Genomic DNA, 72,089 nt, shown 5'->3' on the forward strand with positions numbered 1-72,089 from the left:
CATTGTTTTACGCAAAGTTCACCAAACTTCTTAAAAGAGTTCATATTATAAATATGCATGAAAATACAGGTCCAAAATTTATTGCAGCTTAGTGGCTTCTGATAAACTTCTACAACTTAGATTACAAAGATGCCCAAAATACTCCTCAAAGGGGTTGTTCTATAGTATACATCATTTATGTTGAAACCTAACCAAAATCGCAATATGTGATTGTTAATGCTAGGAGAAACTAAAGGGGGAACCAGGGGGGTTGAATGAGTATAAACAAAAATTTAGATAATATCACCAATACTTCCATATAGAAGCAAAGTAAAAAAAACATCCACGCATGCATTTTTCTTGTGGAAACCCTTGGTCAAAACCATGGTGGTAATTAGTACCCACAATATCTCACTACTGTAGTCATAAATTGTCTTGTTAGGGGTACGACATCCACCTTGTTCAGGGTATTTTTCCCTATTAGGAGCTTACAATAAGATATAACAGGATCTACCCAATTAAAGGATTTTAGAAGAACTTTTGAGAGTCGCCTTATTAGAAGATTTTGATCTTTGGACTTGTTAGGATCCTACATACCTAGTTAAGAGTGACCCTACTAGGGGATTTCTCTTGTCAACCTACTAAAATCAACAAGTGTTGGATGATCTAAGAGTTGCATGCATGATAAATCCAATAAGCTCTAACCATTGCTCTGCATGTAACACCTGCCAAGGGACCCAAAAGAAATGACCGAAAGTTTTACTAAGTTTTCCAAACAATTTTTTTTAAAGTAAGAAAGTATAACATGCACATCAAACAAATAGTAGCGGAAGTAATAACATACAATCAACTACAGCATACATAACAGGTTACATTTCTTGAGGATCCCATGACATTGAGTCATGTTTAAATTCAAACTAATACTAACTCTAACAACTACCACATCCATATAAAAGAATAACAGAAAGTCCAAAGTCCATAATATACATTTGTTCTGAATGCCTCTTGGCAAATGAAATTTGGAATGCTCAATCATCCACTGTACATGTCATAGGGTATGAAAGGCTAAAAGAATATATATATGTAGAAATAAAGATACATCATCCTACTCGAATCCATGATACAAAGTACAATAATATAAATGAAACCATCTACCATACATGATACATCCATCCATCATAAAAGAAATAAACATCCATCATGAAATATAACTATCCATCATAAAAATATATCTAAGTGTGTGGTTCCTCACAACCGTCAATAGCATCATTAGACCATCGTGGGCCCTAGCCATCCCCCGTGCATAACATCCCAAGTCACCGATAAGATCATTGGTACTATAGTAATAGGGACATCACTACTAAACATACTACAACACAATTATAAGGAAATCTAACATACAAGAATACAGCATAAGATGATCCTACAAGCAAATAACATCACCTATCACATGCTAATCATCAATATCAGAAAATTCATCAGTAAATAACATCACCTAATCATGATAAACAAGCATCCCAGGAAGCTCTAGCCACAGTGACTACGGATGGATCTCCATGGTAAGAGTAAAAAGCACTACCACCTTACCACGTGGAACCTAAATGGCCCACTCCCACCGTGCTGAAGAGAGTCTCAAGTCTCAAACAGGATATCAAATCACATAACACAAATACTCTCTCAGTCCAAGAAATCCTAAAAGTATACTAACTCAAAGGTTCCAACACATAGATAGACATCTAGACTTAGAGGCACACAAAGACACGTAGGAAACCTACTATGTAAGCGAGCAAGTGTCATCGCATGAATCATGTAGAAGTTACCCTAGTAGTTAGCTTAGGACTCTAGGGTCCCTAGTAATCCCTATGCGGCCACTAGTATCCTCTCGTACTGACAAAGCATACTACGGAATGCAAGGTCGTAACCAAGTGTTCTCTCTACTCTCATCCCAGTCTGTACTAGCACTCGAAGCATGGGCAAGAACATACAATTATCTTACTAGGTTCATTTTAATCCCCATTTAGTGTAATGTTTTCACTTATTAAAATAACTTGCAATGAGTTACCCTGGCAGCCATTTAGGCCCCAACTCTCATTGCAAGCCACTTCCCAACACTACAAGTAGATAACCTACCCTAGGCTCATAAAAGCACAAATCAAAGAATCATAGTAAAATCACCTCAGCCCTATACAAGCGACTGAAAAGCATCAAAAGGTAATCCACAATAATCACATCAGTTCTCCACGAGAAACTGGAAAGCATCAAAAGATAATCATAATAATCACAATAGTTCTCTACGAGCAACTGTAAAACATCAAAGATAAATCACAATATCCATCGGTTCTCAACGAGCAACTGGAAAGTATCCCAAAATAATACTAATCGAAGACTCCAACATGGTCAAGTAAAACATGTCACAACATGACATCATCAAGATCAAAGCAAACACTTCAATCCCATCAAGGCGACTGGAAAGTAACCCAAGTATAACTGATTGAGGACTCACAAATGGTTAAGTCAGACATATCGTATACATATACCTCAGCTTCACACAAGAAGACTAGAACGCAATAACAATCAATAAATACAATCATATCATAGAGCATACCATCACATTACCATGGTTCGGTTCAAAAAGATTGAGAACAAATCACCATAACATCACATTCACAGAAACCCCAAGCCTCTGGTAACAACCTAAGATTAGTCAAACTAGGTCAAACCCCAAATCATAAAATACAGAACACCAACCAAGTAGCTTTCTTAGTACATTATGTTTTGAAAACACAAAGGTTTAATTTTTACTGTAGGTATCATAGTTGAAATTGATCTTGAAAACACACTGTTGGGTTAATGCAAAATTTCAGTTTCCAATTTGATGTATGGTTTAAGTAGATGAAGTTCATAGTTACCCCTTACGAATCACCCCATTCTTATTTTTAATTATATTTTGTGCAATTACTCCTACTTGATTAAAGTAAATTTTCTAAAATAATCAAAGATAATAATTTATTTAAGTTATTAAATAATAACTAAATAAATTAAAACTTCATTTTATAACATTCTTTATTAATTAACCTGAATTAGACTAAATTTAATTAGGTTAATTACCAATTTTAAATATAAAACTATATTGATATTATTTAATTAATTATTAATAAATATTAATAAATTTTATTAACAATATTAATAATTAATAATTTAAATTAATAAAAATTTAAATTTAATAATATCAATAATTAACTATTTAAATTAAATACAATTTAAATTTAATAAAATTAACATTTAATAAATTAAAACTGATTAGCATTTAATATATATTAAATAACATCTAACATATATTCAATAACATATATTAATATTAATTAATAAATATATTATTAAATAAAAAATATTGTTAAAAACTTTATAATATTAAAATTATGTATATATATATATAAACCAAACACCAATGCGATTTAAAAATCGCTGCAAGCCGAACAGTTACAGCTACCGTAAGTCGTGCGGCTCCCAATCTTCGCATCGCAGGTACACAGGTACACTGGGATTGCGCAGTGTAGGAAATGGACACCGCCAGAGTTAAGAGGTAGTGGGGGGTAAATTTTTATTTTTTTTATTACATTTTTTTAAAACAAACCCCCATCGCAGTACACTGCGATTCACGCAGTCAAGGCACGCGTGAGGACCGCCGACCAAGAAGGTAAGTAGAGGGGTGGGTAAAAACCCTCCCCACATAAAATATATTTTTTATTTTAAAAAAAAAATTGTTTGTTTAATTAGAATTAATTTTTGTTTAAAAATGTTATTGTTTAGTAAGAATTTTGAAACAATCTTTTCAAATTATATAAATATATTTTATTTTATTTTTAATAAAATTTAAACTTCTAATCTAATTCCTCTTTTTAAATAAAACATATTATTTTAAAAAAAACATTCTAATACAAAATTGGTATGAAAATCTGGATTAATCAGTAAATTCTAAACAATAAAATTTGTTTTCATTCTACCCAAAACCTGATTTCAATATTCAATAGATTTTCGTATTTGCTTGATTTATTATTCAATCTTATGTCTAATAAAATATAACTCTCTAAAGTAAACTCATTGAAGTATCCAACTAGATCCATGCACAGACATTTCTCAATCAAGAACAAATATTTGCATACAAGGGATTTTCAACTTAAAACATTCTGAAACTAGCACACGCAAAAGACACGAAGAAGACAAACTTATATAAATAACGTAATTAAATGTGTAATTCAAAACATAAGAATCTACTTGGACTCTAATGCTAAAAACACAAGATTTGCGAGAGAAATCGCTTCTATCCAAGATCATCTCTCTAAAAAATTTCTCAAAATTTCCCTTCCGAAATATGCTTCCAAAATTCACGTCCAAATTCTTCTCCCCCAAAAATGAACCCTCCAATTGTGATAAAGAGTTCCCATTGTGCGTTCACCCAAGAGAACTCTATGCTCGCCAGACTCAAACTCCAAATTAACTTTTATTTATCTTTCCTTTATCTTTTCCATGCACATTTATGAATTATTAAATAACTTTATTCAATTTCCACTTGACTTCTTTTTAATTAATTTATTACTTTTAAATCTCATGCACTCATTATGTGAACTTTAAACTTTTTAATAATTTAATATATTTTTCACTTTTAATTTATTTTCGAATGTTTAATTGATATAATATTTATTAACTTAAATAATAATAATATTTAGCATTTAATTTAAAAATGAACTCTAAATATATTATTGTTAAATTAAATAAATATTATCATGTTCTAAATTTATCCGTATAACTTTCATCTCCAAATTTAATTCTTTTTATTTAATTAATTTCTCAATTCATTAAATATAGTTAAATATTAAAATATCATAATAATTTTTTATTAAATTAAATCATTAATTTAATCTTTGAATTAGACTTAATTAATAGAAAATTCACCAAGGACTCATAAAACAACATACGAAAACCCATCAAAGAAAACACATACAAAATCAAACTAAAGGGTTATAATCACGAATTATCGTTATCTGACGCATTCGGAAGGTACTCGATTCAGATACTTGTCATAATTTTCAATTAGGACAATGGCTTAAAGGTTTAAGATTTGGACTTGAGAATTTATTTCCCCTCTTACAATTGAGATAATGCGATAGGGTACGCTCATCCTGACAATTCAGGAAAGTCGATACTTAGTACCTGCAACTTGCATAAAATTCACGCATGTACAAACACAATATTCTAAGTTAAACAGGCAATGGCAGGAAGTGGTGCATCGTGTAAATCCCGACGAGCAAGTGACTACGACTCCCTTCCTTGACCACATCAGAAACGCCATACATAAAGAAATCAAACACGCACACCATACACATGCAAATATGGGGTAAGTATCCATAAGAAAACACATATGATAATAAACCATCTAACTAATCATCATTAATAACTATAAGCACTGTAATAATCATCATGCATACATGAAATACAAAGTACAAAGTAATCTCATCATATAATTAACTGAATCTAAAACAATATCTGATAATCTCGAAACACTACTACTAATCTTAAACATAAAAACTAGCCTAAAAGAGTTCAGCAATGATAATAGAAATGTGAACTAGGGGTAGGCACTACACTACACTTGATTGCTTCTAACACACTTGATTGCATCCATAATACCAAAAACCACACCAACTCTTACTGTGCATAGATCTTTCAATCACTTTCATACTACTCTTAATGCAATGGAATAACCCTAAACATGTTGTCCTTAGTCAACCTCAAAAACCATTCAAATTTCATGAGCAAACACTAGACCATTGAATTTTGTGTCTTGGTGTCAGCTCAATCGTACCTAACCACTTTGACTTTTCAATAGACATCATAAACCTTACTAGTTTACAGAATCTATACAAGTATACTATGTCAGTTAATTGTTCTTCACATTGTGACCTATATCCAAATCTTCACTTCCTCTAATTTTTCGATAGATGTTCTTTCACAAATCACTTCACATATAGGAATATTGATCAAACCAATCTAGCTCATTCAATCTTGTCATACATCACCATCATGTCAACATGATCTCAATGATAAAATGGGTTTTGATGACGTAAATATTTTAAATAAAAATATTAAAAACAAAACTACACTTACAATCTACTAGAAAACCCTCACCAAAATGCAAAAAGAATACAAAATCTGAACCTTCAACACAAGGTAATATTTTCTTGTCCTTAATCCACCCAAAAACCCTAAATCATCTTGTTCATAAGCCCCCCTCCACGGGTTTGACAGCCTTTTATGAACAAAACAAATAGTTAAATATCTGGTGAGTGGATGAGGAAAATGGAAATAAACCCTCAAAATACTATGAATATCCAAAGCTCATGATGAGGGGTGAATATTTTTATTTCCAAGAATGCTGCTCCCCCATTCATTTGTCTTTCACTTGTTAACTTTCCTAGTTATTTGCCACTTCACTATGTTGTCAAAAGTTACCATTTCTCATTTAACATTCTAAAATATGCTTTCAAATTTTCTACTCCATATTTTACATAGTTACACCACCCTTGGGGACGGGGGGCAGCGGAATGAGGGGACAAGTTTTGAAGTCAAGAAGACAAAGGGGCCTTAATTTGGGAACGGTAGGGGACGATAGCGGAGCACAAGGGTGGGTTGTATATACTTATACATATGGTACTTAAAATGCTCATTATGAAAATATGTATTGCATTATAAGATATAAAAATGAAAAAGTGTTTATTCTTGAACATTTAATTGAATTCAAACATCAAACATTAAACATTAATAGTCAAATCAGCAAATAGTCAACACCAGGACATCTCCTTATCCTCAGCGGAGGTCGCAGAATCTGATGGTCCCGCTGGAGATGGGGATACAGGGTTCTCAAGTCCCCGTCTCCGGGACATGGGGCAAAAGGGGGGTGCTTGTCCCCATGTTACTATGATATTTGACCTCCAATATCTTTCAAATGTCATTAATTTATTCAATAGTATATATGATTTGATCATTCTTCAACCACAGAGGCAATATTTCTCAGTTTATCTGCAAGTTCCTAATTCACTATTTCTAAGTAATTGGATTCACAATGACAAGTAAAATCTAGAAATAAAATTGAGTTAAATTTGAAAAAACAATTCTACGAATGATAGAATCCCCCAATCTGAGATTATAGAATATTTTTCAATTTATCTGCAAGTTCCTGATTTACTATTTCTAAGCAATCCGATTCACAATAACTACAAGAACTAGAAAAAAATTAGCTCAAATTTGGGAAAAGTCCTAAATATAAAAGAATCCCTCGATTTGAGATTATAGAATTATATGTGCAGGTGATCTCAAATTTGTCTGGTAATGAAATATGTTCAGTTAAGGCGAACGCAAGGGGTACATACAAAATTTCAACAATCTATTCTAAGAACTTCGCAAGAGAAATTAGAATGTTCTATGCCATCAGTATTGGGAAGTATAAAATCACCATTCGCTTCAATCTATTGAAGAATTCGCTCAGAAATGCAAGAAAATTTGGTAAAAACATTATTTCATTTCATGTCAAATTTTAGAATATAAAAATCCAATACCTTGAAAGAGAAGATCTGTGTTGTGGCAGGATCTGAACAAACTGCTATTTGCAATTCGTTTCACTATCCACTAGTGTGCATGTGTATATTGACATGCAAACATATATACACATGAAAATGTGGTGCTGTTCTAACATTTTAAAAAAGATGTTCATGTACATGTACCCACACATGTTCATTTATGAACACACGTCTTTATATACATTTTATATGTGTGCATATATAGATATTTAGGTATACATATGTGTATGTATGTCCATCTACATACACATCCATATATACATACATATACCTAATGTTTATTTATTTTTATATAATATAAGTTTGTGTTGATTGATGTAAATATATGTATGGGTATATATACTATATAGTATATACATGCATCTCTCTGTTCATACATGAATAGTATCATGTATGAAAATATATAAATATACAACATTTATATATAAAGCACATGAATGTGACTATATTTTATATAAGCACATCAAAAAAATTGACACATCTTAAAAGTACATCGTCAATTGCAAGTACAAACTGTATAAATCTCAGAAGCTTGTAGAACACTCTATCTTTCCCTATACAACTCTCCAAAAAAGCTTCAGTTTACTTTAAAATAAGAAACCGAGCATTACTGTCTCATTTGACTGACATTTACAATTCCGATTACAAGATTTGATTGGACTACAAATTATATTGTGTTATATTCACTCCTATGTGCATGCCGAATTTCTCTGTATTCACTTAAACAGCTTTTGAAATCAAATTACGCCAGCTCTGAGATTTAATTACTCAAGCCCATCAGCTACAAATTTCAGTTTTCTAACTTGCAGTGTGATTTGGAGCTGCATAATTAAGAAAATAGTGTGGTACATATTGCAAATATACAGGAGTTCCATGGTATTGGTTATAGTTTTCATTGGTCCAGTATGGTTGTGAGTGCTGTCTATGTTCCAACAATTTCGAAGCAAAAGGTGGTAACTGAAAACGATTGAGTAAGGTCAAATAAACATCGCATCCAGGTCGACCTTCATACCCATTGCTGAGATACATCCTGAACTCTTCCTCCAAAGCAGCCATATCCACACAAAGATTTCTCTTGAATATCAAACCCCAGAAAAAATAGCAATGAGGCTCCCTTACATTTTCATCAAAATACGGAGTTGGACTTGGATCACAATATGCTGCAAATTTTTCAAACTGCATGCCAACGGGAACAATTTATGGACTAGTATTCTTAAAATCAACAAGACATGATGCAAACAGTATGCAACTTTTAAAAGGTAAAGAATACAATGTGCTGACCTTCAAAAGAAGATGGCGGAAGCGTGATTCAGCCCAGCCCCTCCAACTTCGCAAGTCATCCACATCTGAAGCTGTTAGGCATATTTGAACAAAATACTCGTAGCTGGAGAGAAAAGGAAACGGTTCAAAAAGACACTCCCAGTCAACGCTCTTTGGTAAAGATCCCCAATTTGTTTCAATGTTCTGCAGGACAATTAGAAAAAAAAAGTTACACACAAACATACAATAATGAAGAGCTCTTTTTTAAATTATCAGCAAGCAAATTTTAATTGACTTGTAAGAAAAGGCCCACCCTGGTTGTAACCCAGCCACGCAAAAATTCTGACTTGAGCTTGGAAAATGTGCTTCTTGTTACATTGTAACTGCAGCAGGCATAGGGGTGCACTGGTACAATAATTGGCATTTGATGATGCCGATCAATATCTGACTGTTCACATCGGACATTAACCAATGTCACTGGATTTGGCCATGGCCAATATGCATAGATCCCAAAAAACCTGGACACCAACATACTGACAGAGCAATGTGGAAACATCTGGCAAACACGCGCGACTAGAACAGCATAGTGTACTCCTCCAAGAAACCCAAAAGTCTATAAAACAATTACAAAATACAATTAATAAATAAAAACTGACTTAAATTTTCATGGATTATGAATATTATAAAATAAAATTCATCAGAACATCTGAATTGCATCATACATGTGAATATACTCCTCTCCTCTTAGCCCAAAACTTAATACATCGCAGGGTTGAACGGAAGGTCTGCAAAACCAATGATATAAAAGAAAACAAACATTAAGTTGTCGCATAGCTGTGAATGCATAACCACACTAGAGAGGAAGATATTGAACAGACTCATTTTTTTATACAGCTGAACAGGAAGAGACTGTATGAAACAATATATAGCTATATGACACATGTATTCTGTGCTATGATTATTCATACTTTCTTGAAACATCCGATATACTGGTAATAGTAGAGAAATATAGCTATTACTTATTCCCTTGAATGTGGCAAATATATTTTTTAAAATACACCTCATATTTTTTTGAGGCATTTTAGTGGTAAAACCAATTCTGATACACATTTTAAGGATGTCCAATTAGAGAGGAAAGACAATTTTTTTATAGCTTGTGTGAAGAAGACTTTTTAAGAATTCTTTAGCCACTTAAGAAGAGGAGAGTAGAATTCTTTAGCCACTTAAGAGAAGAGCACCAAAATAAACTCTGCGATGAATTAACCATTATATCAGTAGGTGGGCCACTATTGTGGCATGATGATAGTAAATTGGATTATATTTGGTGCTACAGACAAAGCCTTGAAATTATGATGGATAAATGTTTTGAATGTAGATAAGAGAATTTTCTAATCACAGAAACTACTACAAACCACTCCTCAGTGTATCCGACTTATGGGAAAGCAAAAAAAATTAACAAGATTTTTTAAAACATTTTGCAATCACAGAAGTTAGATGAGACTATGCAAGCAAACATACTCATTCACTACCAATCAACCATTATGTTATGAGGGGATCACACCCATTGCAATAATGATGATGGAACCTATTTGAAATAACTACTTCTATGTACATAGGACTTTTAAGTCAGAGATGCAATTCAAAGACATATTTTAGGCACATCCAACTTGAGGGTAAAAGGATATTTTTATAAGCTTCTAGACAGTGGGAAAAATATAGTTTTTAGCCACAAAAGTGGTGAGGGAGGCCAAGCAAGCAAACATGCACATCCACAATTAATCAGCCATCATATTAATAAGAAAGCCAGCCACTTCCCTTGGCGGTTTATGCCCCACTGATATAAGGATCATGATTTAGAAGACTACATTTATTACCACAGACCAAGCTTTGAATCATTGCAGAATTAAATTTTTGGACATAGATTTAGACTTTTTTTGTCGCAGAAGCAAGTTTCAGAGACATTCTTTTTTAGGCTTATCCAATTTAAGGGTCTCTTTGAGTTACCAAAACATATATTATACCGTTAGCTTGTGCACCTGAAACATCCTGACTAGCAGTCCTTCGGAGAAATATAAGATTTTTCATGGAATAATTACAAACTGATTCAAACACACAAATTATAGGAAAATTCAAGCCTCATACCAGTATCTTTGAGTTTCCCTTTATTCAAAATGAACTTTGTTTACATCAGACTACTAGAAATGTTTTGAAAGAAATCACCATCTAACTCTGATCACCGAATTTGGAGTTGCAACAAAAAGCATACTAGATCACTGTGCTCATTAAACCTGAACTATTGAGCTTCAAGAATTGTCTGAAGTTACCAGGTGGCTACATGTACATTGCTCTTTACAGGCTTTAATTCCTTTATTAATTCTGTGATTACAATACCATAGGTTGGCATAAAGGACCAGATCAGATGAGCCATGTGTACTTACAGATTGCTGGGGGAAACCCTTGACTGCTTTCAAAACGGCTATATTCATTGCTTGCTGCTACTGTTTCTCAACTTGTTGTGCTGATAAAATAATCATCAATCAATATTTTGTGTTGGGGTTGCATCCATAACAGCTGCTGCTGCAGGGGTTTCATCCCATACCAGACACACAAATTGTAGAGAGAGACAACAAAAAAATCATAATCTTGGCATGAATTCTTTTCTCCCATCAAACTCCTTGTAATTTATCCTCTTTCTCAAAAAGCTGTGATCTCCTCACATAATCCTTCATTTTAGGCAACTTGACTTGGGCATTAAGATTACCATTAATTATTCTGAAATATCCTTTCAAGAATATATCGCCTTGTAAAATCATTTGCAACTTTAAGTGGTCATATCAACAACTAAAAAATAGGAACTTAAGTCATAATGAATAATTAAATAGTTTGTAACTCGATTTTTTCTTTTTGGGCTAATGTTTTGATTATTCAATCATTAATTCCTTGGCTCCATATCGGGGACATTACGAGCCTTTCCACCCCAAGATTGCTAGCCCCAAGCAATCACAAGAATCAAATTTGATTAGGATTAAGTACACCATTTAATTCCTAATGTAAACATGATAAGACCCAAAACCATGAAGCACGTGATCATAATCCTAATGTAGAAGTGTCTCAAATGAAACCACGCACCATAGAAACCTGGTGTACAAGGTAAGGAAGTAGCTCATTAAGTCACCCAAATTTGACCAAAATATATGTTGTCTGCCAAAACAAACCATCATGAGAACAATCATATACCTCAACTGGAAATTCTGAATTGAGCAACTCATGTCTCACATCGTCAAATGAATGGTGAACATCACAAACAAGTTGATTGATCTTGACTTGTTGAGCCAATAACTTTTCTTAACTTGTCTTGCCTTGCCCTTCTAGCCAATTATCATTCATCATTTTGGACTGAGTTATACCCGCTGCTCCAAAATGTCTAAACCCAGTTCTTGGTGGCAAATATTCAATTGAGACAAGCACCTTTTCCTTGTAAACTTCACGCTCAACCTTTACATTTTGAATGCCAATGATATAAGTCTCTCCTTTATTTCTTGAATACCACTGAAGAAATGCACCACACATGTCAACTCCAGGATCCCAAATCTTTGCACTGTCATATTCATCCATCATGTCAATACTTATTGTGTTGTTGTGAACCTCTACATCATCTAACCAACTGGACACTTATTTCACAATTACTACCAACAAAACACTGTTAGGATTCATGAATGAGACAATCTTCAGCAAGGAGAATATTTCTCCAAGACCTCCAAACAGGTATTGTAACTATATCTATATTTTTACGAATTAGTGTGCCTTCATAAAAGGTTGCTAAGTAATGGTTTTGATTAGCAATGCAACCAATGGTGTCCCTTACATTTTGATCCTCATAGCCCAATGTAATATCTAAAAAGCCTATGTCTCTTCTTTATATCCTGAATACCAATGAAGAAATGCACCATACATGTAATGTCCCCTGCTGGGACTTCAGTTAAATAATTTTCTATTAAGCTTCTTGCATTTTTATTAAATTATTTCCCTATATTCTCCTTATTTTTCTAATTCCTAAATGATCCTTTCTCAATGTTACTATTATATATATCTAGTTTTCTTCTCTAAAGTCGTGCCTTTTCTTAAATAATTATTATTTTATATTTAATAATATAATTATATTATTAATATATATTACATTAATAATATTAATAATATATATATATTACATTAGTTATATTAATAATATAGATTAATATTATGCATAATATATTTACTTTATATATTATGATTATTAATCTAAATATTATCTTTTATCGTTTAATATAATAATATTTAATTCTCATATTTATAATCAAAGTATTATGCAATAATATAATTAATACTATTTTATTATTTTATTTATTTCTTATTTATCTATGGTTTAATTATATGGATCCTATTTTGACTTGGATATCACAATCCTCCCCTCTCACATTGTACTTGTCCTCAAGAAAACATCAATTATATGTAACCTTTTTGTAGAACCATCATACAAAGCATATAATTGGATGCAAGAAGATGTAAGGGATATAGGGAGTTAACATCATAATGCATGAAAACAAAAAGCATACACAAAGCGTAAAGTTTCTGCAAAATTCTGATTTGAATCGAACTTTAGATTTTGCCGTCTTAATGCTTGTTGTAGATAATCTTCAATGTTCAGTCTTGAATGAATTGAGAGATATAAATCTGAAAACATTTTTCACTTTTGCAAGTCGTCTTAGAGTAATATTGATTAAGGAGCAGACTTCATTGTTTCTTGTGTGTCCTTAGACTTCAACCACACCCTTATTAAATATATAGATCAAGGGGCATGTCCTTACAAAGGACATGTCCCTTCCAAAGTCTCCTTTGAATCATCTTCTTGAAGTCGGCGACTTTTCATGCAAATATTAGTTTAGAATCTAAACTAACCAAGGGTGATTAGTAAGTCTTCAAACTAGTATTCCATGATAGGCGCTGATATCCTAAGAGGATAATAAAATAACTTCAGACCAATTAAATGCAAGATTGGATCAGTATGATCTGTACTCAGACCAGCATGATTGAAAGTTATAGATTTAACACTCCCTCTTAACTTGATAATCATATTGAGAGATATCATATCTAGTAACATCAATTAAGATGAACAAGCAAGGATTGATACTCTATATCTATCTGAATTTTCTTAGCATGTGGTATCATTGAACACATGAAACAATGTCATATTACTAAACCTATGATATGACATCACTGATACTAGTGATAACAGTATTGCAAAGAATACAATATATAGGATAAATCTGGAGAATAATTAAATTCTTCATTTATCCAAGTTGTGACTCAAAGGTACTGGTATTCCTATTTCACAACATGATCCTGAGTTTAAGATCTATCAGAACATAGGATAAACTCTAGAGAATAATAAAATTCTTCCCTTATTAAAATTGTGATTTATGAACATAGTAATGTCCACTTCACAATATGGTCTTGAACTCATTTAAATCTTACAGTAGAACTCTATTGTTTAACACATTATCTAAGAGATCGTCATCTCTCATAATGTCGTTCATACAAGTGTTCATTATCTCAGAGATCATCACCTCTAAAATAATGAATACAAATGGTAGAGCCCATAACAGTCAATAGCCTGACAATAAAATTATTTTATTAATAATTTAAAGAATACAAATGAATTACAATTCAACCATACCAATTACAATTCTCTGATTGAATTTCATCTTCAATTTCTTCAACATTCTCCCTCTAAGACTCAGTTTCAGTATTTCTTTCACACTAGGTAAAGGAGAGGGTACTTCAAAGCTTAGGGCTCTTTTGAATGCTAAATCTTAGAACTTAGGGCTCTCCATAGTTGATAAGGTTTTAAAATTTTGATGTCCTAACCTTCTGTGCCATATTTTGTTTATATCAGTAGCTTCACGAATTAAGGCTTGAATAGGTTGACTAGGTTTTGAATTTAATTCATACATATACCCTTTTATTTGACCAATCAATTTTGCTTTCTTAAATGAGGAGTTCTTAGCCCAAGTTATGACTTTACCATCCATGAATGCAACATTATGTCCATCTTCAAGTGTTGTGACCGAGATTAGATTCCTTTTTATTCCTAGTACATAGAGTAGCCCTTTGAGAAGAAGAGAACTACCCAACTTTAGTTTCAAGATGCAATTTCCAATTCCTCTAACGGAATGTGCTGAATTATCACAAATGGTGACTTTACCATTAACTTTTTCTGATATAGAATCTAGTGCTTCTTTGTATCCTGTAATATGTCAAGATGATCCACTATCAATCACCCAAGCTTTACTTGAGACTTCATTCGATAGTGTCGAATACAATACACGATTCTAAGGATCATAGTTATCTTCTTCTTGAGTAACGTTTGTATAGTTCACTTGTTTAGAATTCTCAGGGCAATTAGATCTATAGTGTCCAAACTTTTCGCATCTGAAGCATTTTATTTTGGATAGATCTTTCTTAGGTTTGTCATTCTTTTGAATACCCCTTTTCTTCTTAAAATGCTTCTTCTTGTCTTTATAGGAATTTGTATTAAGAACATGAAGTTCTTCATCTTTTGTTTTCATTTTTCCTCCTTTCTCAAGTTTTCTGGATTCTTCCTGAAGGCAATCTCCCTTAAGTCTATTGAAGTCAGGAAGATTATCTCTGGCACATACTCCTTGTGCAAATGTTTCCCATGAATCTAGTAATCCATCTATAGTCATTAGTATTAGTTTCGTGTCATTAATGATGGTTCCTATACTTGCAAGATCATCTCTTAGGCTGGCAACCCTTAGGAAGTAGGAATTCATCGATTATCCCTTCTTTATTTGTATGTGATTTAGTTGTCTTTTTAGTGCAACAAAACTAGTTGCATTGTTAACCTCATGCATTTAATAATGCATTCATCATATCAAATGTTGTTTGATGTTTTGTTAGCATGGGTACAATATCATTTTTCATTCCATCTAAAATGATCTGAATAGCTTTTCTATTTCCTTTACTCCAGATAGTTTTATGAGGTTCAACAATAAGTTTTCTGGATGCTAAATCAACAAATTGTTTTACATCATTTTCTTCAAGAATCATCATGATTCTGAATTTCCAAGCATCAAAGTGTTCTTTCCCATCAAACCTATCCTCGGGTCTGATTGTGTATGCCATTGAAGATAGGAGAATGATGCTAGATATATATATCAAGTCTGATTAAATAATTTGCAAAGCCTAGGTTCAACTACCAAAGCTCTAATACCATGTAAAGTTTCTGCAAAATTCTGATTTGAATCAAACTTTAGATTATACCTTCTTAATGCTTTCTATAGATAATCTTCAGCAAGCATTAAGAAATATAAATCTGGAAATGTTTTTCACTTCTGCAAGTCGTCTTAGGGTAGTATTGATTAAGAAGCAGACTTTATTGTTTCTTGTGTATCCTTAGACTTCAACCACACCCTTATTAAATATATAGATCAAGGGGCATGTCCTTACAAAGGACGTGTCCATTCCAAAGTCTCCTTTGAATCATCTTCTTGAAGTCGGTGACTTTTCATGCAAATATTAGTTTAGAATCTAAACTAACCAAGGGTGATTAGCATGGTTACCAGGAGACCCGTCTCCTACACCTGGAGACGCGTCTCGGAGACCCCCAGTACCGGAGACACGTCTCTAGGTACCGGAGACGTCCCCAAAAATGTTTGGATGCACGAGGTTTTGGTTGCCATCTCCAAAGTCCCCCAACCAACAATTGATGTCTCCCACCAAAAATATTGAGCATAAGGCATCATAAAACTCCTAAATCTTATCCTCTATCATCACCTCTTAAAAATTTGTTATTACTTATATCATATATGTTGGTAATTATAATGATAGCCACTATAGTTTTCCAATCAATTTGCTTAATTGCCTCTAGAAAGACTTGTCAATGATGTATAATTATTTCTTTATTAAACAACAATTAACGTCTCCAAGTACCCCCGTCTCCTATTTTTGAAAATTAGTCGTACCAGTACCAGTACCAATCTCCAAGGTCTCCAAGTACCCCAATCTCCTGGTAACCTTGGTGATTAGTAAATCTTCAAACTAGTATTCCATGATAGGCGTCGATATCCTAAGAGGATAATACAATAACTTTAGACCTATTTAATGCAAGATCAGATCAGTATGATCTGTACTCAGACCAGCATGATTGAAAGTTATAGATTTAACAGAAAGTAGACACATAAATGCATGAAAACAAGAAGCAAACACATGAATGCATGAAAACACGATGTAGACACATAATAAATGCAGTCTTGATTAATGCCTTACAGTTCACTAGAGTTAACAAGATGATTTACAAAATTTACTTCTTCAATAGAATCCTGCAACCACAAGTGATCATTAGTACATGTGTATATATAAGTTTCAAAGAAAATGTGAGTCATGATAAATTACTCCAAGCTGATGCCATACTAACTCCAAAAGCGGAATTTTGGCCCCCTCAGCCCCAATGGCCATGTTTACGCATCCACACGAGGTGACCTACTTAGTGGGGTGCTTGTTTTGTTTTGCTGTTATTATCATTCTTATTCGAGAAGAACACTTAGGGTGTAAACAGATTGTTTTAGGTAACAAACTCAACAGTTTCCCTCGAGGTTTTTGTGGATCCAAGCCCTTAAGCCCATCTTGGACATGTCCTCAAGGCATTCTTTGGGGAAGCTGATCCTTACCCATCTCAAAATAACTTGTTGGCTGGACTAACACTAGCATCTCCCCGAATACACCTTGTTCTCTCTCCTGAGGAGACCCTTATAAGTTAGTAATACACTATATATGAGTTGAAAAGTCCATGCTATTCCGATTATAACTCTAGTCTTCGAAGGAATGCTAAGATGCAATAGGTCGCTTTGACACCAAACTCAACAGTCTCTATCAAGGTTTTTGTGGATCCAAGCCCTTAAACCCATCTTGGACATGTCCTCCGGGCATTTTTGGGGACGCTAACCCTTTACCCATCTTGAGATAACCTGTTGGATAGATTTATACAGGCCTTTCCCATATTGTATCCCTACTTATTCCTTCTAGCTTAGACTTATAATGGAACTGAGCATGGATATTATTTAAGTGAATTGATTCTAATTATTAAACATACTTACCTCGAAGATGCACAAGTCTTATTCTACCAATAGAATGTCCTTCCTTCTGTGTTGGCAACGTATTTTATGTCTGATTGTATCAGGCGTAGATTGCAGAATTGTTCTTATTTTCTTTATACCCTTTCCGAGCACTGTATGTAACAAGATGTCTGTGGAATATCGTCTATATATGCCATTTCAGATTGATATGCAATTTCTTGCAACTGTCTTTATGCCAAGGAAGCAAGTGCTCAACAGAGAAGATCCCTATAGATTAAATAAGTTGTAATCTGATTCATCACTCACAATACTCTTCTCTTGATCTGCTGCAACACTACTTTCATTTAGTTACTTTTCTGCTCTACATCTGATATATTTTGATAAACAATTTGCTTACATACACTTAAAGGATCCGACTTATAGTTGTATGTATTTATTTTAACAATGTGTTCCAGCTAATCATAACAACAATGTCTTCAACGAGAAATCACATCCAGTGTCGTATCTCAGCATTTAGAAAAATTATCTGCATTGGCCATTGATGTCTGAAACCTGAGGCTGCATTTCTGCTCGAACCATTCCCTTAATATTGTTTGTATTTATATCTGGGCACTTAAAAAGGTATTCCCACTACAGTCAATAATTTCATTCCACTGCTTAACTGATCACAGTTTCATTCTGAAGCACTGTTTTATCCTTCCCCCCTAACTGTTCACTAGGCCAGACGTTCTCAAAACTCAAGAGAAGGAAACGATTCTTCATTCAGGACTCCAAATACAGCAATAGAAGAAGAGGCTGTTAGAATAGAAACAGGCAACTCCTGATGATTTTCCAGGATTTGTCTACACTCCACGCAAATACACTAGTTACAACTGACAACAGTAATAGTTCACTCACTATGCTGCTCAGGTTTTTTTGCATTCCCAATGCCAAAGACTCACCAAGGCTTGTTCCTCAGGGCACAGAGATATTACACGACTGCGAGGGTTGCCATTCTTATATGTAGGAACTGTAAATGAGTCTTCTTTCCTCGAAAATGCCTCCTGATAATAGAATGATATTTAGTAAAGATTGGGAATATAAATTGATCTGTCCAATCTTCAGAAAAACTAAGAGTAATTGTTTTTCCAATGAAAATACGTCCAGAATGTTTTCATATACAAGCCAGTGGTTATTCAGAAAAGTTCGCTGCATCCAACATAGCTTCCATAACTTGTATCGTTGTATATATAGGTCAAATTAGAAGTAGTATGTGTTTGGAATTCTTACAAGAAGATACCCTTGTAATGACCAGGTTCTCAGGAGAAATCATAATACGACAATGAGGAAATCAATGCTCCAGAAAATAACTCAATTCCTGACCATGAAGTCTGAATCTCCCAGACTAGTTCTATAATGACAAAATCTCTCACTGTTATGGGGAATTCTCCGTCATCTTTCACTTTCTTGATTTGTTAAAAAGAAAGAGGATTATGAACTTCAATAAATGCCGCTCCAAATAATCCAACAAATCCAACCAATACAGAGGGCATATATATTTCGCCACTCGATAATAAAAATAATAAGTCTCTGTTAATATTTCCTATACTAGATGATTGTGTATTGCTCGTGCAGAAATTATCAATCATAGCTGTATCATAGCAGCTCAGTCTGGGGATATATAGGCACCAATACCATCAACTTTTATTATATTCCTCTAATCAGAAAATAGCATGTGCTGATTGTAATCTCTATTGTCTTCAATCATTTGGCAATACAGAAACAACCATGTCTTGATGAACTTCAAACATTATGGCAGCCCAAACATCAATCTCTTATTTGATATCTGTATTAATGATTGGATAACACACCCTTACTACTTCCGCTGGAAAATGAATATCAATTCAGCCAATAGTGTTATGCTATGTCCTGTGTCAAACATAAACTTACAACACATTTGGCTTCTTGTTTAGTCTGGTACGAAATTTAAGCTATAAGTTCCTTCAGATATCCAAGCTCATACTTTCCATCACCAGAATATATCTTCTCCTTACAAAAAAATTCAAGCAGTATACACACCAAAACAACTTAGTTTTCTAAAACACTTGAGTTATTTCTCCTCCATCTTTACGTAGTCTGTTAATAATAAGACAACTGATAATATGGAAAACTTCCAAATAATTTTATTTCTGGAAACTTTTTTACCCCTACAGGCTGACAAGATAACCAGCTTTGATACCAATTATAACATCCCCTACTGGGACTTTAGTTAAATAATTTTCTATTAAGCTTCTTGCAGATTTATTTCCTATTATCTCCTCGTTTTCCCTATTTCTGAACTTAGTTACCCAATTCTCCCCTTGGCCCTTCGAACTGGTTCTTGGTCCTAGTCCCAGTTTCCTTGTGGGTTCTACTTAAATTTGAACCCAAGATTGGTTCCTTCGGGTCAAACCTAGGTCCAATTAGGGCATACCGAGGTAGACCAAGTGCTAACCAGGTACAGTTCCATTGGGAAGATTCTATAATTTAGTGCAGAAAACAATTATTACAGAATTCGAATAAAGATTTTTTGCATTACAAACAAAGTTTTCTTAAGTTCAAATGTTTATTACATCAAATTAAACTAGCCCTCAAGATTTCTTCCACTGAAATTTGCATATCCAATTGTTGATAATGGCCCCTGTTCGAATAATTGGAAGCTTTGTACAATGATAAATCATATTTGAAACATTAAACATTATCTTATATAGGTAAAGCAGTTGCAAGCTACTTATATAACATTTTTCAAGTAGGATGTTAATTACAAACAAACAAGCTCTTTGTACAGTGAAAAAGTAATAAGCGTTGGACAACTCAAAAAGAAGGAATGTCAGTTGATCCCAATAACATTGACAATGTTTGTCAACCAACTAATGCCTTTGATGAAAAAGAAGATGAAGATTTAGATAATCCATTAAATGAATTTAACTTAGCATAAAGTTCTAATCGTTCAAAGTCTAATCAATGACACTTGAACTCAATATTATTTTAATATTTTAGTATTGCTAATAGATATGATGTTAAGATTACAAGTTTATAGTGTTTTTGTTGGTTTTATGATACTATGTGTCATTCTAATCTTAATTCATTTTTCTAGCCTTCATACGTGTGTGTGTGTGTGTGTGTGTGTGTGTGTGTGTGTGTTTTTGTACTAACGAACCCAAACCCCATTTCAAGATTTTGATGTACCAGCAAAGTTTCTAAATGATCCTTTCTCAATGTTGATATCCTATATATATATATAGCTTTCTTCTCTAAAAGTTGTCTTTTCATAAATAATAATTATTTTATATTTAATAATATAATTATATTAATAAAGTATATATTATATTAATTATATTAATAATATAGATTAATATTATGCATAATATATTACTTTATATATTATGATTATTAATTTAAATGTTATATTTTATCATTTAATATAATAATATTTAATATTAATATATTATTCAATATTATAACTAATATTATATTATTATTCTTTTATTTATTTCTTATTTGTCTATATTTTAATTATAATTATCTTATTTTGATGCCGATATCACACTGTCATATTCATCAATCATGTCAATGCTTATTATGTTGTTGCAAACCTCTACATCATCTAACCAACTGCGAACTTATTCCACAATTACCACCAACAACCAACACTGTTAGGAATTCATGAATGAGCCAATCTTCAGCAAGGAAAGTGGGTTGAATATTTCTCCAAGACCTCCAAACAGGTGTTGTAACTATATCTATATTTTTATGAATTAGTGTGCCTTCATTAAAGGTTCCTAAGTAATGGTTTTGATCTAAGTTAGCAATTCAGATGCCGATTTGGGAGTAGATTACGGAAGCGGATACGGGATGCGGGGAAAATAAATCAGATGCAAATGCAAGAAGCATATATATATATATATGCAAAGAAATGCAAGAAATAAACAAAAACAAATCATTTGATAGTATGACTATGATACTTCACCCTTTATCAAAATTGAAGATATTTCAAAATTCATATGATATATCAATATGTGCTTGTTCAAAGTTAGAGTTTAGTCTTAGACAATAAGTTAGATGCAAGAAGCATATATATATATATATATATATATATATATATATATATATATATATATATATATGCAAAGAAATGCAAGAAATAAACAAAAACAAATCATTTGATAGTATGACTATGATACTTCACCCTTTATCAAAATTGAAGATATTTCAAAATTCATATGATATATCAATATGTGCTTGTTCAAAGTTAGAGTTTAGTCTTAGACAATAAGTTCCAAAAGGTCATGTTCAAGATTTCAACAAAATAAAAACTTAGTTCATGATTGAAGATTCAATCAACTAGTATGCATCAGAGCTTGAATCATAAGGATTCGCAAGAGAATCCAAATTTTCATCATCATCTCCAAATGCTGAAATATTATTCGAATATGTGCATATAAAAATAACTTAAGTTTGGCCATTTTTTATTAGTTTTCTAAGCATTGGGCTTGTGGATTCCTTTGGCTGCATCTAGATTCCCTGTGGATTCTAGCCGGAAGCCATCCGCAAGCCTCCCGATGCGTCTCAAAGCCAACTTTGAGGTGCATCTAGAGGCCTATGGCTCGCTTCTAGCCAGAATCCATGGGGAATCCGAATGAATCCGAGATCCAAACATATTCGCCTTCGAATCCACCTAATCTAGGGACAAATCGTTATCTTAGGTTTTGATTAGTCATGCAACCAACAACATCCCTTACATTTTGATCCTCATAGTTCAATGTAATATCTAAAAAGACTAAATCTCCAATCAATAAGTATGTCACTTCCCTTTCATATGAGAGGTGACAAGTCCACTGATGAATGGAAGATGTTTCTATCTCTCAACAAAGACAGGCTTTTAGTGGCTGGTCCACCATGTATGCAACCACACATTCCATCTTGAATGGTCTCAAACCAAAGTTCAAAGTTTGACTTACAAGATGAGAGAGAATTGCTGATCAAGCTCAAAGAATCAAAGTTATACTTCTTCAAGACACCTTTGCGGTCCATTTCTTCCCTTGCAAGAAATAAAGATCTAAGATCCAGTTCCCTTTGTTCACTTGTATGATCTAACTGATTGCATTGCTCTTCGATTTGTCTTGCTTGGCCAACAAGCTTCTTTGCTTGGTTAGCTCTACATAACTGAACTTCATTCAACCTTTGGCAATGTTTTATATCAGCCACTCCAAAGTACATAACATCGGACTTCTGATAGATTGTATCATTCACATCATCACGGCTCGTGCTTGTACATTGTGTACCATCACTTATAGGTTGCATATTATTGATTTCATCTTTGCCAACGGCTGCATAATCTTTAGAAAGACGGGCTGCATCACTACAATTAGAAGACTCACAATCACTGTCATACCTTCATGTATCTTCAATTGTCACAAGCACCCTGTCATTGTAAATTCCATGCTCAAGTCTTTGTACCCTGGGTGTCAATGCTGATGGACTCCTCTTCTTTGCTAAATCTATCTGTCAAGGCTACAATCTCGCGGGATAAACTACAGCTGTCAAAACCAAAAATTTTGGGCTTCTCTTCCATGCATTCTTCAGAATCATTAAACACTACCCAATGATCATGCAAGTCTTTCCACACTAACAGCTTTTGTTCCCAGCCTTGTATGCCAACTTCAAAGTTTTCAACATGTGTAGGAGTGGTGCCAATATGAAAAGCAACAACCATACTAGTAGATGCATTAATATCATTGCCCTTAGAATCCAATTTATCACTATACATGTCAATTTCATGTTCTTTATCAGAATACTTATCAAACTTCTCATGAATGACCTCACTGCAAGGTTTTTTTGACGACAAAGAACTGCTGTTCAAACTAAAAAATCAGAATTGTGTTCATCAATAATCTCTCCATGGGCTGTCATGCCATGCATATTGCTTGAAGCTACAAACTCTTCTTTCACATCTTCCACCATGAATGATTGACCTTCCAATTAGTGTGACTTCCAGAACAAATATTCTGACTGGTTTATAGCTTCTTTCTCAATACTTTTCCCATCCAACTCATATACCACCAAGCTATCATTAGCATAACTATGGATTGGATCATTTACCTCATGCTCTTTTTTACTTGCTGTCATGAGATCTGATGGGGACAAACAACAATTTCAATTTCTATCATGTGTTTATCAACCCATACTTGACTTTCCTCAATGCATGGCTCATATGTTAACAGTTGACTGCTGATTGCATTAAATAAATCTAAATTAGATCTCTTGAAGTGTCTTTGCTATCTTCAACAAGATCTAGCCTCTAGTGCTCAAAGTCCTATGCTGCCTTAGAATTCCAAACTTGCATTTCCAATGTGCTCTTTGCCTCCAACCAAAACCATGGTGAAATCATCAAGACGAACCAAACATTATCATATTGTAAAATCCTATGGTTAGTCTATCTTCTAGTCCCTGCAATCAGCTCTCTAAAGCAAAATGCTTCATATGAATTCAACAAGCAATCCTCCATTGCAAGCATATGAATGAGACAAGTGAAATCTATCTCACCACATGACCACACATTATAACAAAGTTCTTTTTTTACCAATGAATAGTACAGCTGTCTCAAGCAAAGGAATATAAGTGGAATCTGCATCCCCATGTAAGAGATCAATCTGAGTAGAGTTTGCAAACTCCGTGGAAGCATCTTCCTCCACCTTGTGGCTGCCATGAAGACCCATGCATCCCTCACTTGATGTTGTAATTGCTGCTTCTTGCTTGTTCATATCCTCCTGTGGTTGGAGTGAACATGTGAACATGGCTTTATCTTCCTTAGAGTTTCCACATGTTTACCTAGAAGTCCAAACTTCTAGGCATGATGACTGAATTTTTTCTTTTCCACCATCATTTGTAGGCTGTAAACTGCAAGTAAAAGCTTCCTCTTTCTTCTCCATCCTTTCTTCAATGGTGACTTCCTGAGTTTTTACCTTTCAAGAATGTTCCTACTGGCTGTAGCTACTTATTTCTCAATCATTTCAATTTCTGGCATGTTTTCAATACATGATTCGTCATGCTTAGAATTAAATCCTCCTTTGAACTTGCCCTTCTTTTGACTCTGATTTTGATTCGGATTCAAAATTCATCTCTTTGTTTCTTTTTCTCATGTAAAAATTCAGTAGCCACGACCTCCTAGAGTTCACTCAAATATTTATCAAAAATTATGATAACTTCCTCATTCACAGGAATAGTCAACCTTAACAAATTTCAATATTCCTGAAATGTGAGAAGACTCTTCCTCTTTTGACATTTGTTATACCATTTAGCAATTTTAGTGGCAGCAAATTCATTTTCTGTTTCTTACATTTCTGTTTCCATTGGATTGCTTCCAATCCCTTCCAAGTGATGTCCAAAACAACTACTTGTATTTTACCTATGCGGTTCAAACCCACTCAATGCATAGAACCACTTCTACTAGCATGCATTGGATGAGGAGCAAAAGGAAACCATTATTTCTGACATGCAACTTAAAATTTATGACATGAAACTGAAAAAAAAATTGGCGTGCAACTAGAAAAGTTCACATGCAATTGAAAATCTTGACATGCAACTGGAAAAGCTCACATGCAATTGAAAATCTTGACACGCAACAAATGTGTTGTGTGGTTTTCACACCATCACCCCATTGTAAATGGTGACCCCCTCTTTTTCTTTAGCAAGTAGGAGCCATTGTCTTAGGTCGTTTTAGTTGGCAACATTTTCAAGTCTCCAAGTCCAAGGGCGAATTTGAGCAATTTTGGCTTGCTAGGAAGTAGTAATACTTGTCTGGGGTTTGTGTGAGGGTTTTGGTGTCCTTTTGTGGTGTGTGGTGTTTTAATTAGTTTGCATTGATTGATTGTGAGGGGTCCTTATTACAGTAGCAAACTAATCAATGCAATGAGATAAACGATGAAGAGAAGGAAAATGGTAATTTGCTTAAGGATAACTGTCAAAGTCATGTTCGGTGGAAATCCTTAGCGCTAAGGACAGTGGAAATCCTTAAAGTTTAGGATTTCCATCCTTCTCATCAACTCAAATTGATGCAAGATCATGCTAAGGCATAGCAAATCAAAAATTAGTGAAAGAATTAGCAAAATTGGAACCAAAAATAAAATTCAGAAAGCATTAACAGATACGCAAAATTCAGCACTTGCCACTGACCATTATAAACTAAGTAGCCAGTTCGGATTTGGGTTTGAGAATCCCATTTGCTCGTACAGAAAAATTTGGAAATGATGTTTTTGATTTGTTAGTACAAAAACAATGTAAAAATCATACACACACATACAGCCTAGAAGCATGAACTAGGATTAGAATGACATGGTATCATATAAACAACTTTGGTTATTGCATAGTATCTACTATCAACTAGTATCACAACTTTGGTTAAAGCATGGTATCAACTTTAATTATGCACCCAGGCAGGACCAGCAGGCATACCAGACCGGTACTGGGGGTGCAGGGACCAAACCCTGCAACTTAGATTATAAACTTAACATTTATGTTATTATGTAAGCATACAAATACAAGTTGAAGTGGGAAAATATTAACATGAATATTTGATTGTTTGAAATTTTGAATATTATCAATGATGATGAAAAAAATGCGTCTGAAAATGTGCTCCCCTTTTGTTTTTCAAATTTTACAAAAAAAAATTTCGTGCCTTTTTAACAATTAATGTCTTGGGGATGTTTCCGCCAAATTATTAACATCCTCATGCACCCTGTCTAAAAGAGGAAATATCCGTAGGATGCCATACAAATTTTGCAACCATTAGGGGCTTGAAAAAATAAAGCAAAACAAATGGAGACGAGGGATATAAATCCTTCCAGAACAGCCCTAAACAGCACGGAACGTGTTGGAAAGCTATTGAAGTTTTTTCTATTCTTTTGTGTCAATTTAGCATTAAGGAAATTGACAACACATAACTACCAACATTATATTCTAACCATATCATCTATATTTAAACTACTAAAAGTATAATATTTTATATCACTAGAGACAGAACAAAATTATGGGCAGTATATTGTATTCCTGGAGACCAACAAACTTATGGAATATATATGAAAATGGTAGATAGAAAGGGGAAGATTATGTACATTAGTTGGTCTGTTCTTGAGTTTTAAAGATTTTATTATTAAATGATTCTCTGTAAACCAGTAACAGGTTCAAGTTTTTAATGGCAAGTGCAGAACTTCTTGTAATATACTCTTTGATAATTAAAAGTCATTCAATTAAAAATTATCAAATCATAAACCATAATGGTTACCTCACGATTGGGTACGAGCTGGAGAATCCGTGCTGTACCTATGCGTCCTCTCAAACTCTTCATACTTGTGTCATCAAGATTATCCATCAGCCTTTCATCCAAAATGTTTATATCCTATATCATCTCACATGATATTAGGTTCTTTCAGAAAAATAGAATGATACTTCTGATGCATATAAAATATAATCAAACTATTACAATAATGGAACCAAACATTAGCTTTAAAGCTGATTCTGAAAGTGTTCTGACAGTAAATAATTGAATGGGTGTACATAAGTAGCTTATAATAAATTACGAAAAAAATAAATCACTTCCATCCATAAAAATGAGTAAAAAGAACTAATCCCACTCATGCAAACGCTTTTCCATGCCACTTTACTTCTACGAAATGTAATTTCAACAACCAGGCCAGATAGAAGAGCTTGACAAATAACTAATACCAGATAATACAAAAACAATTCCATTAACTTACAATCATAATTTGGCAATTTGCATACAATGACGCTGCAAACAAAAACTTTCCAACTTTACAAAACTTTAAAAATGGTTAAGTTTCTTCAACATATAACTTTTTATGGAAAATACTATGTCAAATGAGTATAGTATGGGTTTGGGGGTAGCACCCCAAGCAGAGGTTTGAGGGCAGTGCCCCAACTGGAGTCAAAGGGAAAAAACTCTAACAGTGCCCCCAATGGAATCAAAGGACAACACCCCTTGAAGAGTTCTACAGCCAACACACCTAGTGGGGTCAAGGAATGACATGCCTAGTGCATTCCCACTGTACAAGGTGTTACTGAGGAGCACAACCCCACCGCCAAGCCCAAATAAAGGATTTCAAGACCAGACCAACCTTCATGACCATGTTTTTCAGGCATGAAAAATACAGTTTGACCCTGTGAATTGTCAAGTTTCTGTTAGTACTCATTTCCTTTTCCCTGGACTGACCAAAAACTTATCCTCCAAAGGCTGCGAGTTAACTTTTAGAGTACCTGCCTAGGGAAAAAATCCACAAGTACCCAATGAGTTTGTAAACTATGCTTACAATGATAAAATTCATACGAGGTTTAACTCATGATTATCATTATTAATTTGTATTTGCATCCATTTTATTCCGTGGATCAAACACTTCCTAAAAAATAACTTAAGGGTACTCGTGAGTTGCAAACTAGGCCGAGTAAATCACCCAATTACTCATAGGTGAACCTTGGTAAGTAGCAATCTCAAACTCAAAACATACTCCTGAGCTGCATACAAGGCATAGTGACCCACTCATTTTCTCACAAGAAAGTCTAGATGAGTTGCATGCTTGACACTACAACTTGGCCCTGCAGTTGAAACCTGTTTTGCACACAATAATGTACTAAAAATGAGATTTTGTTGTCATTCACATTCAAAAATGTTTATTAAAACTGTTCATCTATATCCAAGCATTTATTCAGTCCAAAATGTAGAAAATAATGTAGTCAACAAAATTAAAATACATATCGGTATAACCATTTTTGGAGTGAGTGAAGATCATCTACAGTTTTCATTTTCTTTCCCTTAACGTAAACAACAATGTGATCTCACAAAGGAACTTTCAGACAAGTTGACAGATGAAATTTTGCAGACACATTCATTTCACTTTCATGGACATCTTTACACCTTTCATATGAATAATTCACATATATGACATCAGAGCTCAGTTTTCAGAATAGAGATCTGCCCGTATCTATGGTTATGTGCAGAAATTAATCACAAATTTTAAAACTTGCATGAACATTTTCCATAAAGTTCCATCAACCTACCATTTTCTATTGAAGTATTATTCTAACATGGCTAATTAATAATTTTGATCACAGAAATAGTTCCTAGTTGCAATCATTTCACATCTGATACTCTGTAATTTTACTCAAGTCCACTCAACGGTAAGAACCTAAGTCTCAGTAAAGTTTGGTAATTGAATTAGAAATTATGTGATTAATTCCCTGGAGACTGCTCTTCGTTGATATCAGAAACAAATGACTTGACACTTTATTTTTGCAGATTGATTCTAATCAAAGCATAATTTAGTGAGGTGTGTTTTCTTTGCTAGAACCAACTTAACTATCTGACCAAGACTTTCTTCAGAATAACGGAGTCAGGAATTATCCGCAGATTGTGAAGGGTTAAAGGTGAATTGGTGAGAGTGGGTGATCTCCCCTTTTAACTTGGGGCTCAGCTTTAAACCAAGAGGGTGTATCTAGCGGTCTTTCTTAGCAAGCATTCAAATCAAATAGAATGCACTTCACAGCAACCATACCCAAATATGAATTTGCTCTAAATAACAATCACTAAATGAAGCTCAGCTAGTTGTAATAAAGCCTATTTATAGCTAATAAACACTTTGCACATACACCTGCAAAATAAACAGTATTTGGGTATGGTTGCTCATTGATACTAGTATAATCTATGTAACACTATTTATAGAACAATATTTAGAGATTTTAGAGGAGCTAAATTAATATGTATAGTTAATAAGAATATAAACGGAAAAATCTATAATTCTATAAATAAATTTATCTATGGATGTGCTTTCATGCATACAATTTACAAATGTGTGTGTATAGTGTCATGCCAATCCTTTGTACATAAATGTATGTGAGTAGTATTTATGAGGAAAGGAAATGAATCCCTTTACTATGGGGACTAATCTCTATATGGGGATGCAGGAATTCCCCCTAGAATCCCCTTTTTGTAGGAGCGTGTCCCCAAGAATAGAGAATAATTTTCCTTACGATATTAATGGTTTGAAACTACTAGACTTTATTTTTGCATCTTAGAAACTATTAAGGTGCTATAAGAGTAATTATGTTATATTGTAAAAGGTGCATTTATGTTTGAGCCCAACACCTATTATTTACATATAATCATGGATACATATTGTGTTTTTGTCATCTGCACCACAATCATACATACCTTAAATGTTTTGAATGCTAAATTTGGGAGATGAAGTGTAATAGGGGCAATCAAAAGTTGGAGGAAATTGAGGCAGGAGGATATCTATCATCTTGAGCTAGCTCCTTGTTCTGGGCTGATTAATTGCATGAAAAGCACTTTTCTATTTGTGTCCCTTGAGAAAAGAGGGAGCTTTGAATTATATTTATCCCTTTGAGGAGCAAAGGAGGAGGGGCGAGGGGAGGATTCTCTTGTGGGTGCATTTTATTGTATTTTGTATAACAGAAAAGGGACCGTTTCCACACCTAGAGGAGGCATTAGACACACTCGGAGAGATGTGGACTTGTGGAGGAAAGGGGGAACACTTTATGTTCTCCCATGTTGTGCAGATGTTTGCAGTATTATGTTGGTCTGTATGTAGTTGAATCCACAAAATTGTTTAAGTTATTGTTGGTTTGTTTCTTGTTGAATCCACGAAGTAGATGACTTGTTGGTCTGTGGATAGTTGAATTCACAAACATGGAGACAAGAATAGTTTGGGTAGATGCTGATGCAGAGTTGGAACAATTTCCCAAACAACAAGAGTTTGTGTTACCGGAATGCAAAGTTGGATAATCCAGACATTTGCCTAGACAGAAAAGTTTAGGTTAATGAGGATACAATTTATTTTTTTTGCATAAAGCAAATCTTTAAGGGCAAGTTGCTAGCAAATTAAGGTTTACAGTTAACAAACTAGTTATTGATTTAGTTAGTTGGAATGTTTGTTTTGTACAGGAAAATAAGGCTTTATAGAGCCATTTTAAAGCAATATATATCAATCTTTTTGCAAAATTGATATATCATTTCATGTTGGTTTATTTGCAGCAATGGATTGAGTATCTGCTCTACCATATTCTAACACTAAGTGCAATATCCTCCCCACAAACAGTTCCCTTTCTAACATTCAATAAGAATAGAAGATTTAGATATTTTCCCTTTATGGCTTTTCTCTGATTCGTTTCTATAAAACAAAACTCAACTATTACTATTTCTCCAAACTTAAAAAACAGAAGGCCTTTTCTGATCAAATTTCAAGGATAAGTAAAACAGTTGTCGCAGGGATTCTATTAGAAGATGCCTAAGAGATGAATATAAAACCTGACAGCCAATATATCTAATGGTAACTGATGTTTTTTTCATTCCCTGCCAGTCATACTGCCCATATTTAAAGATAATTTCAATGAATTGCAACATAAACACCAACAGAAAAATATCCCATGCATCCAATATTGCTAGAAACGTTACCAGAAATCAGAGGAATACCCAGTTGATTCAAAAAAGTAAAAAAATCAACTTACTTCAGGTATGGATTTCAACGCAAGCCTCGCATATACAAGATCAATCGAAATTCCAGTGAATTTAAACCTCATCAAAGGGACATTTGCATTCTTTACACATTGAACCTCTGAAACTCCATGTGTTTTCTTAAGCATGTTGCACAATACAATAAAAAAATCATCCTGCATAGATCATTTTCTGCTTAGTAACAGTATTGGCTCAATTTCTCAACTCAGAAAAGGTGTAATCCACAAAAAAGATTTACCTCCAATGATGCATAACAAGGTCCAACACACAAAGCATCAATATCTGCTTCCGGTCCATGGACCTGATCATTTTCCACCATTCATCAGTTAAGCTCAGTTTGTAAGTCATAATAATGCTAATTTATATAATATTTCAAAATTTTCTTAGTTTACAAGTTATACTAAAACTTTTTTATTCCGTAATATACATCAATATTATAAAGGCAAGCCTTTGAGTTCCCAGTTATCAGCTTATACTGTGAACCAGTCATACAGTAAAGAGGGCAATGCATAAGCCATGTGATACATTATCTAGTGCCCTATTTGGAGAGGTGACCAATGGTTAACCCTATACCAAGCCAAAACATCAATATATAACGGTTACTATTAAACACACAATATACCCACTTGTTAAAACTATCATGCAAGATATTCTCAATCTCCAGTATACATATGAATCACAATCTTAATTCAGAAAAACTGATCAATTCCAAAATTATAAGAAATGCTTTTATGGTAAGAAAGGGGAGTTATATCAAAATTTATAATATCTCTGTGACTGTTGCAGCTGCTGCATATACTACGCCAACAAAATGTAGCACAAACACTGATAATATATATTCTTCTAAAAGCATTCCTCCAGAAATTTATTATGTTTCTGTAGCGGTCAGAAACACTATGGTTATCAACTGCACTTTAAGCAAGCATGAGGGAAAGAGAAAAATGGATTGATGTGCTTCAAATCTTTTTGCTTGTCACTCCTGAAAATATGCAACATATTTTTACATAATAGCATCATCCTCAAACTGTTATTGTTTCCCTTATACAGGACTTTCTTGGCCAGTCTATAACATTTAAACTGTTGTTTTCAACAATATTCCACCATATTCCTTCAGATTCATGAGAAGAATGATGGCATTAAGGCCCAGAGAAGCAAATAACTTTAGGTTGATCTTGTTTGCCATCCATTATCAGAACCAATAAATCATCAAATTCATTTTAGTAACCACGATATTGATTTTAAATCTTGTGGTTGATGATGTCCATTAAAGAATCAAGGGACTACCCTAGTGCACTGTTATTGGCGACTGGGTTCATCAGCACTGGAACTTCAGCCACAGTCTTAACTTTATCTTCCTATAACACCAACAAAAAATGGCCTTACGTTTTGGCCCTATGGAGTAACTACTACTTTTTTGTTTGATTATGTACTATGGGTGGAGCTGAAAATGGCCGGTCAGGATATGTTCTATGTCATCCATTGCTTCTATGCAACTGCCAACCATTGATGCCAAAATTAGAACCTCCAGCTTGTATAGGAAACACCTTTGGTGTAGTTAAAAAATGATTCTCTACAGCTTTATGACACCAATTCTTAAGCCAAAGTCAATTGCCTATCTCACAATCAGCATATGTTTCAAGAGATACCATTGCGAGAACCTAATGCCTTTGCCTGCTTCTATTTGGGAGAACTCCAGTATAGGAGGGACCATCCAATCTAGTTCCACTAGGTATTGTACAAGAAGAAACGTGTTCCATCATTAAAAGAAAATAATTGAGACCTGTAAAAACTTGCAGACCAGTGCAGACCATAGTTTGAGATTCAATTTTATGCATAACTTGGAAGCAATCCAAAACCCAAAGGGAACATTCCATTTTTTCTTTACTGCTTTGAACAGAGAAATGGAAACCCCCTACCCTTCTCCATTGCTGCCTCAATTGTTTGTCCTCGCTTTCTCAACTAGTCCAACTCTTGCCATCTCAATCATGCTACAAAGTAATTACTAGCTAAACATCTACAATTCAACTTCATTTGAAAAACTTGATGGTCGATCAGGTACATTTCTGCTGGCTGAAAACCATTATCGGACTCTGAAAGGAACTGATTTGATATTAATGATACTAAAATAGTTTCCATAAAAACTATATTTTTCTTAGCGAAGACAAAGAGTTGTAATAAATCTTAATTACTAGTGTGGGTGTACAGTGTTTCTTGATGGGATACGAGGGGACAAGTTTCAGTGATGAGGGGACCAAGTGCCTCAGTTTGGGAACAGTCAGGAGACAGCAAAGCAGCAGAAGCGACAAGGTGGCACATACACATATGGTACTGAAAAATTAGTTATAAAAAGATGTGTAAGAATTAATCATAAGGAAATGAATCTCTGGTGTACAAAATGTAAAGTTTAAACAAATAAACATTAGAAACACAACAATGATTGCATTGAACATTAACACAGAGTTTTGGAACTTGGGGAGCAAATCAAGAATAAGAGTTGCAAATGAAACTTTGGCATACTACGTGATTTCTAAACTAATAAACATAGAAAACATGCCAATGACTGCATAAACAATAGCAATAGTGGGTAGGGGTTTGGGGTCATGGGCCAATGCCCCTTGTGGGAGTTTGGGGGCAAACCCATAGCAGGCTTAAGAACTTAAGGGACAAAGCCCCTTGGCAGGGTTTGGGAGAAAAATCCCCAGCAGTTTCAAGGGTCTAGGGACAAAGACCCAATGATGTCAAGGGGCAATGCCCCTTGTGGTGTCTAGGGGCAGCACCCAAAATGTGCTCCCTGTTGCAATATAGGGCAGGTTGTGGGGATGCGGCCCTCACAAGGTCAAGGGATAACACCACTTGTGTAGGTGTAGAGACAAAGCCCCCAGCAAGGTCGAGGATTAGTACCCCTCATCATAAAAGGTGAGGTCGAGAGGCGGAGCCCACACAAACCTTCAAAACCTCATGAATGTCGTTTTCACAATTTATCTCCTTTTTTCTTTGTTTTCACTTGATATTTTTTATTGTGGATTGCAACAAATGACTAGGCATCCAAGGAATGGTCAAGTGACAAGTAGGAGTCCTCCGTACATCCTGACAACGTCCCTATAAAGGTCACTATGTGACAGGGCAACGTTTCCCCTAAGTTTCAACATCCCAAAAATGAAGGGGGAGGGGGGACGGGGGGGTGTAGTTTAGGGAGATGCTTCTCCATGGTTGATTAAATTTACTAGTAAAGCCACTAGAATGTCATTAGTGAAGTCACATGAAATGTCATGGTGGTATAATTTCTAAGCTTGTTGAAAAGAGATAGCTTTTGGTAGCAGATTCCATTTTCCAATGACTTGTTTTTATTGTTTTGGGTGTCTGTTTGGTATATTCTCAACCTGCATACCAAAAGCCAAAGCTAAGCTTAAAACAGTATTTTGCTTAAACTTCCATAAAAAAATAGTGTAAAACTCCAATGTATTCAAAAAGAGATCAAAGTTCAAACCCTTGAGGTAGGGCAATGCCACATAGTTTTCTCAAATGGAAGAAGTCACTCCATTCCATTTCTCTATATGAGATTCATACACATACAGTAATCTTAAAATGTTCTCTATTGCCTGAGCCCTGCAATACGCCACTCACATATTTACAATTTATAGTTTATTGCTTGGTTACTGGTTGTTGAGTATTGTTTACTATTTATTGTTACTTGATAATTGGTTATTGGTTACTTGTATTTGGTTGTTTTCTTGTGGTTTATATCAGTTTTTGTTAATTTATTTAATTGTTTATGGTTTGAACTGCATACCTCTTATTGTCTGTCAGAGTGATGTTACCATTTATTGGTTGTGCTAGGGCTTATGTTAAATATTTCTCAGTACGGAGTTTTCTTTCAATCCTTGTGTGAATCCCTATGATGTGTATCTGAGGTGCGCTTGATTGTGGCTTCTTTTAATGATGTGGAGTTAAGATTTGAGTTTAAATTGTCATTTGATAACATATTTTCCTTAGCATCTCTACCTATGAAGAGTAAGAGATATGAAAACTGAAAAACATGTCTACTGTAAGAAACATGAAATCAAAAGCCAAGAAACTCCCATAGTGATTTCTTATATAATGTTATCAAGGATCTTTGCATTCATCAGCACCTGCAAACCTTGTTTACCACTCCAGCTAATAGATTTCAAATGGAATGTTATTGTCCTCATGGTACGTAACATATTGAACCTACCCAAAAGACAATAATAAAAATTGTTCATAGATTCAAATGTCGTACCTCTAAATGATAAGATCCAAAGGGGAATATTTTTGCGTTTGATCTTTCTTTCAGGTCTTCTGAAATTCGTCTTTGCCAAGCTACTTTCTTCACCCAGCGTTTAACAATCTACAAGATGAAAAAATATGTGTGTTTTAATGGTGTGCTTTAAAACTTGTCCCAGTTTTCCAAGACCCTATTTCCTTTCCCCTAATGGAAATAAAGTCCCCATGCATCATATAACATTGTATTAAAAACGACATTGAGAGCTACATATTTAATAGCTTATACAGAAATGAACTAAAGGTTCATGTGGAGAGCAGAAAGTATCAAATAAAAATCATCAAACTTTACTTCCATTCACACATTAAATTATAGCTATATTGACCTTACAATTTGATTGAACTTCACATAAACCTAAACTAAAATCCCTCTGCATAAAACAGCTCGGTAAAAATTGCTACATATATGCCTCTATTGATTATTAAAAAGGTTTTACCATTTCCAAATTTCACAACCTTCAATATATTGGCAATGTATAAATTTTTAATTTTCTTCAATATCTGCGCAAATTTCTATTCAATAGAAATGCAGTGAAACAGTTTCAACATTTCACAAACTAATGCTGCAGTGCATTGGCAACGCATGAACCTTCAATTGTTTTCTTTATCTGCATACATTATTAGAACACTTTCACCATTTCCAAATTTGACAATGTAAAGCTGCAGTTTGTTAGCATTGCATAAGTCTTTCATTGTTTTCTGTATGGCATCAATTATTTAAACAGTTTCATCATTTCCAAATTTCACAATCTAATGCTGTAATGTATTGGCAAGGTATGAATCTTTAATTGTCTTCCATATCTGCATAGATTTATTTTCAAGTTTGAAACAGAAGTGCAGTAGAACTAAGTTATCATACAAAACATTAGTGAAAATTCAAGGATACTGAATCCGGTCAAAGAATATTGGTATTACATTCTCTGAACCTATTATCATGCATTGTGACAATACAAGTACAATTAATATTTCTAAGTATCCAGTTTTACATTCAACAACTAAACACATTGCTATTACATATCACTTCCCGAGGGAGAAAGTCAACAAAGGAATCAGATTGGAATATGTGAGCACAGAAGATCAAGTAGCAGATATATTTACTAAACCATTGGCTAAAGACACTTTTGAGTACCTTAGAGGTATGCTTGGGTAATGGCCCCACCTTGTGCAGAGTAATTGATGCAGATTTGCATGAGTCCAGTGTATTCAGCACATATTTATTCATCTGGACGTGATGCTTGGTACTGCTCCTTGGGAGGAGTGGTCACATTTTGCAGAGCTAATGGTAGTGCTCTTATGTAATGAAATTTGCATAAAAGTGTTTGTTGGGACTTGACATTTCTTTGGTTGCAGATTGGCTTGATCCAATACAAGTAATTTGATGAAGATCATCATCAAAAGGGAGAAACCTTTAGAATGAGAGATCAATGAGATATGTTGATGCTTGGCTTATCAACACCTTTGCCATTGATATCAAAGGGGAACAAGATCAGTGAAAAACCTTTCATCACGGAAGGTATATGTATGAAAGTATCAAAGTTGATCAAGGAAGGTATATGCACAGATGAATGTTGAGGATATTCAGAAAATTGTATTTTGTTGATTATACTTGGATCAATGGTTTTTCACCATATGTTGCCATCAATGCCAAGGGGGGAGATTGTTACAAATTAAGACCTTTGTTAGCACTTGGATGAGTTGCTGAGATGTTGTATTGATGACTAGTTTTGTCATTGATGACAACATATGTTTGTATGCTCGTGACAGACAGATTCTGTATCTCGCAGGTTATTTATCCAATCAGCAAAGTTAGTATGTAACAGAATATGATATGCGAGCTTACATTTCTGTGGCAGAATGAGTATAGACATCATGTCTATGTTCCCTTTACTTTATGTTATGTTCTGGATGAGTTACAGCTTATTTAGTGAAAACTGGTAGCAGACAAATCTACAAGGAATAATGATAGAGATGGTAGCATTTTTGCTATATCTTATTAGCAAGCAGAAATTAATGTCAATGAGCTTGGGATATGATAGAAGACTTGTTCATGCACATAAGTTCAAGAGTGAAAAGCATTTGGGTTATTCTGGAAAGGTCGCTATTGTGTAACGTGGGGCATATTTTACTGGCAGCCGACTGTGTTGAGGAAACGTATAAATTCATTATTGTAAAATGTAATATTAATGTTGTAACATGTAGAAACTTAATGTAATGGTTTTACTAATGCTTCTAAAAGTGTGTATGTCTTAGCATGGACATGTGTAATTAAATGTACATTGGGCAAGCCATAACAGGCTGACCTAATCAATTATTTGAAAAAAGGTATAAAGGAAAGGTGTTTTCCTTGGTTGGCTATGCATGTATGTTGATGTTGATGCAAATTTTTATGTTGGATGATCAGAGCATAGCAAAGATGATGTTGGTCAATTGAAGTAAACTTCAAAGGCATTGTTTTGGCGAGTAACTTGCAGATCAGTCAGTTCATGCTATTGGATATGTTATCATAAAAGTTTATCTTTCACATTTGTTGGAACATTTAGGCAATGGGACTATTTGTTTCCTAATAACCTCTAACAAGGTTGGAACCTTCTAACAAGGGTTTAGTCTTCTAACAAGGACCGTTGTACTAAATGCATTGTATTTGACTCCTAATAGGGTCACACCCTTTCACAAGGAACCTATTTATTAGTACATTATCTTGTGGGTGTCATCCCCACCGGGGTTTTCCCTCTGATCAAGGGTTTCCCTAGTCAACAAATCACTATGTTATGGTGTATGGTTTTTAACTGTTGTAAATCATTGTTTTACTTGTTGGAGATCAAAATTATAAGTTTGGTTTTAATTATACTTGGTCACAACTGCTTTAACCCCCTCCCGCCCCCCACGTCTCAGTTGTGTGTGGACTTTACTTCTTAACACATAGGCATCCAACAAATCACATAGAATGGAGGAAATTTCTCAGCTGTTGTAGTTGCAACTGCACTGGCAGAAATTTGCAAAATGAAAAAGAAAAAATAGGGTGCAAGTTATTCAAAAGATTGCCTCAAAGAAATGCAGTCTCATGGCAACAACTGCCAGTGGAGATTATTGGCAATGCTAAGTACAACAATCTGAAAGAATAAGCTTGCATTATAATAATGTGCATTGCATCTAGTATCTAGTACATCAAAGCTTAACAAAAAACAAAGTTTTTATAGTTATATATATAAACTTTCATAGTTATTATCTTTATTTTTTATTTCGCTCAATTTTTTGTTATTTTCTATTTATTTATTTTTATTATTATTATTTATTTTATATTTTTGTATTTCGTTTTCATTGCTTTCTTTATTTTTGTTTCATTTTTCATTTCATTATTTATTTATTTATTTCCTTCATATTCATGCAATGCCTTTCTTATACATTTCTCTGTATGTATGTATGTATGTGTATATATATATATATGTATGTATGTATGTATGTATGTATATACATATATACTTTCATATTTGTCATCTTTATTTTTTATTTCGCTCAATTTTTTGTTATTTTCTATTTATTTATTATTTTTATTATTATTTATTTTCTATTTTTGTTTTGTTTTCATTGTTTTTTTTATTTTTGTTTAATTTTATTATTTATTTCCTTCATATTCATGCAACAACTTTCTTATGCGTTCCTTTGTATAAGTACACATATATAGATTCATATAAGTATACTTATACATACATTTATAAGTATACTTAAACACATATACTTAGACAGACTTACAAGTATACATGTTTTAGTATAATTACTTTTTCTAGCATTTTTTTCCACTTTTGTATAAACTTGATTGCTGTCTTTCTTACATATATATATATAGCAATCAGGTTTATTTATATATCAAGTTTATATGTGTGTGTGTGTGTGTATTTGATGGCTAGTTGCTTTTATATATATACTTTTATAGTTACTATCTTTATTTTTTATTTTACTCAATTTTTTGTTATTTTCTATTTATTAATTATCATTATTATTGTTTATTTTCTAATTTTGTTTTGTTTTCATTGCTTCCTTTATTTTTATATTTTATTTTATTTTTATTATTATGATTATTTTTATTTCTACTTATTATTATTATGTTTATTTATTATTTGTTTTGGTTTCTTTGCATTCCTTTTTTATTGTTTGCCTTATTGTGACCCTTGGTCTTTGGTTGTCTGGTCCTTTTTGTTGCTTATTCCTTTGCCTTTTCTGTAAAAATTTTAGCGTTATACTTTTGTTTCGTGCTTTGTTAATTTATTAGTGTCTTGGTCTTTTCTTCTTCTTTTTCTTATTTATTTAGTGAGTCATATGTGTTGGTTCTGTTTTTTCACTTCTTTTCCTTTTTTATTTTTTATTTTCCTCCTTGCCTCATTGTGCGTATTGTTCTTTCTCTCCTTGCCTTATTATTCCCCTTTTTCAAGCTAGTCTGCAATTCTTTCTTTCCTTTCTATCCTTCTCTCTCATCCTGATGATGGATCACAGAGTGTGATCTGAAACATTGATGCTAAAAAGACACAATCAAATCCTGAAACAAAAATTAGTTGGCAATGTTTTTGTCAAATATTACAGTTGGGAATGCACTATCCAACATGCATGCAAAATGGAAGCTTAGATATGGCAAAGGAGTTGTTTGAAGGCTGCGATCTCATACTATGTTATGATTGTGAGACACATACAAAATGGAACTTGATAGACATTTTAGTATGGATAAACAAGATTATTCAAAGCATCAAATCACATACAAACTAAATGTTAATTGTTGTTTTGTACAAATTAAAGTTAATAACTATACTCAAGTTGCTCATGTAGATTGAAGCCATCATCAAATGCTGATAGAAAGTAAATCTTGGTTTCAAAAGCCTTCACTAAATTTTAAAAGCTTCTAAGCTATCAAGGAAAACTTGAGGGTTAAGATTGCAATAACATTATTTGGCATATAATGAGTCATATTTTGAAAGGAGAAAAAGCTAGTTACAAATATCCAAGAAGCAGATGTGGTTCCTATTCTCTGTGAAGAACCTCCTTATAGCAATATCGTGAGAATGCTCGAAATAACAGAATACAAAGTGATAGCAGAACTCAGAATGAATCTACTGATCGCAGGCCACTTCGAGAGGGTAACCTCCTTTGAGCAAGCTCAATACAATAAATTCGTCCGTGCCCATCAAGGGCCTCAACCTATTCTTATACACTGGGTACGATCTAGAAAAGTAATACTACCTATGCATGTGGGATAATAAAATATACTCACGGGACGACTTACAAAGCATATGCGTCCAACAACACTACTCTAACAAAATAAACAGAAGGAACACACAGGTTCCTAACATCCCCTCTCCCTTAGAAAAAAGCTTTGTCCTCAAAGCTTAAGGTGTGGAAATTGTTGTTGAATCTGAAGAAGGGGTTCCCAGGTAGCATCCTCTGGTTGCATGCCATGCCACTGAATCAAGACCTCAGAGATGGAGCGAGAGCGAAGCTGGCGAGTGCGCTGGTCAATGATTGCCACCGGCTCTAGGATAATGGATCCTTCCGTATCCATTTCAGGGAGAGTAGTTTGTGCTCTGACAGTGGTACCCAGAACTTTCTTTAGACAAGAAACATGAAAGACTGGATGAATGCGGGAAGAAGGAGGAAGTTCCAGTTTATAAGCAACTGAACCAATCTTCTGCAGAACCTTATAAGGCCCATAAAATTTTGGGGCCAGCTTATGACGCCCTTTCAGCTTTAGGGAGGATTGTTTGTATGGCTGTAGACGAAGAAAAACCATATCCCCAACTTGAAATGAGCGCTCAGAACGGTGTTGATCTGCTTGCTGTTTCATCCGATTACGGGCCATGTGAAGATTATCCTGTAAGGTACGAAGAATCTGATCCCTGCTGCGGAGAACTATGTCAACTGCCTGGACTGGTGAGCTGTTGGGAGTGTAGGGAAGGAGCACTGGAGGTGCCTGACCATAGACTGCTTCATATGGAGTCATTTTAGAGGCAGTGTGGTAAGAGGTATTGTACCACCATTCAGCTAAAGGGAGCCACTTGGCCCACTGATGTTGCTGTTCGGAAGTGAAGCAACGAAGATAAGTTTCCAAGCATTTATTGACAATTTCAGTTTGACCATCAGTTTGTGGGTGATAGCCCGAACTCATCTTCAGTTTGGTGCCAGTTTTCTGAAACAGTTCAGTCCAAAAATGACTGGTAAAAGTTGCATCACGATCAGAGACAATGGAAGAAGGGAGTCCATGAAGACGAAATATCTGGTCCATGAAGATTTGTGCAACAGAGGAGGCAGTATAGGGGTGGCTGAGGGCACAAAAATGACTATATTTCGAGAGACGATCAACCACAACCAAGATCACTGTCTTGCCACCGGATTTAGGAAGCCCTTCAATGAAATCCATAGAAATATCAGTCCAAATCCGTGTAGGGATGGGCAATGGTTCGAGCAAGCCAGGAAGGAGGGTCGTTTCACCCTTGTGGCGTTGGCAAGTATCACATTCAGCCACCATCTGTTGAATCGTCTGTTTCATCCCTTTCCAAAAGAAGTTTCTCCTTGCTCGCTCATAAGTTTTGAGGAAGCCTGAGTGCCCTGCTGAAGGAGAAGCATGGAGTTCATAAAAAATAGCCTGATGTAGAGCTGGGTTCTGAGGAAGCACTAGCCGACCCTTGTATCGAAGAGAAGCACCATCCCAAGAGTAATGTCGTATAGCAGAAGGATTATTGGCTAGCTGGTGAATGATTTGAGATAAAGAAGAGTCACTGTCATAGCCCTGCTGAACAGACGCTAACCAATTGGGAATGGGCATAGAAATAGCGGAAAGGGAAGCTTGACTATCAAATGTGCGAGAAAGAGCATCTGCCACAATATTCTCCTTACCCTTCTTGTAGGTGATCTCATAATCATACCCCATGAGTTTGCTGACCCATTTCTGTTGTGTAGGAGAGGATACCCGTTGTTCCAGGAAGTATTTCAGACTTTGGTGATCGGTTCTGATGCAAAAATGACTCCCTAAGAGGTATGGCCGCCACTTCTGTACAGCATGCAAAATAGCCATCATTTCTTTTTCATAAGTAGAGAGGGCTAGATTCTTACCAGAGAGGGCTTTGCTAGTGAACGCAATAGGATGGTCATCTTGCAGGAGAACAGCACCCAATCCATTGCCGCAAGCATCACTCTCAATAGTGAAGGGTTTGGAAAAATCTGGCATCGCGAGAACAGGTGTACTGCACATAGCCTGTTTCAGTTGTTCAAATGCAGTCTCAGCAACAGGGGTCCAGGAGAAGGCATCCTTTTTTAACAGAGCTGTCAATGGTGCTGCAATTTTCCCGTAATCTTTGACAAACTTGCGGTAGTAGCCAGTCAACCCCAAAAAACCCCTAAGGCTCTTGAGAGTTTTAGGATGCGGCCAAGTTTTCATGGCATCTATTTTTGTAGGATCCACCCGCACTCCATGGTGTGCAACAATATGCCCGAGATACTCCACTTCCTCCTGGCCAAACACACATTTAGATAGTTTTGCACAGAGTTGATGATCAGAGAGAAGTTGCAAGACAAGCTCCAGATGATGGAGATGCTCAGCCCAAGTTTTGCTATATATGAGGATATCATCAAAGAAGACCAGAATGAATTTCCGGAGGTATGGTCGAAATATGTTATTCATCACTGCCTGAAATGTTGAAGGAGCATTCGTGAGGCCAAAGGGCATGACTAAAAATTCATAGTGACCATCATGTGTGCGGAAGGCAGTTTTAGGTATATCCTCCTCATTAACCCGAATTTGATGATACCCAGAACGAAGATCTAACTTGGAGAAAAAATGAGCCCCATGAAGTTCATCAAGAAGTTCACCAACAACTGGAATGGGAAACTTGTCCTTTATAGTGAGATGATTAAGTGCTCGGAAATCAATGCAGAGTCGCCATGACCCATCTTTTTTGCGAACAAGCAGAACTGGAGAAGAAAAGGAACTGGTACTAGGGCGAATAATACCTTGCTTCAGTAAGTCACGGACAAGTATCTCGATTTCGGTCTTCTGATGAAATGGGTAGCGGTAGGGCCTGATGTTGGGCGGAACACTGCTAGGAAGGAGCTGAATACGGTGGTCCTCTGGACGAGAAGGAGGTAATCCCACAGGTTCAGCAAATATACCAGAATACTTGTCCAAAATGTGTTGGAGATCGGCAGGAGTGCTAGAGACTGCTGATGGCTGCATCTGAATGGAATGGAGTTGAGCGATGACACCATGTGAATTCTTCTTAAGAAGTTTTTCCATCCGGTGTGAACTGATGATGCTGAGAGACCCTGGTTGTAAGCCTTTCAAAGTGTGTTGGTGCCCCTCGGCTGAAAACTGCATCCAAAGTTCAGCAAAATCCCAGAGAATGGGGCCAAGAGTGCGTAACCATTGGGCACCCAAAACCACATCATAGCCACCTAAGGGTAAGGCAAACATGTCAGAGCGCATGTTATAATCTCTAATAGAGAGACGCACATTGCGACATTTCCCTTTACAAGGTAAAGTGCCCCCATTGGCAATCATGACTTCAAAGCTAGAGCAGGGATGGATAAAGCAATCAGCCTGTTTGGCTATTCGTGGATCAATGAAGTTATGAGTGCTACCAGAATCAATGAGTATAGTAAGAGGGATCTTCTTGAAGAAACCCTGGACCCGCATGGTTTGTGGAGTAGTGACTCCTGCCAAAGCATGGACAGATATCTCTGGTGGAGCTTCTGGTGAAGGAGGTTCAGGCTGGTGAGGCTCAACCTCATCATCCACTGTTTCCTGAGCATCTACATATTCTTCCAGTTCCGGTGGAGAATCCACATCCAAGAGATAGAGCTTTTGCTGAACACATCTATGGCCCCGAGACCATTTCTCATCACAATTATAACAAAGCCCTTTGTCTCGCCTGACTCGCATCTCTGTTTCAGACAAGTGCTTGATCGGAGTAGTTCTGGGAGCTGGTATGACTGGAGGGTTGTGAGAACCTGTATTTCTGAATGGAACAAAATTAGATCTGGAGCGTTGTAGAGCACTAATCTTGTCTTCCGCTAACTTAGCCAACCCAAGGGCTTCCATCATTGTAGTAGGTCGAAACATTTTGACTTCTGAGCGAAGTGCATCCTTCAGACCACTGACAAAACAACTACGGAAGAATTCATCAGACAAGCCCTCTGTGTAATTAGCTAATTTTTCAAACTCTGTCTGGTATTCTCTTACAGTGCCTGTTTGACGCAGTTTAGTTAGTGCTCCTGTGAAATCATCAAAGGAACTAGGGCCAAAGCGCTCCAAAATGAGGGTGCACAATTCTCTCCACGTTGGGCCTACATTAGCCTTGATGTACCAACGGAACCATTGAAGAGCTTCATGTTCCAAATGAAAAGATGCAAGGGAGACTTTGTGGTTATCCAAAGTATTATGCAAGCTGAAATACTGCTCTGCCCTATAGATCCATCCAGTCGGATCAGAACCATCGAAGCGTGGAAAATCAAGCTTTGGTCCACGGAAATTGCCAGAAGAGGACCCAGTATCTCCTGAATGGTTTCGGCTCATGGCTGACTGCTGAAAGTTAAGACCCAGAATTTTGTCATCCAGATCTTGAAGTTTGGTTTTGAGGGATGCAATTTCCTCTTCCATGATTTTTGCTCCTGTACGCGTAACAACCATAAAACAAGGTTTTTTTTTTTTTTTTTTTTTTTTTTTTGGAATGGGTAGAAGATGAGAAACAAAAACTTTTTTAGTTACGGCAAACTTGGATTTGGGTAAAACTCATATAGGAAATGGGTGTTCGACGGGTGGTGGGAGACTATCTGGGGACAAGGGAAAAAGAAAAATGAGGGTTTCAAGGGTAGGGAGGCGAAATGAGGCGAACAGTCCAAGAGGGATAAGGGAGCAAAATGAGGAATTGAATCTTGTGGCTCAGTTTGGGGGCGATTGAATGAGAGGTGAAAAAGATAGGGCAAACCCTAAAATTAGATAAATGAGGGATTTAGGGCTTTGATATGTAAAATTTGGGGTTGGGTCGCCAAGGAAGGAAGTATGCGAAATGATATTGCAGACGTTCTGCGGAAGTATGAGCAGAAACAGAAAGCAAACAAGGAAGCTACGACTAAAAATTTTTTTTTTTTTTTGAACAGTCGACTTAGAAAAATTCACTCACAGACAGAACAACTGAAAAGAGTTATTGCAATAACAAGAGATATTAGAAGTGAGAGGAACCTGAAGGCCACAACAGAAAAAAAATTTGATGTAATTTCCACCCAGCGAGCCCAAGAGAGTGCTCTGATACCAGATGTGAAGAACCTCCTTATAGCAATATCGTGAGAATGCTCGAAATAACAGAATACAAAGTGATAGCAGAACTCAGAATGAATCTACTGATTGCAGGCCACTTCGAGGGGGTAACCTCCTTTGAGCAAGCTCAATACAATAAATTCGTCCGTGCCCATCAAGGGCCTCAACCTATTCTTATATACTGGGTACGATCTAGAAAAGTAATACTACCTATGCATGTGGGATAATAAAATATACTCACGGGACGACTTACAAAGCATATGCGTCCAACAACACTACTCTAACAAAATAAACAGAAGGAACACACAGGTTCCTAACATTCTCACACAGGCCGCACTACATACCTCCAAAATGGACTGGTTAAAAAGGCTCTTAAGACTTTCAAAATATGCAATGCACCTTCAAATAGGGAAGCACGATAAAGCAAATAAGTAGTCTAGCAGAATGCCTCACAAAGAAATGTGATCTCATGGAATGCAATGAACACCTCACAAAATAGATTTGTTGAAAAGCCTTTAGAATCTTTCAAGTACAATAGGTAGGGCCATCTTTGAAAGCATATAATTATGACAATGATCATGGAAAGATAGGTCTCAATGTGATGTACATGGCTATCATGGAACAAGCTGATGCATCAAAATTACCTCCAAATTGTTTATGTAAAGAGCTAGAGAGAGTTAATGAGTTTCATAGGAAGGCAAGGGCAACATTGATCTCAGTGGAATCGTTAGGGATGTATTGCTAGATACTACAGAAATCTTCAAGGTTCCCAAAGACTGTAAATCTGGATCAAATGTTGGGTGCATCAACTACTCTATTCACTTTGCAAATAGTTGTGTAATTGAATGGGAGTCCATTAAAAAGCTTTTGAATCAAAACATGAAGAATTTTGCCAACCAAGCAGATGGTGGATTTTTTGAATCAAGATGGTAATGGCTCGGTAGAAGGTATTGTTTGCTAGCCACTGAATGCATAGGTTCGTCTCCAAAAACATATAAATAACTTTGACATGCAAGTGGTGAGGTTTTAAAAGAAATGACAGCCTTGAGCCAATGATATAAAACAAAAATCACTAAAAAGGGCAATATCAGGTGAGATGAAATATGCAGTCACCCATGTGGTTGCATATAAAAGCCTTGCAAGATAATAGTGATGCATGGCATCTTCCCTACATCTGTGATTGAAGTCTACGATGAAGTGAATCATAAAAGAAAAGTAAGGAACATCATGCCTTATTAGCAATGACAATAAGCATTTTAACAAAGAGGAAATACCATTGTTCTTGACTTATGGTGGAGGTTCACTCGATATTCTTTATGTCTATTACTAACATACCAAACTATAGGCATTTTGCAACACTTTGAGCTTTTTCATCCTTAAGAAGAACCTCAAGATTACCTATTCTTTTCAACAAAAGGATACAAGTTTTATGTTCTCAACTACCTTAATGGTGAGATGGTTACAAGGACAAGTGAAGCTAACAAAAGCGGACAAGCACTGTGAGGAAACCAATATCATGTTCTTTCTTCAACATAATGAGTTATAATTTGCCTTTTGTAATAGTGACTTATGTCACTCATTGTAGGCAAAGGTTTAACCCATTAAGAAATATTATTTTATAAATGTATTGTATATTGGAATGGTAGTTATTGGGTAGTTGCCAAGAGTTACTAGGTGGTCATGAAGAGGAAGTCGTAGTGCCCCTTTTTGAAATAGAATTTAATATTAAATAATAATAATAAACTTACAATATAAAAATAAATAAATAATATAGTTACAAGTTAATTAAGTTTAATGAAAGGTCAAGAGATATGCAATGAAGAGTTGTGATTGTTGGACTAACCACCAACGTTCCCCTTAGGGATTCATGACATGGCTTAACCGCCCACAGTTTTCTATAAGTCTAGTGGTTGTATCGAGCATTGATAAGTCGATCTTTTGGTGCAACAATCACCCTAACTTGTAACAAGTGGTATCAGAGCTTGGTCACAGGTTTTAATCTCCTCGGATAACGTTGAGGGGGGAATTGTTGGACTAACCGCCAACGTTTCCTTTCGGGATTCTAGACATGGCTTAATCACCTCCTATGTTCTATAAGTCTAGTGGTTGTATCGGGCATTGACATGTCAATCTTTTGGTACAACGGCAACCCTAGCTTGTAGCAGTGACTCCCTCATCATGAAATATAAAAGTGGGGGAGAATTCATTTGAAAGAGGATATGGAGAGAGGAAGTATGGGGCACAAGAAATGGAGAAAAATTTGATGGATGGAGAAAGGAATAGGGAGCAAATAAGGAGGTGACCCTTTCAAAGGGCAGCAATAATGAAGGGTTGTGACTATTTCAAAAGGCTAAAATTATAACAAGGTTGTGACTCTTAGTGTAGAAATGATGAAGGGTTGTCACTCTCTCAAAACGTAGTAATTATGGAAGGTTGTAACCCTCGAGAAGAGCATAAATGATGAAGGCTTGTGACTCTTTTGAAGGCTGGTAATTGTGAAAAAATGTGACCATTTTGCAAAGGAGCAGACATGATGGAGAGATACGACTGTCCCTCAATTGAAAGATATAAAGGGGAGAGGGTTCATTTGAAAAATACATCCAAGAGAGATCAATTTGGGAGATAATTTATTACTCCCAAAGGGCAGCAATGAAGGGTGGTGTCTCAAGCCTTATGGAAGGCGGTGATCTTTTCACCAATGAAGTATAAAAGAGATCATTCCAAGCATTCAAGGTTCACTTATGAATCTTCACTCATGGATACATCAAAACAAGTCCATTCATTCATTAGTGATTAATCCCTCAAGAAATCAAGCAAACAATTATCGGATCCACGTCAATCAACACTTTGTCTTGGGATCAAGAAAACAAACAATTCAGCAATCAAATCAGCATCATTCAATAATTACTCATCAAACATCAAATGCACAACCATTCAATCATCACTCAACAATCAACAATCATTCAATCATCATTCACTAATATACCTAAAAGATCGATCAAGGAAAAATCTGATATAAGGAAATCGATCTAAAAGAGTAATCTGATATAAGGGAATCAGATTAAGATATGCAACAGCCTATGGCAAAATTCTGATTTAAGACCAGTATGCATGAAAGGGTATAATCATGCATGATATTGTGATACTATGCAATTTGGGTGATATGGTTATGCATTTATCATGCTTGATGCACATGGTGATTTGGATGATATGATTATGCTGACACATATGATATGAGTTGGAGGAAATAAGATAAAGAGATGTCATTTACCAGCTCCCCTGAACTAAGCATGGCACCCCAACAGGATGAAATCAGTCATAGTTAGACATTCTTGCTTCTTGTGGACCAAGAGGTGATTTAGTTGCCCCAAGGGGGAAATTGGCCAAAGTTGGACATTCCTACCATTTGCGGTATAACGGAAAGTTGCCATAATGTGAATTTTGCGTGCTCTTTGGCATAGTTGGACTAAGGACACTGCCCCAAGCGATGGAATTGGACATAATTGAACATTCTTGCCACTTGTGGACCGGAAGGCAATTTGATTTCCCCAAGGGATGGAATTGGTCATAGATAAACATTCCTGGTACTTGTTCATAGTTCGACATTCCTGCCACTTGTGGGACACCCAAGTGGGCACTAATCATAGTTGGGCACTGCTGCCACTTGTGAAATGTTGGCAAGTTTGCCATAATGTGAATGTGACATGCTCTCAAGCTTAGTTAGGCTAGGCAGTTTTTCAATGTCCTCTCAAAGTTCCTACCTAGATGATTTTGTAATTGGCTATGGAGTAGTGATACTGTTTATATTAAGAATTCTTTATGCTCTAGCTAATGTATATGCACATAATATTCTCAGCTTATCAATGGCAAACAAAGTTTATTTTGGCATTCTATTGTTGGAATTGTTGTTTATGGGTGAACAAGAGAAATTTCGAATTGGGGACATTACTGAAGCCTATAAATACATGCTATTCTATATTGTAATGGGACTTTTTCAAAGGGGAAAAACTTTGGAGAACTTTTCAAAGAGGTTGTATTCAAAATTTGGCTTGACACTTTGAACCTAAAGGTTTTTGAATTTCAATATTTTTAAAAGATAATATAGAATACATTTGGTTTGCAAGCATTGACTGTTATTGCTAATTTATTGTATGTTAAATTGGTTATTTCTTTGTGAATTTGTCGAATCCATTAGTTTTCAACTCAAACAATGTATGTAATTCATGAAACACAAATAGACCCTAATATATTGGTTTAAATATATTAAGATCAAGTGTTTCCTTGTAATGTCCCCATTGGTTTCCAACATCAGAATTTCAGGGATTAGCCTAATATTGGATCCTTGTAGGCTAATCTCCAAGGTTCTGTCTAACAAAAGAGTTACTGATATCAATAGAATTAGTGGTTGGAATAGTATTCCAATGACTCAAGATGCATCTGCCAGTGCTTATCAAATAATGAGTTATCTATTGCTTAACGCTGAAATGGGTAGGCGAACCAATCTTCTTCTGTCTCCTGAAAAGGAAATCCAAGATTTGTCTATGTGTTTGAAAGATGAATTTAAGGAGTTCTTGCATTCAAGATTGGATAATAATAAGTATGCTATCATAGAATCTCAGTTAACGAGAAAAATTGTCAAACTACTCTTTATGCCTTTGATATATGGTAAGATGGTTATAACCATGGCTAGTGATATTAGTGAGGCTTATGGTCCATTGGTAAGGCATAAGGATTACTATCACATCGCCAAACTTTGCCATAATGAGGATGGTTAGAGGGCCTTCTGAGGATTGATTCATCTCCAACATTCAGTGATTTATGGATTTGGCCTTCGTTCGATGTCATTTGGACTCCATTTGCCATACTTACTATGTATAGTAAGTCAGGGGTAATAGAGATGGACCCTTTCTATTTTTAGAAAGTGTATTTGGTCACATGGGGAATTATGAGGAGAGATTCCTATTTCAGACGGCATGGCAATCAGACAAGTATTTCAAGAGATATTAAAGTTCAAGTGACTTAAGTGATTTATTTAAATATTTTAATGTTATAAAGTTATAAAGTAACTTAAGTGACTAAAAGACGAAATTGGCTTTTAATCCCACATTGCCTAGTTGTTTGTGTCTTCCCTTATATTGAGGTTATAAAAGCGTGGAGCTACATTGGGGTTGACACGACAGATATATGTTATTTTCTAAAATCCTAAGAGTTGCTTTAATGTGACTGGATATTTCCTAAGGACAAAACCTCTTGAGGAAAAGAGTGAGACTAGACGCAAACCTAGTATCTCACATTGTGTTTTCAGAACTGAGATTCAAATTGATATTGAGCTACAGGAAGTTCGAGTTCCACAGCAGGAAGGAGAGCAGGAGACTGAAATCTACACAGAATTCTTGCACGTATAGAACATTGTCCAGCAGTATTGAGCTTGTTTGGCAGGCAAGGTTGGCAGACATTCATAGTTGAAAGGTAAATACAGCACTTAAATTCATTTACAGTGGCATTGATTCACATCACGGACTGGGAGCAGCTTGGCAGCAGATTGTCAAGTGCTAGGGAATATACAGGTCGGGAGCAATAGGAGTCGAGCCTCATACAGTCAAAATACTTATCGCCCGCAGCCAGAGTATCAGTATCACACAGGAGTATAAGGGGCGGCTGGTAGCGAGTACTGAGGTGGTCACAGCAGTTGTCTAACGCGACTGGGTCAGTCTCACTCCAGTCTTGCAGTGGCTCCATTGTGAGCATCACTTACAGTCGGGTCCGACAGATAACCATACGCAGGTGAAGCAGCAGTAACGCCATACCTTTGCTGCAGATAACTCACTCTCGGCACTCGCATACACCTCCACAGGCTTGGATACTTGAGCAAAGTAATTACAGGTGCCATGTCCTCTCTCTCACATTGAATGTAATGTTAGCTGACAAACTTTCCATTCAGGTGACTGTATGAAGGATACATGCACATTTATTTTAATATTGTTGTAATGAGAGTATGTGGTTGAGGTAATAATTCCTGAGATATGTTTTGCTATACTGCTGTATGATCATCACTGTATGTTAACTATCTATCATCATAAAATAGAGAGCTGGTTTTCTCAGAATATTAGACTAGCATTTATATTTGTATTGTCTTCCTTGGTTGGTATCTGTTCAAGAGTATTTGGTCTCCAAGAGTATTTCAGAGTTACCTGCAAACTGTTCGTAAAAATGCCACTACAGAAAGTCCGAATTCCTTACCAAAACTTAGAGGTGGGATACTGCAGCGGTATCAAAGCTTAACACCAGGGTTTCATGCCAACTGTTTGACAAAATACCTTAAGTCCAGACTTGAACTCTTTGATCAGAACTAGCAAAGTTTATTACATTCCTCCTATACTGAAATTCATTTTCCTCCTTTCATCATTATTGTCTATCAAAAATAATGGCGACAACATAGTTTACAAACTTTACAAATACTCTTTGACTTGCCAAGTACTCTCAATTTTTTTTGCTGGGCGAATTTCACAAATCTAACTCTCACATTTTTATAGAAGCAAAAGAACGTGGGCAAAAATGTTGCAGCGGGTAAAACTCTGGTTAAAATGTGTTTCACATGTTGTTTTTTCTATAAAACCATGTATTTTCTCTTTCAAGTTGTTAAATTTTGATTTTAAACATTCTGTAACTGAATTGACCAAGATTGCATGGAGATGGGTACTTGGGTACTTTGGAAGACGGGTATGGGTATGAGTACAAGTACGTTGTTTTCATAATAGGAGACAAGATACTTTGAGTACATCAAATTTTTTTATATACAATTTAATATTTTATAGAAAATATAATGACTTGAGTTTTCAAAACAAGAACAGTGAAAGTTTACTGTCAAACATTAACTTTCAAGATTAAGTATACAAATTGCAATGTCACACAATTATTGTATCAAAATTTCAAACCGATTAGTGATTACATATTGAAATAAGCTTACTAAACAGCAAGCTGATATGCAAACAAAAAACTGAAACAAAAATCAGAAATCTTAATCAAGATCCTTAGCTATGATGCTCTCCATTGAGTACCTCGTACTCGGGTACATGTACCAGTACTTGGTACGAGTCCTAGGGGCATGGGTAAAAGTACCCGTGCAACATAGGAATTTACAAAAAGAATATGTTTCTTTAAGAGATTATAATTTTGAGTACTTTCTACGTTGCCAAGTTGAAAATTTTGGGTTTGCTGAGTATTTTCCAAGCTCAAGACTGCAAACTATAGGTGATAGTCCCCTTCTGTAATTTTCTATCAGTTGGAAAGAGTCAGTCGGTATTCCTATGTCTATTGTTGGAATTCTGGGTATTCATTTTCCTCTAACATTGTTGTTCTTCCTTTTTGTACATTCATTTTTAAAAATATACATAAATCTAAAAACCCATCATACAGGGAGCTACCCTTCTTAAACACAAAGGAAGATTGCAGTTTCATAATAATCTCTCCAACTATTAGCACATTTTTCACTACACAAAGGCAAGTCAACTTAAGAATGCATTTGACAAATCTGTTTACCAACATTAAGGCAATAGTCTTAATTAAAAGGTGTTATTCTCTCAAACTGGAGGATATAAAAGGGAGAACCTTCCATTTGGGACATCGATGGAGAATCATCAATTCAGAAATTCATCATTGAATATCAATTCATTCAGTTATAACAAAATCACAATTCCATTCAGGAATCAATTTGTAAAATCATCACTTACCAATTCATCAAATCAGCATTCATTCAAGTATCACTCAACAATACATCAAACCATCAAGCAGTAAATCATCACCCATGAATCCAGCAAAGGAAATCACTCAATCATCAACCAATCTTCAATTTGGAATAAAGGAACCAGGAAAACAAACTAACAATCAATCATACAAATACCATTGTTCAAATATGAATCATTCAAACATCAACTATTCAAGAATCAATTCATTCAAGCATCATAGGTATCCACTCATCAATCCTTCATGAAATGACAATAAAGAGAAATCAAGTGTTCAGTAATAATCTAGCAAATGCACCAAGATATCAGTTTTGAACTGAAGTTAGTATTTGCAAATCAGAAGGACTAATACCCTTAAGATCTGGGCTTATGAAAATTGGTGGGACAAAAAGCTTTCATGCTCTTGTTGAGTTTGGGCGAAAACCCAACTCTAGGTCCACAGGGATGAAAAACCCTCCAAGGGGGGCTAAGAGTTGGAAGATGGCAATATTTTTGTGCTCTTTGGCCAGCTAGGGATGAGATCATTGGTATTGCCACTGTTGAAATAGGGATAAAACGCTCTAACTCAGCAGACTTGCTAAGCATTTCCAAAGAATTCACAGTTTGATTAATTGAGTATTGTGTTATGAATCTATGATTTATTGATCTCGGTATTAGTGATCTTTGACAAGCCATTATCATCACAGTTCGAAGGAATATTATTGCAGAAAATCAAGATAAGTTATATTTTCAGAATTATTGATAAATATTAAATTTATAAGTTGAACATCATTAAAATTTCATCATTTTTTATAAAGCTATGTTTATAAAACAATGCAATTCTCATCGTAAGTTAAAATTATTGTTTTAGGGCAAAAATCAGGAATATCAGAAAAGGGGCATTACAGCTGTTAAAATCTTCTTCCTGTATTCCTTTCGAGGTTCAAAATTCTTATCAATTATTTCATAGCTGTTGTTTTCATTTTAATTGCATTTATTGTCGTTGCTTCCTAGTCTACATATACTCGTGAGAGATATGTCGCACCCTGTCTTATAAGTGAGTGAGCATTTTTGGTTTAATTGTTATTCGAGTGTGATTGCTACAACAATAATTTGAGGGCTATAGTTTTTATACTTTCCATGAATTCATCATTTCCTTGATTAAAATGTAGTTTGTAGTAGAATTAAGGTGCTAACAAAACAAGTGGAAGGGTGTATGCAATTCACACTATTACAAATTATAAAGCACTGAAAAACAACAAGAAAAAGAATGAAGATAACCTGTTCTAGTTGATTCAGAACATTTCGCCTCTTGACGGCTTCCTCAGTAGAAATCATTTCTGCGTCACCCAGAAACTGGAAGGCAGATAAAGATCAAATCAAAGGGACAAACAGACAAACAGAGCAAATGAATATAATTATGCACATAAAGAAAACATACATACCTTTTCGAGAGCATGTGTCCTGGCAATGTCCATTTCCGAAGGACCGTCCCAATAGGGTAGTCTAGGAGCAAGAGCAGGTATTGCCATGAAGGATGTCGGTGCTGCTGCAGTTACCTGGGGCAGGGGCATAATATTCACACTTCGTCCCCCAGGAAGATAATGCCCCATTTGGGGTGTCATTAGCACCAATCTACAAGCTCTTACTTTTTGAACTGAAGGATTCTGTCTCCGCTTTATTTTCTTACCTTCGAAATCAAATCATACCCAGAAATGCAATGAATGGGCTGCTCACAAATAAATCGTTGTAACAGAAAATTGGGGTTATAGTAACGCATTCTAAATGTAACAAGCTTAAGAAAACTATCATTGCATTCAAACAATATTCGAGCCATAAATTCTTCGTGTATTGTTACCTGCAATATGATGAAGAGCAGAATTGTTTAAACGAGGGAATTGAAGAGGGTTTAAACCCTTGACAGTTACGCTTAATCCCTCAAAGGCAATTGCAATTGCAATGGCAACAACCTTGGTCGGTCGAAAGAGACGCAATTATTCAGTATCTACAAATATATATACAACTCCCAGCGCCCAAGAGGGAGCGGACAATTTCACTTTATTTGGATTTTGAATTTACAGACCTATAGTTGCCTACTCGTATGCTTCAAATGAAAATAAAAAAGCCTACCGCGTCTTTCGCTTCTTCCATTGGCTGGAATATGCAAGACTCTCCACGAGTGTGATCTAGGAGAACGTAGAACCATGGAAACAGAGACGACAGGGGAGTTATTCAGTGAAAAGGATATTATCCAAGGCATAAGGAGGTTAACTGCCGGTAAAGCGCAAGATATAGATGGGCTTCAAGCTGAATACTTAAAATGGAGTGTTGAAACCCTCACACCACACATCACTAAAATTTTCAACAGTATCAATAGAGAAGGCTTCCTTGTAAAATGGACAACAAGTGTGGTGATCCCACTCCACAAAAGTGGAGATATAAATAATCCTTCTAATTACCGAACCATCATGATCAATCCACTATTTAGCAAGTTATTTGGCAGCTTGGTAGAACAAAAAATCAGCAACTAGGCTGAAACAGAAGGCAAACGTGCAATAGGGCAAGCAGGCTTTAGACCAAAACACTCTACTATAGATCATGGCATCACTCTTAGACACTTGATTGAGAAAGTTTGGGACACTCCGGGGAACGAGGCTTTTTGTTGTTTCGTGGACTTTAAAAAAGCATTCGACACAGTGCCACGTAATAAATTATGGGATAAAATGGAAGAGTTGGAAGTTCCTAAAGAACTTAGGTTAGCAGTTTACAAATTATATGAGCAGGTCAAAGCTAAAATCAGAACGACAGAAGGGCTATCAAAAAATTTTGACAGCACCATCAGGGTTAAGCAAGGGTGTCTGCTATCTCCAACATTGTTCGGGCTCTATATTGACAAGTTAGAAGAGTGGATAAACAAGACCAATAGTGAGGGGGTGCAGCTGGCCCACTTTGTGATAAGATTGCTCTTATATGCAGATGATCTCATAATTCTTGCTAGAACAGCTAAAGGTTTGAAAGAGCACTTGATAGCACTAGAAAGTTGTTGTCATGAAGTAGGAATGCAAGTTAACACTAGCAAAACCAAAATTATGATCTTCTCGCTGAAGTAGAATAGGAGCATACAAGACGAGTTTCTGTTTGAAAATAGACCACTTGAGATTGTGGAAGAGTACAAATACTTGGGCATCGATTTTCATAACAAACTCAATTGGGATACTTGCAGATCAAAAAGGATCCAAGGGGGCTGGAAGGCGTTATACTCTTTACAAAACAAGTGTAGTAACGTAGAATTATGGGTTTGGACGACCATGAAAACTCTTTTTGGTTTGCTGGTCACTCCGGTTATTCTATACGGATGTGAAGTGTGGGGAGGTAGTATGTCCGAACAGAAATGGTGGCAAGTAGAAAGAATTCAAAAACACTTCATCACATGCAATCTTAAAGTCAAGACCACAGTTCCGTATGAGATTCTTTTGGTGGAGGTGGGTTCCTTTCCATTAGAGGTCGTTGCTTTGGTCCCGATGATAAGCTACTTAAAGAAAACCCCCAAGGGCTGGAAACACATCGTTGGCCCAAGTTGATCATAGAGGAAAAACTTGTGAAGCGGAAAAGCACATGGATGAAGCAAAATGACAAATGGATGCGAAAATGGGATATCAACATCCAAACCTGCCCGGATAATATTATAAAAATAAAAAAAATTGTCAATGAAAAATTTTGCAATATTTTGTGGACAAGACGCATAGGGCGGAAAAAATCTTATTACATTAAAGAATTTAATCCCACTTCTAGTCATGATGAAAAGGCCTATATAAGAGCATCTATTAATTGGAAAGCAAAAATGTTGATGGCACAACTTCGAACTAGTTCACATCAGTTGCGATGTGAAATTGATCGGTGGCAAGTTCCAAAGGAAGAGTGGGCAGATAGAACATGTTTATTTTGTAATATGGGAATAGTTGAGACAGAGCAGCACTTTGTCAAAGACTGCCCGGCTTACAATGACATTAGATCTGGCTATACAAAAATATTGCAGAACAGGGACTTCAACTATTTATTCGAGGAAGATCAAGTGAAGAGAGCAGCGGATTTGATTACCAAACTTCAGAGAAGGAGAGACAAGTTAATCGAAACTTTACAATTGACTAGTTTTGCTCCTGACTCGGGAGGGTGATTGCATGGGTCCCATAGACTACTTTAGTCTCGTGGACGTCATTAAAATCTATCATATCATATCATATCAATCTTTCTAGTTGAAATGAAATTGAAGAAAGAACCTCCAAAAGTGATGGATGAGTATTTGCCAACATGTTTGAAATAAAAATAAAAATAATAATAATAGTAATAGTAATTACAGTCCCCTTTTGCCAAAAATAATAATTAAAATGAGTTTTTGCCATTATGGATGATACATAAAAATAATATTTCATTATATTATATTTTTGTATTTGCAGACTGAAAAGTTAAAATATTGATAAGTAGGAGATAATTTCCACAGCAGATCAAATTGTGATATTTGTTAAGTAGGAGATAATTTCCACGACAGATCAAATTGAAAAGTTAAATCACATAGTTAAATCCTAATAGCAATATCACAAGTTAAAATATTTGTAAGATTTGTTGAGAAGCATAATCAATAGTTTATTAGTTGGTTCCTTAAAGAATATTAATGTATGTTTTTGGTAAAATTGTGTACGTAATTTATGTTAATTGGAAGAACAATGCTCTTGTTGTTAGTAATTTTGCTACTATGTTAGATTAGACCTTTTTTTTTCTTGATTATAAGGGTCAACCCCTTGTTTTTGTTGTTTTAATATCAAAAACATTTCAAAAATCAATCTTCAATAATCATCAAATTTTTAAGTAATGTATAAGTTTTACACCAACGTATGTAAAATTGTCTATGTAATTTTTATTAGCGTATGGAATCACTTTCACGATTTATCTTTACAAAGAAGCAAAAAATAATAAATCGAGTGTCAAATAGCACATAAAAAGAGAAGTAAAAATAGAATTTAGTCAAGGAAAAAGAAAGATAAAAGTGAAACAAACAAATTAGAAATAAAAATAAATTAAAAAGATGCAGAAGGAACAAAAAGAAGGCTAATTTTGCATTTCATTTATCATTATTTGCTTCTTGTAAAGATGTTAAAAGTCGCTTAAAAAATGACCTGCATGGAATTTATATTATAACTAATGTGTTAATTTTTTCGAGTTTATTGACATTTTTAAAATATTTTATCATAATTAATATTTAATGATTAATTGTAATAGGAACTAGGTCAAGAGTCTAATATAGTAAAGAAATCCAAAATATTATTATTCAACAATATTGATACACCAAAAAAACCTTAAATAATTGAACCCTAAAGCATTTGTGTTTATTATCCAAAAATATTATTATTCGACAATATTGATACACCAAAAAAAACTTAAATAATTGAACCCTAAAGCATTTGTGTTTATTATCGTAGACTATTAAAAAAGACATGGTCCTTACTTTTTTTAAATTGTTTTATTAACTTAGATTTGTCTTGGCTTAATACTCTACTTAGCTTTATTTTGTATATTTCATATTTTTATGTTCAAGATATCCAAAATCATCTATTAGATAATAATTCCCTTCCCATCACTAGAACAATGCATTTAATAGGTCGAAGCCTAAATTAATGGTTATTTATTATAATTAATTACTATTATGTGTTAAGCTTATTAGACTTGAACCCAATACCTCCCACATGAGAAGTTTGCAAGTTACCATTGTGTTATAGACTCGTGCCTCTAATGGTCATCCTTTCTATTCAAAACCTATTCATTTATATTTATCATTCTCATAATTGTTGTTTCAAAAAAAAAAAAACTTATTTATTATATCCTTATTTTTATTTCAAATTGTTATCTACCTAAAAGAATAATTAAGTAGTTAATATTGATACAATTTAAATCATGATTAATCGAGACATTTGTGCAAATAACTCAAATCAGAGTACATAGCTCTTGTGTAACAGGGGAAGAAATGCAAAAGATAGGTAAATCACCTCTCTTTTCAACAATTACACGTTTGAAAGTAAGATGTTCCCAATAGGCTTAAGAGGAGACTCAAGCACTTAATGGGAATAATTATCCTTTACTAAATTATATGATTGATGAAATGGATGAGGTAATAATGTAATAAGATGATGAATAGACAAGCTACTGAAAAATGAGAAACAATAATTACTAATAATGATTATAAAAGTGTAGAAATAGAAACCAATGCACATATCTAACTTATGGGTGAAATTTGAAGCTAAAACGCAAGGTACATAACAAAACTTATGATGTACCTAGGAACAAAATGTCAATGGTGTTACATACTTGGCAACTTTGACTAAAACTTATTGGGAATCTCTAGCTATGCCTGATATTTCTAATCTTAATTCAATGGCTTTGTAACTTGTTCTTGTACATAGAGAAATGGAGAAGATGCTTGGATGAAGGGATTTGCTTCAATCAAACTCGTGTTTGGGAATCATCTTTAAAATGAAATGAAATAAAGGAAAGTGTGATGTCATGAAGCAAAGGTTAGATCTAGAAAATGAAGTACATCATAACTTGGCAATGCAAATACTTCTCTAAATGTGATCAAACGTGTTAATGCAATAGCTTTAACTAAACAAAAAAAAATCCCTAAAGGAGATTATGAAAGGTAAAACCCATGCAATTGATGTTGTAATTCACCACAATGTTTCATTAGGAAGAAGATAGAAAAGACCTGAATGAAAGTAAATAGATGTGGATCTCCTTAATGCCCAGTCAAGGAACCTTGGAAAAAAGGGTTAATTATGCACCAAATAATTTTTTTATACACAGAGTGAACATAACATATCAAGTAAATTGGATAATCGTAGTCATAGGCACAATTTATTAGAATATAGTCTAGGAAGATGCAGAGGATGTTGGCATAAGCAAAAATGGGAAAATATTGAAATCTATTTTTTCAATATTTTCTATGTTTTAGTATTTTGCATCTTTGGGGCATTTATGGGCTTCAGTGATTTCCTAAAAGGTATAGCACTTCACTTAAACCTTCAAGCACCAAATGTATAACCTTTGAAGATCTTTCCAAAAAAATTGATGGTTCGTGATTTCAAGCTATGAATAGAAAGTAATGAATTCTATAAGTATATGTATTTTTTAATATAAATTTTCATATTTTTAGTAGTTTTTAAAGCTTATTTTGTAATTAAACAACTTGTGGACAAGTTTCATTTTCATTTCCAAGGGATAGTGGTGACCTTTGGGATCTATCAAAGTTTGTATAAACTCAATTTTCAAATTCAATTGATCACTTTTTGGCTTGTAGAAATTTATTGTTATTTTTCTCTTGGTTTTAACTAATCAAAATGTCGTAGGTTCTACACCAAGTGTTGTAATCTAAATTCTTGATTTGGATTAGTGGTATTAGAGCTTGTTTGCTCCTATATGTCCTATCATACACGATCATCTTACTAAAGGTTGGGATTGGGTAAGAGAGATCCTTCAGATTATCTTCCTTTGAGATGCACATAGTCGTAGATGGAAAAACAATAGGTTGGAAGGATGGAAGAATCCTTCAAAACACTAGTGGAAGATGCATTGGATAAACTGTTAAAAAGTAAAGTCCACCAAGATAACTAGGGGGGTGGGAATTAGTTACCCAACTATTAAAACATTTATCAACCTTATTAATCCTTAAGCATGTGAACAATATAATCAACAACCATAAGAAGATACTCATACACAATAACACCAGATATGTTAACTAGGGAAACCCTTGATCAAAGGAAAAACCCCGGTGGGGATGGTACTTACAAAATGATGTATTGATACAAAAGATCCTTGTTAGAGGATGGACTCTAATAGGAGCTAATGAAATACATTGAGTACAGATCACTCCCTATTAGGAGACTTTGAATCCTTGTGAGGAGACTCAAACCCTATTAGGAGTTGTGCAAACCCTATTAGGAGTTGTAGAAGGCAAATGGACCCAATATCCAAATAGCTCTAGGGGCATGACCACTAAACTCATTGTCCAACTGATCTATGTATTATTCCTTGTAGAATAATAAAAATGTATAGCTCCTTCTATGTCCTCTAACTAGACTTATCCTCTTCAGATCTTGATACCAGATCACCAACTTCACATCCAATAATCTCTTGGATCTCATCCTCACATTTACCAAATCCTTCGCATATCACACGCTTGAAAGCATCAAAGCACACATCAATCCCATACTTAATCAAAAGGAAAATACCCTTCATTTATATAATATCCTCAAAAAAATTCCTTAAGTTAGCCTTGAGCCTTTCCCAATTATGTATAATAGGACCTCATTAAGATATTACAAAACATTACATCTTATCGCAATTACAAAACAGTGTCAACTCATAGTCTTTATAACTTCTCACATGTGGAACCTCTGACCATGCACACTCACTAACATCATCATCAGGCTATCTACTTTCACAATCTAATTACACTCATCACAATTCTATCCTAGTTAAGAGATAGAAATCAATCATTAAAAACCACTTATCAAGTACTTTGTTTGTTAACTATCTTATGTAAATCAAGAATATCTAATGTGTGACTTTGACTCTTTGCATGTGTACATATCTAGTTCATCACGACACAATGTAGAACACATCCTTAACTACACTTGACCTTATCATCAATGCATAGTCCATACAACCGCGTTTTATGTCTGCTACTATGCCAGTCTTCTAAAAAACAATGCTATATTGACATCAATGACAAATACAGCCATGAATACAACATGTCAATCATAAATAATCTCTCTAATGCTTAGAGTACTCCCTCAAAGGAATATCATCAGCATTCCTGCTAACATAAATAACATGAATAAATGATGAAGCAATTTTCATTGATTATGAGAAAGCAAGAGTTGCAGGCCAATCCAATGAATTCAACATTTAACAAGAAAACCTCATTTAAAGTGCAAGTAAATTTTGATATCCCAATTTTTAAAGAAAAAATTGATGTAGATGTTGTTAATAATTGGTTGTCCAAATTGTATAGGTACTTTTACATTAGTAATTTCTTAGGTATTAATCACCTTTGCCCTCCTCAAAGCTGAGAATTATTTGAAGTTGGCATGAGAAGTTTATGGAGAAACTAAAGAAGCCCAAGTAGTCCAAGATGAACATTTTTTTTTGTGTTATTGTATAGTACACCCACATGAGAAGGATTTGTGGAGTGCATAAAACAAGAATATTACCGTGAAGAGACCTACGAACAAAAATATATGTAATGGAAATTACTCTAACAAAAGCAGGATCAATCAATTCAGGAGTACACTAACATATTTTATTCTCTCTCTACAAAGCTTGGTATCAAAGACTCATAAAAACATTGATTTTTGAAGTATAAGAGTGGTCTTCATAGATACATTCAGATAGAATTAGATTTCTTGAATATAGAGATTTTGTCTAGTACTTTCAAATATGTATCAAAAATATGAATTAATTGCACATCACTAACCTTTAATGCTTCACCCTTATTAATTGTCAAACTCGATGCCATATTCTTCAACTAGGGTTTGAAACTTGAACTTTGCTTTTCTCGGTGTCAACACAACCTTCAAATCACTCTTAATTGTTGATGACAAGCTATAAGATCTTCACACAAATTACTCAACTTCATTATGAATTCACTCTAACTCTACTGATCTTGAAATCTTGAATGTCAGGTATTCAAAATTATTGACAAATTCATTATATGGGTCAAAAAAATTAATTTTAGGGCCTCATAAATGTTATGTACATGTGGGTGCACAATTGTCTCGACCTTCTCTACAGAACTTGACAGTCATACTTCCTTCAGACTTTAACTTGGCTAATATACCAACTCAGTCAATACTAGAAATTTTACTCAACCACTTAACACTTTCATCCTCCAATGGTGATACTCGACACTTATTAACTTTTCAACTCCGCATCCATACACATTACTCAGTCCAATCTTCAAGTTTTTCCTAATGCTTATGATCATGTACTCATTTGGATGTTTTCTATTTTAATATTAGGAACTGATGTAAGATTTGACAATTTAAAATATCATTTCATAGATACCTCTTTATTTAGTTTGAGGTGGGGGAATCACCTAATCCATTGGATTGGGTGATCACAACTTCACTGTTTGTACTGCTTTCTCCTTCAATTTTCTTTTTCTAGGTTTGATTCATCCAAATTCTCACTTCTTCAACATCAACCTTTGTATTTATATTATTTTCTTCATTATTGGATACTGAGCTACTCAGTTCATACAATCTTTGTTTAAGTAATGGACCTTCTAACAGTTAAAATATACTCAACCAAAGTTTCTCTAGTTTCCTAATCTTTCTCTAAGATGTATCCTTGCACAATTCACTACAATGTGTCCATACTTCCCACACAACTAACAATTGACCCAAGTATTGTAATCCTCCTCATTGCATTGTCTTGACGTTTAGGTATCGAACTATGTTTTGCATTAGATCTATAATCTTGGCCTTGTGACCATACTTTTGACAAGTATAGAAATAAACTTAAATTCATATTTAGCTTGTATCTTATTGTTATTTGATCTACATTCATCTTCATGTCCATGCTTCTTGCAATTGAAACAATTACCATTGAATTTAGGCTTAGGATTTGACTTACTAGTTTTTCTCCTGCAAACATTTGTTGTATGACTTAGTTTTCCACAGTGATAGCATGTAGGTTTCTTGTTCTTTGATTTTGCATTCCCTTGTTCTCCATGATTTGATGACTCTCCTTGCTTGGTAGATGATATGAACTCAGTATACCCTAACCTAGTAGTGTCATGATGTCTTCTATGTGCTCTTATCTATTCATCAAGTTGTCTCATGGACTCTTTAGATCTATTAATTCTTTTCATGATTTCCTTTTTAGCACTTAACTCATCTTTTAGTTGATTGATCTTAGATCTCAGATATGCAATCTCTTCCACCTTCCTAGAAATCTCATGATTGACCATATCAAATTGATTGTTAGTTAGCCTTTCTACCTAACGAATTCTCTCATCAAGACTCATAGCTAGATTCCTTTTATCTTCATCAACCATCACCTTGTCTTCTTCAACCTTTTTCTTTTGTTCAGTAACTTATTTCTTCATTTAGGATGTTCTTCTTCTCTAATAGATCTTCTATTGTTGCACCAATTTCACTAGATCTCCCTTCATCACATAAGTCCTCAATGCTTTCTTCCTTGTATTATGTGTCATTTTGATGAATTGCCATCTCCTTCCTTCTCTTCAAGGATTTCTTTAGTTCCTCCTTTGCAGCCTCGACCTTCTTAAATACAAGCTATAAATCAAGCTTTTGAATCCCAATCACATTTCCTAGCTTATAGGCTTTCATCTCCAAGATATTTGACTCTCTAGTGGTTAGACTTCTTACTTAGAGAACTTGACTCATATATTAATTGTTGAAAATCTAATGGAGAAAGTGAGATGCCGAGAGGGGGGGTTAGGGGGAGAGGGGGGTGTTGGTGTAGTTTTATATTTTTTCTATTTTGCTAGGTTTTTCCTACACTTTTAATAATTTCGCTTAGGTTAATAAAGCATGTCTTATTAGGTGAATGGTTGTGAGGTGTCACCTTCCTGCATGTGAGCATCCATTAGCTATCTTAGGAAGATACTTTGCTATCTTTAGTCTGATAGATGGTTTCTCCTCATTGGTTGGTGTTGCCACCTCCTCCCTCTTCCTAGCCTATATAAGCATGCTACCTGGCTTGTATTTGTATCTCTTGTTTTTGCATCCTCTTAATGCTATTTTGCTTCCAGCATTTGCATTACGCTCTTGGAGACTAACTCTATGATGCTATTTTGATTTTGTATCATTTGCATTCATAGTTTAGATATTTATTCTTTGCACTAGTTTTCTGGGTTATTAATCTTATCAGATTCTAACATGGTATCAGAGTTTTTCTATGTGCAAGAGTAGATTTTAGTTTCCTTATTTAAGAGATTTGAGGGGGGCTACTAAACTTTATTGTAATTTTTTGAAAAACAAAGTACGCTCTTCTCTTGCATCTTTGGATGATCCTGAGAATCAGAAAAGTTTTGACAAAAACTGTAATTCTCTAGGGTTTCAATCTCAAATCTGACAACCAACTTGCATATTTGGAGTTTTTAATCAATTTTGTAGGTTCTAGCATGCCATTGATGGACTTAGGAAGCTGATCCAACATTTGCATGTCATATTCTAGTTGCTGGGGTCATTTTTTGATTTTTGAAGCCGTTTTTAACTATTCAAGGCGTCTGATTTACACTACAGCAACATCTTCTATACATCAGCAAGAAAAATGCTTTCTGGGTTTTGTTCTCAGCCCCGAAAAACCATCTGGGTATCTTTTAGATTTTGCATGCAAGCTGCATATTTTGTAGAATCGAGCATGCAAAGCTACAGCCATACCTCTCTCTGTTGGCAGTCGCAGATTTGAACACAGTTTTCAAATGTCTCATTCTTGCTCATATGAACTTCGATTTTGATGATTCTTGTTAGGAACTTGGCTATTTTTTTGTGCTCTATCCACTAGTGGAGTTGTTTTTTGATTTTCATGCATGAATTCTTCAGAAATTGCAGATTCTCAGCAGTGACTGTGCACAGTTCTCGTTTTGGAAACTTCGAAGGATCATAACTTTCTCATACGACCTCATATTGAGGCGATTCTTTTTTTGAAAGTGCATGATTTTTTGAGTAGATTACAGTGGTGCTATTTGTTTCCTTGATTATTGTGCCCAAGTTTCACTTTTAGCATATGCTCTTCATGAGGAGGCCCTGTTGGTTTTTTCGTCGTAACTTGAGCATACAGACATTTTTTTTAATATGAAAAATGCATCCGGAAAGCTAGTTCAGAGACGGAGATGATGGTACATGTGTTTTTTATTTTTGTTGTAGTTTGGTTGCTTGTTTTGGCAGTCAAAGCCAGATGTTCTATTTTGCCTTCCGAGAGCCATATCTCACTCATTTGGACTCTTTTCTGGGCTCGTGCAGATATCGTTGGAAAGCTAGTTCTATGAGTTATTCAGCTATAGAGGTCTTTTATCTAGATTCTGCTCCAAGTTCTTCTCTTTCGAGTTTTGCACTTTCGCACTCTGGCGGATTACTTGGATTCTACAGGTCCTAGAATCTCTTCTTCTGTTCTTTTGGCTCACTCTTCTTTCTGACTTCTGAGCATTGTATGCTTCTATTCTGTTGCATTCCTTTTTCTGTAAACGCACTGAGATAAAGTGCCTGCTTTTGCATATCTGGGATCTTGTACACCTTGTGTTTGTTTGTACTCGCACTCAGTTATAAAGTGCCATGGGGGGTCATGATGTTTTTCCATTTTGTGCTCATCCACCTTTGTCAAGTGAATTTTTCTTCCACGACATTAGCCCATGCCATGTGTCGGTGACACTGCCCTTTATCCCGTGCTTGTACTTCTATTGCACTGTTGGTTTTCCTGATTCTTCTTGTTGCAGATGTTTTTGGCATTGCATTTTAGTGTTTCTGTCACCCCACTCCCTATTCAACATTATGGGGGGGTTCATCTGGTGGCTCTATTGCTTCTTTGGTTTGGTTGAGTGATCTACGTATTCAATTTTTGTTCCTATGTACTAGACGGATGCAGTGGCTAGGCACCTATGCATTTCGGTGAGATGGTTCATCTACTATATAGACACTCATTCATTCCTACCTTTGGAGTTCACCTCTTCGATTGATCAACTCTTCAGACTTTGTCTTCTCTACCTGGTCATGCACTATTTCAGTAGGGGTTCCAGCAGTTTCTTCTGACAGTGTTTGTAGCTTCATGCTTCAGAGATGCTTCATGCTCTTTTTGTTCCTCTCTTTGGGACATTTCCTAGATTAGAGGCTTAGTTTCCTTCATCTAGTTCTTTTTCTTGTATTGGGTACCTGATCAGGCCTTGTTGTTGGGACCCATTTTCCTGCTTCATAGCTTTGCTAGGTTAGCATCCACCTAAGCTTCGCTTATGGGGGGGTGTTAGTGTAGTTCTTTATTTTTCCTATTTTGCTAGGTTTTTCCTACACTTTTAATAATCTCACTTAGGTTAATAAAGCATGTCTTATTAGGTGAATGGTTGTGAGGTGTCACCTTCCTACATGTGAGCATCCATTAGCTATCTTGGGAAGATACTTTGCTATCTTTAATCCGATAGATGGTTGCTCCTCATTTGTTGGTGTTGCCACCTCCTCCCTCTAAGCATGCTACCTGGCTTGTATTTGTATATCTTGTTTTTGCATCCTCTTAATGCTATTTTGCTTCCAACATTTGCATTACTCTCTTGGAGACTAACTCTATGATGCTATTTTGATTTTGTATCATTTGCATTCATAGTTTAGATATTTATTCTTTGCACTAGTTTTCTGGGTTATTAATCTTATCAGATTCTAACAGGGGGGTGGGTGTGAATCGAGATCTATAAAACTCTTACCACTTCAAACATGGACCACATAAAACTTTTTTCACCACATACACTTCATTAACCTTATTCATGCATCATCATATATCAACATGTAATATCAAATATAACATCTAACAATATGAATACCACACATAAGAAACTGATTCACACATGACATGATATTTGGCATAAACACTCCAAGGTGAAGGTGAAATTGTTGTGTAGACGACACCCACAAAATCTTTACTACTACAATACTAAATTGTGCATGTTAAGGCTATAAAGTTTGACCACTTATGATGATCTACCCTATGAGGAGTCTGCCCTACTAAGAGCTTACAATAATATTAAGTCTACCTTGATTAAAGGATTTAAATATCACAATAAAGTGAGCACTCTGTTAGGACATTGCAATAGGCATGTTAGGACCACTCCGTTAGGAGATTCACCTGATACACTAGTTAGAATGGATATCATGATCCTTTGGTTTGCACTTGATTGTTGATGAAAAATCTTCTCTTTCCAATATGTAACCACCTTAATGTTATAGATATGTAATATCCCCTTTCTGCACTGCTTGGTTGCCTCAGTCCTTCAATCTCTAATTCACCTTCAACTGAGCATTCCTCTCTCTTACAACTTCAACAACACAAAATTATGGCTTAAAACCTTCTTTTATAGCCATCTAATGAAGCTTCTAAAACTCAAGCAACGATCTATATTCATCATTTTTATCACTTGACCTTTCTATTTTTTTTGTTTGGTTGATCACATAATATAGGGATTAATGATCCCATATTACAGGCATAATTACCTCCTTGATTCAAAACTTAAACTTGGAAATACATCTCCAACTTGACAAAAATAGTTTACCTATGAGTTTGTGCCATTTCAAACTCATATATGTTACTCGACACATATAGCTGCTAGCTCTCGACTCTACTTGTTTTTGATGTTGTCCCATGGCATGAACTTGGCTAGGACAAAACTAAAATGACCTTTTGAATTCCTCAGTACATGTTTCTCCTAAATCACTCGGCAAACACTAAAATGCTCAGTAACTATAGATTTCTCAACGATGCTTATGTGCACTCGATAACTATAACTGCCTCATCACATAATGAACTTATTCACTTCTCCTCTAAAATAGATCAACTTGTACAATGGCTCAATTGTAGTGATGACCAACCAACATTGCGTAGTAAATGACTAAGTGTTTTGTGCTAATTGACAATACTACAATTGCCTTTAGGGTCAACAGTAATGTTGATCTATAATGCACCCCATCTTTTAGACCCTCAGTAGAGTTCATGGCCTTTCATTCTCTGAAGGCTAAGTGGAGAAATAAGGAGAAACAAATTAAATTAAAGTCAATAAATAAATAAATAAATCTAAAGGTGACTTTATATTTAATTAATTTAATTTTATAGAAGCAAAACTAATTGTTGTATTGGAAAGGGGGAAGCTTCTAGAGAGTGCATTTTCTAGAAGCACAACTAATTATTGTATTGGAAAGGAGGAAGCTTCTAGAGAGTGCAATTAAATAATATTGTATTTCATTCTAGAAGGGTGAAGGAAAATAATAAATAGAGGCGAAAGCTTCATTGTTAGGCATCCATTATTTTCTTATTTGATTTCTTTGAGCTCTGAATGAGGGTTTCAACATTTTCCACTGGATAATGAAGTTGTTTTGTGTGCCTCCATTTGAGCTAGTGAAATACCTAGTGAATTTGGTATTGGGAGGACATCATATAGGTGTTCTATTTGAGTATATTGGTGAAAGATCTTCTGAAGAGTTGCAACTATTGGAGAAGATAAATTAGTCTTTTCATTGTGCCAAATTTGTTGCCTAGGGCCAGATTGTGGAGTACAACTGAAGGAGTAAGTTGAATATTTCTATAGTGTTGCCGCTACTACAGTGACTCAGTATAGTAAAATCTAGATTTCTTGAGCAGTTTCCAGGTTCCTATCCATTTCATGTTGCATTGCACAGTGGATAGATTTGAATATCTTAGGGCATGTTTAAGAATTTATAAATAATTTATAATCTAATTTATACCAAAGTTTTACATCAGAATTTGTTGCAATAATGTCTTATTGTTGTAGATGCATATTTTCTCATTTGTAACCAATGCTATATGTTTCAAAAAAATACAAAAAAAATTACATCTTCATTTTTAGATGTTTTGGAGTTCTTGGTAAGCATATTTATTAAAATTGGGCATTTAGAAAGAAGTCAGAATATAGATCTGCAATATAACCCTTGTGTGCAAAGTGTTCGACAAAATTCTCAGGTTAAGAAATCAGAAAACTAAATCAGAATTACAAGGGATATTAGATTTGTATCAGAGCTAAATTTTGCCATCCTGAGGTTTTAGAAATCACATGCAACTATCTAAGTTGGCTCTCACAGATTTTATGCTTCCAAGTGACCTTTGTTTGATAAGGAAGAAGAATTTGGCAAGTAGTTGAACACCATGGGTGACATGCAAGAGAGTATCCCACCTAGAGGCAATAAGAATGAGGATCAGGAAACAAGGGAATTTTTTAGAGCAATGGTTACAGAATAGGAACAAATGACTCAGGCTTTGTAGTCACTCACCACCATGGTTCAACGCATGAACCCACAAAATAAATAGAATCAGGAGCAAGGGGATAACGAGAGTGCAATGAGGTCACCTAGAGCTCATAGGATGCACTCTAGGATAATAGACATGCCTACCTATCCTACCTTCATTAGAGATGAGCCTCAGATATCACCTATAGAAGAAGCAAGAGAGGAGATGTTCATAGATATCTTCATGACTATGACTGACAATTGGGATTTATTAGCTCCATAGGTGCAAGGGAGGATGACATTTGAGCAAATTTTTAACCTAAGGAGAGAGCATTACAGGGCAGCAATATAGGATAGGAGACCTCGTGGCGAGGATAATGAATTAAAGCATATTATAGGGAAGCTTTCCTTTACTACATTTTATGGTAGTAGCAGAATGACAATGCAAGCTTGGATTCATAAGCTTGATAACTTCTTAGCACCGAGACCTATGACATAAGTGGAGGCAATAAATATACCATGCTACATTTATAGGGAGATGTATATGATTGGTGGTACCATGGGATGGTTACCCTTCAGCATAACCAGGTGACTTCATTTCAGGACTTCATGGACAAGTTGGTAGAGAGGTTTGATAAGAAGGATTCAGAAGTCTACTTCAGGAGTTGACATAGTTGAGATAGATAGGTGGATTGAAGTATCTCATTAATGGCTTTTAGAGGCTATCTATTATGGTGTCATATATCTTAGATATGAGATTGGTTGCTCTATTCATCGAGGGATTATCTAAACCACTGAAGGGTTGGGTAAAAGCCTTTGATCCATTCAATTTACAAGAAGAGATTAAGAAGGCTAGAAGTATGGAACAAGTAGCCTCAGTAAATAAATTTCAATCAAAGGGTGCATCATCTAGAAAAGACAACAAACAATTTTCAAGAAACCTGAAAGGAATGAAACAAAAATTGAAAATAAAGATAAATCATTTTCTCCCTTGGATAGATAGACATTGAATGATTTAAGGAAGAAAAAACTCTATTTTTATTGCAAAGGACCCTATGACATGAGCCATGACTATCCTTTGAGGCCAAAGGGGAAAGCCAATAGGGTTATGTGGGCTTATTATGAGGATTTTGATTCTAAAAATTTGAACCATCAATCTGAAAATGAGGAATCATTTGAAGAAAGGGAAGGCATAGATGATGAA

The 72,089-nt window shown here is 35.1% G+C and overlaps 1 protein-coding gene across 3 annotated transcripts; it reads right to left on the reverse strand.

The window, feature by feature from the left end:
* Window positions 1-8,030: 8,030 nt before the first annotated feature.
* PAPS3 (poly(A) polymerase 3) lies at window positions 8,031-56,034 on the reverse strand. 3 transcript variants are annotated; one of them, XM_089798002.1, is made up of 11 exons: window positions 55,735-56,034; window positions 55,322-55,566; window positions 55,158-55,232; window positions 35,824-35,931; window positions 31,804-31,866; window positions 31,559-31,720; window positions 27,306-27,419; window positions 9,596-9,658; window positions 9,187-9,486; window positions 8,895-9,077; window positions 8,031-8,789 (listed from the first exon to the last, which is right to left on the reverse strand). In XM_089798002.1, the coding sequence occupies exons 2-11, from the start codon at window positions 55,499-55,501 to the stop codon at window positions 8,412-8,414; spliced, it is 1,626 nt and encodes a 541-aa protein (XP_089654128.1). In that variant the 5' UTR covers window positions 55,502-55,566; window positions 55,735-56,034; the 3' UTR covers window positions 8,031-8,411. The 3 variants fall into 3 exon arrangements, with proteins under 3 accessions (XP_089654128.1, XP_089654129.1, XP_089654130.1); XM_089798003.1 differs by having other exon boundaries at window positions 55,322-55,605; window positions 55,735-55,946; XM_089798004.1 differs by lacking the exon at window positions 9,596-9,658.
* Between the last annotated feature and the right edge of the window lie 16,055 nt (window positions 56,035-72,089).

Source organism: Cupressus sempervirens, chromosome 8, assembly GCF_028749045.1.
Source record: "Cupressus sempervirens isolate cs-2001-9-10 chromosome 8, ASM2874904v1, whole genome shotgun sequence".
NCBI classification, from domain to species: Eukaryota; Viridiplantae; Streptophyta; class Pinopsida; order Cupressales; family Cupressaceae; genus Cupressus; species Cupressus sempervirens.

What these genes read in the sequence shown, in the direction of transcription:
- PAPS3 (XM_089798002.1), bottom strand. Translation starts at nt 55,501, where the DNA reads ATGACACCCCAAATGGGGCATTATCTTCCTGGGGGACGAAGTGTGAAT. An exon ending in CTTGTTATGCATCATTGGAG is followed by an intron (nt 31,721 to 31,803) that starts GTAAATCTTTTT and finishes TGATCTATGCAG; the next exon opens with GATGATTTTTTTATTGTATT. An exon ending in CGTTGAAATCCATACCTGAA is followed by an intron (nt 27,420 to 31,558) that starts GTAAGTTGATTT and finishes GAGATGATATAG; the next exon opens with GATATAAACATTTTGGATGA.